Below are 72,089 nucleotides of genomic sequence, written 5' to 3' on the forward strand. Positions count from 1 at the left end.
CGTCCTGGAAACCAGTTGTTAGTGGTGTACCACAAGGGTCGGTTTTGGGCCCACTGCTGTTTGTCATTTTTATAAATGACCTGGATGAGGGCGTAGAAGGATGGGTTAGTAAATTTGCAGATGACACTGAGGTCGGTGGAGTTGTGGATAGTGACGAAGGATGATGTAGGTTGCAGAGAGGCATCGATAAGCTGCAGAGCTGGGCTGAGAGGTGTCAAATGGAGTTTAATGCGGACAAGTGTGAGGTGATGCAGTTTGGTAGGAGTAACCAGAAGGAAAAGTACTGGGCTAATGGTAAGATTCTTGGTAGTGTAGATGAGCAGAGAGATCTCAGTCTCCATGTACACAGATCCTTGAAAGTTGCCACCCAGGTTGACAGGGCTGTTAAGAAGGCATACAGTGTTTTAGCTTTTATTGATAGAGGGGTCGAGTTCTGGAACCAAGAGGTTATGGTGAAGCTGTACAAAACTCTGGTGCGGCCGCACTTGGAGTATTGTGTACAGTTCTGGTCACCGCATTATAAGAAGGATGTGGAAGCTTTGGAAAGGGTGCAGAGGAGATTTACTAGGATGTTGCCTGGTATGGAGAGAAGGTCTTACGAGGAAAGGCTGAGGGACTTGAGGCTGTTTTTGTTAGAGAGAAGAAGGTTGAGAGATGTCTTAATTGAGACATATAAAATAATCAGAGGGTTAGATAGGGTGGATAGGGAGAGCCTTTTTCCTAGGATGGTGACAGTGAGCACAAGGGGGCATAGCTTTAAATTGAGGGGTGAAGGATATAGGACAGATGTCAGAGGTAGTTTCTTTACTCAGAGAGTAGTAAGGGAATGGAATGCTTTGCCTGCAACAGTAGTAGATTCGCCAACTTTAAGTACATTTAAGTCGTCATTGGACAAGCATATGGACGTACATGGAAAAGTGTAGGTTAGATGGGCTTCAGGTCCGTATGACAGGTCGGCACAACATCGAGGGCCGTAGGGCCTGTACTGTGCTGTAATGTTCTATTTCTATTTCAACTGCTATCTCTCAATAAACAATGTCATTTAACTCCATCCCACTCAAAAGTTCCATTCTCAGTGTCTGAACCCTCCACTCCCACCACTTGTCCCCTGTTAGGTTCTAGGGAGAGGTGGTTAGATAATTCCTTTATTCCGTCTCTCAAACAACTACAACAAAATGTGATTTCAAGCAGTACAGTGGCACAAGACAGATTTCTTGTAAGTTTAAAATGTTAGAATAAATGTTTTTTCTCAAACCTAAATATAATAACAGCAACCACTTATTCATTCACACAATATACAGAAAAAAAGGGCATTAGAAAAAGAGGTAACATGCTTAGTGATAATGGGAACTGCAGATGCTGGAGAATCCAAGATAACAAAGTGTGGAGCCTCATGAACACAGCAGGCCAAGCAGCATCTCAGGAGCACAAAACCTGACGTTTCGGGCCTAGACCCTGCTCTCTGATGAAGGGTCTAGGCCCGAAACGTCAGCGTTTGTGCTCCTGAGATGCTGCTTGGCCTGCTGTGCTCATCCAGCTCCACACTTTGTTAACATGTGCTTGCTCTTTTTTTGGAAAAGTCCCAAAGAAATCATTAATGTGCTTAACAAAAACAGAAAGAACTGCAGATGCTAGAAATCAGAAACAAAAACAGAAATTTCCAGAAATCGAACAAAAGCTGAAATTGCCAGAAAATCTCAACAGGTCTGGTATCATCTGTGGAGAGAAATGAAAGGTAATGTTTCAGAAGTGGTTCGAAAACCAGCTCTGAAGAAAGGCCACTGGACCTGAAACATTAACTCTGATTTCTCTCCACAGATGCTGCCAGACCTGCTGAGTTTTTTCCAGCAATTTCTTTTTAGTTTGTCTTTAACATGCTTATTGTTCATCTGGAAACATTGCTGGCCTGGTGTTTTCCTTTTGGTTCACAGAAGGCATTTAGTTTGGAAGGTTCTTATAAAGAATTCACAGTGGCTTACCCCTTACAATAATAGATTTCTGGCAGGTGTTATGCCTTTCTCAACTAAATCAAATCTTGTGAACATATGAATTAGGAGCAAGAGTAGGCAATTCCATCCATTCAGCCTGCCCAAAGTCTTGGTTCCCTGGTGCATTAGCCATAGCAACGCGTTGATCAATCAGAGTCAACTTGCCACCCAATCAGCAATTTTTTTCATGTAATATAAACTTTGAAATTTTGATTCTGTTCTGATGCGTGCAAGACAGAAAGCATCAACAACATGAATCTTTACAGCAGTATAAAATATCTTGGAACTCAATCAAAATACAATTCCTGATTTTGGATCTCTTACAGTGTGTAATGGAATGGCAATAAAAAATGTTTGGTGGTGGGCTACTGGAATAATTCGTAAAGGATTATAGTTAACATGGAAGACTTGTAGACCTGAAGCTCATTACTTAGGAAAAGGACATACTTCGAAGAAATTGAATTAATGTATTTAAAAAGAGGAAAATATTAACATATGCATGCTCTTATTACAATGATATAATTTAGATCTAACCACAATATTTATTTGGGAGGTTTGAGTGAGAAACAGCAGTCATTTTCCAATCTGGCCAACCCTGTCCAGAACTAGGTCGTGGCAAAGCATGATTAGAAAAGTAAATTTGAATTTTTAGCAAAAAAATTTTAATTAGCCCTGAAGAAGCAAAACCACAAGGAAATTGGAGGCTCACCCTGCTAATCATAGAAATCATGTAATGGGTATACAAAATTAATGTGCTTCAGAAATTATATGAGTTGGTGTGATTCTTCCCAGCCCCCAAAGAAACCCAGGAGAAGAAAGGCTGCTACATGGGCACTTATCAACCAGTTGGCCATTAACAGGCTGGATGTTGAATTTTCACTTCTCACAGATAGGAGGCTTCACCTCAACAGATCACCAATCAGAGGCTGGCGACTCAGAAGCACCAGCAGCAGCACTGAGCAGTGACAACTACTGCTTCTTTTTACAAAAAAAGTTGTTTGTGAAACATGAGCATCACTTGGTCAGATTTTATTATTCATTCCTAATTACCCAGAGATCAATTAAGAGTCACTCACATGACTGATGTCTGGAGCCAAATGTAGGCCAAACCAGATAAGAATGGCAGATTTCCTTCTCTAAAGGACATTAGTAAACCAGATGGATTTTTACAGCAATCAATTAACAGTGGTTGCATAATCACCATTAGGCTAGGCTTTCTTCCACGACTGATGTCCCTTATCGTATATATGGGGCTCTGGACTACTAGTCCAGTGGCATTATCACTATACCACCACCTCCCCTGGGACTTGTAGTGTTCAGTGAAAGACAAATGTTGTTAGTTTTTGAGGGTTTAGGGGAGGGTTGGTGGAAGCCAGGTTTTGCGGGAACATTGTGGACGTCATGCATGGGTAGGTGGTGGGCAGGTCAGCATTGGATGTCACATGACCAACCCCCCACCCCCATCCACCTGTTGTATCAGGTGATAGCTGTGACGAGGTTAGCATCCATCTCACGTTGTCATAGATAGTCTTTTGGTGGAGACAAGGAGCATTAGCTTTCAGAAAAGGCTTTTATATGCACCTAAAAAGGAAATGTTTAGCTCAAGGGGATATATACAGGCAATTTATAATGGGGAATAGAGAAATGGCAGAGAAGCAAACTGATTATTTTGGGTGACACCTCACTTTTTCAACAATGAATTGCATCAAATTTGGCAGAGTGAAATTCGCTGTAGGGCAAAGCAAATTTTCTCTGTGTCTTTGCAAAATCACCACTTCAATTACCTTTGCTGACCCAGTAGCAAGTATTGCATCTTATCTCCATCCCATCTTACCTCAACCCATTCCCAGAAGAACTTGCCACTCACCAACATCCAATAAAAGATCAGCTGGTGACTGTGCCATCTTCAACAGCCCACAGTGCACCTGGAGAAGTGTTGGCATCTGCTCAATAATGGACAGAGATAGTTGACAAGGGAAATTTGATACTGTTCTGAGGTTCTCTGAAAGAGATCTGAAGGGCCTGGTTGAAGGACCAGTGCTTGAAGCGCTATCCTGTTCCCAGAGGAGATGATGCCACTGCATAATGTTTGCCTGGTCAGAGATCACCACCTAGGTCAGTGCCCTTCCAGGGTTTGAAGGACTGGGAAAAGTGCCAAAAGAAAATAATTGATATTTTCCTTATTGCCAGGGTAAGTATCATACTATGCTCTCTGCTATCTCACACATACACTATCTCTGGTCCTTCATTTACCTCTCATTAAGGCTTTTGCTCTGATACCCCCTCAGTTGGATGCAATATCTTCACTCAATGGCTCCCCACATCCTGCCATCCTCCCACACTACTAACCCTGCATCTCCTCCACACAGCCTCTTCACTCCCTCTGAACATATCAACACCTTACATGCACCAGCATTAACAGCCATGTCAGCCATTTGTGTCTAACCCATTTGCCCCTTTATGTCATAACAGGAGATGACATCTCACAATAGAGTGGAGTGAAGATGAACTGGTGACAGAGTTCTGGATAGCAGAGTCCTTATCCAAGAGAGGATACTCACCATGCCTGGAGAGGACATGGACAAGTCCTGCAGGAATACAAAGACATCTGTATCCTGCCCAGTGAGTAAGTACCACTTATTGTAGTAGCACAGAAACACTAACATTCACCAGCAAATTGGTATGCTGCCTTGGGCCCTGCCTCTATCTAAACACCTGCTTAGCCCATGGCAGGAGAAGACCCCGTGGTCCCTGTTACGAGTGGCTTTATGGACATATTCACAGATGAGCAAGAATGGCAGACAGGCATTTGGGACATTCAAACTCTCCTTACTGAGAAGCTGAAACAATGCAGCCTGTCTGGCACTGTTTGGCTGCTTCCATTGACAGGCTGGTGGCTGCAGTAGAGAAACAAGACCAGCATCCTCATGGGCACACACCTGCATTCCATCACCCCAGGATTGTCGCCAAACGAAAGCCAGTGGAGAGGAGGCAGAGACCTATGGTCATGGTCGAGGTACCCCTACCCCTCATATCCTAGAGACAGGATAGTACCAGGAGGCACCTAGCCAGACGAGCCACACACCCACACAGGTACCTCAGCGGTGCATACTCAGGAGAATGAAGCGGTTGCTTTATCTCCAGGTTATCCGAGCCCCTCCAATCCTTGGAAGTTGAGATTGGGAAGGGTCACCTTGAAAGAGACTTAGGTGTCATAAGACCACCATTCCTTGTGACTATCCCAGGCAAGTAATTGAAGGTTAACATGTAGATGCAGTAAGATATTTGGAAGGCTAATGAACTATTTGCCTTTATTGCAAGAATATTTGAGTACAGGTGTAATGAAGGCCTGCTTTAATATATGGGAGTTTGGTTGGACCATGCCTGGAATGCTGTGTGCAGTTTTTGGATCTGTATCTCAAGAAAGGTATTACAATGTAATACATTGTAGAGAGTACAATGAAAATTCACCAGACTTATTCCCAGATAGTGGGGCTGTTCAATGAACAGAGATTGGGAAAATTGGGACTGTATTCTCAAGAATTTCAAAGAATGAGACATGATTTCATTGAAATCTATGAAATACTTAAAGGTATAGAAATGGTAGCTGCAGATATGATGTTTCCTTGGCTGGGGAGTCTAGAACCAGGGCACACAATTTAAAAACAAGGTTAATGCCACTCAGGTTCAAAATGAGAAGAATTTGTCTTTAGTAAGAGGGTTGTAACCTTTGAAATTCTCTACAACAGAGGACAGTGGAATCTCAGTTTTTGAGTACATTTAAGGTAGAGATTGATAGATTTCTGATTACCCATGGTTATGGGGAAGGGGTGAGTAAAAAATATTGAAATATTCTATCAGCCATGATTGTACGGAATGGCATGGCAGGCTCAATGGGCAGAGTGGCCTACTACTGTTTCCACGTTCCTAAGATAATGCAAGATTCCCTCAATACTTCACTGAACTGTCATCTTTGAATATGAACTCAAGCCTCTGGAATGTAATTTATACTCTGAGGTGAGTGTGCAATATATAAAATTGTGACAAAGATGTCATCATTGCTTTTTGATGTAAGCTAGGTTCAGGCAGACCTTCCTTGTCAATGAATTAGATAAGAGGAAATTGTGATATTCGCTCACTCAATAATTATGCTTGTGAAGTAGGAAGTATATTTGGTTTCTGGGTGGTTTCAGTTGAGATGATATTATTTCTAATGTAACTCAAAGATATTCATTGTTTGAAGTTTCGAGGAGTAGGAAGTTATTTTTGGAAATGTTTGTCTAACCAACAGCAATGTAACTCTTTTCAACAGCGATTAAAGAAAGAGCAGTCTCAGTACTAAACATATATCACAGTACTAAGCATATTAACCTGAAATTAAACAAAGTGACATTGCATTTGTATAGCACCTTCAAAATAGTAATACAACCAAAATCACATTATAAAACTTGATAACAAGCCATATTAGGGACTAGGACGCGTGATCAAAAGTTTGATCAAAAAGATAGGAGGAACATCTTAATGTTAATTAAGAGTTAAATCTAAATAGTTTTTCAGACCCTCCACATGAGTTATTTATTACCAGGCTATTAAATGCCATTCACCAACTTTTAGAATAATTTCTTGGTCAAAATATAAACAATTAGTCCCTAAGGTTTTGGAATAGATTTGTAGCTCGACTTGTGGATGTTGTGATTGGTTGAGGAGCCAACCAACCACAAATAATTAGTCCACTTGACACCAATGTGATTGATGTCAAAGGCCACATCCAACAAACTTCCTGTGTGCTGATTGATCTTAACAGATATCAAGGCCTTGACATTCCAGAAGTTCTGTTCCACTGGTGAAATCTACCCATGACCAAACATCTTTTCCGCACATCTTCCCAGTGTCCTAATCAATACTGACCCCCTCAACCAATATCAGAGAAACATCTTCTGGTTATCATATTACTACTTGTGGGAATATATTACATGCAGATTGTTTGTTGAGTTTCCCCACATTTCGTTAGTGATTATACTTCAAGAAAAACTTAATTGGCATTCACCATAGGATATGTCTTGGATGTGAAAGGTGCTGCATAAATCCAAATCTTTCTTTTCTCAAGGTGCAAAAAGGATAAAATTTTACAAAACTTTAGTTTGTTCCCATTGACTTCATTGTGCTGGGAAATAACAAAAACTGTTGCTTCACTGATATCTAAATTATATAAACGTCTAAATTATACAGCAGCACAGTGGCTAGCACTACTGCCTCACAGTGCCAGGGACCAGGCTTCAATCCCACCCTCGGGGGACTGTCTGTGTGGAGTTTGTCCATTCTCCCTGTGTCTGCATGGGTTTCCTCCGGGTGCTCATTTATCCACATCACAGTCCAAAGAAGACCAAGATAGGTGGATTGGCCAGGCTAAATTGCCCTTAGTGTTCAGGGACGGATCTGGGTGGGATGCTCTGAGGGGCAGAGTAGGCTTGTTGGGCCAAAGGGCCTGTTTCCACACTGGAGGGATTCTACAATGATCGATGATGATGAAAATGTCTAAATCAACTCCATTACAGGGAGGCCAACAGTTACAAATCTACCTAGTCAGACTTTAAATTAAATCATCAGCATCTACAGTTTAAGCAAGCAAAAAAGAAATAGAAACTGAAGTGAAATCAAAAACATTTTACTTTAAAATTTTATACTTGTTCATTGAGTCATAGAATCCTTAAAGGGTGGAAGCAGGCCATTTGGCCCATTGGGTCCACATTGACTTTCCAAAGAGCATCCCACCCAGACCAACCCCCCTACCCTATCCCGCTATGCCCAATCACCTAGTCTGCACATCTCTGGACACTGTGAGTAATTTAGCATGGTCAATCCACCTAACCTGAGCAGTTTTAGAATGTGGAAGTAAATCAGAGCACCAGAGGAAACCCATGCAGACACGGTTGCGTAAGCTGTATCATTTATTTTGTATTTTTGATTGTGAGCTAAAACGGGGAAAGGATTATTTTAAAACCAAGGATTGTGGAAAGAAGTACTGTGCTTTTAAAACACTCATTGTGAGTGCTTGTTTTTAATGCAGGAAGGGGAGATTCAATTGCAGAAGAACTGCAACCAGGAAGTATGTACAAACTGAGATTCGCCCAGCAAGAATCTATGGAGTGATAACCAATTCTCGATGACAAAAGCCTTTCACCTGCCAACAATATTTGGCTCGCAAGTAGCTGAATATCTTGTGGTTATGATTAAGATAGGCAGAAGCCTTTGCAACTCCTGAGAGGAAGGTTCTAAAATTATCTCTGCAGTACGAAACAGTTAAAGACGGAAGAAAGCCTGATTATTTCCTCTCACTCGTTGCTGTGAGCTGTTGCTTTTAACAAAATATTAGCCACTTTATGAGTTGTGAACAAATTGCTCTCGGCATTTTCAGGCAAGTAAAAGTATCTGGGAAAGAGAGAATTTGCCTAACAAGCCCTGAAAAAAGGATCAAGGATCATCTCAGTAGACCTCTTTCTTGATTTATTCATTCGTGGGAAGAGGGAATTGCTGGCCAGGCAACATTTATTGCCCACCTGTAATTGCCCAGAGTCCAGTTAAGAGTCAACCACATTGCTGTTGGTCTGGAATCACATGTAGGCCAGACCACATAAGGATGGCAGTTTCCTTCCCTAAAAGACATTAGTGAACCAGATGGGTGGTGGACCAGGATTGATGCTGCTTAGCCTGCTGTGTTCATCCAGCTTCACACCGTTGACCAGGATTGTTGAACTGCTTCCCAATTTTTCCTTCCACCTCTCAGAAGACTAATTTTTCTTGTCTCCTCCTGTGTCTGTCTGGATGTGCATTTATAGGGGGAGTTTTATAACTAGTAGACTTAAATGCTGATAGTTCACAGTTGTTTACCTGTAACTTGAATATCTATTTGTAATAAAAAAAAGTAATTCTCGTTAAGTAAAGGAACTGGTTTGTATTTTCTGACAACCTGGGTATGAAAAGACAGGTAAATTGGGGAATTTTGCATACTGTTATAATATCTTAAATTTCTGTATGACTTTAAAAATAGTGAGGCTTGATTTCCACTGAACTATCCAGATGAGAGTTGTAATTGGTAGGGAATGGGAGCTGATTTTAACCACTTCTAATAGCATTTCTGAATGTTTCAGGCATCCTGTGTCAGCATCACATCCAGGTATAGCAGTATCCAATGCCAAATAAAGATCCTTCTACACATGCCCAACAACATAAATCTGTTTTGTTCTTAGCACCAGTATTTCCATTTCATACAGTACATTGCGGCCTCTTCAAGTACGATTGCCATTTCATAAATTTGTGCACAAGGTCAACATTTGCTGCTGGCATGATGGCTAAAATGTGATTCACATAGGACTTTCCCAGCCAGCAGGTAAAGGAGGTTATATCCCTTTGGCCATTGCACAATTCAACTCAAAACCTAAAGGTCAGTATCTAATCCACAGCATCATCCAGTTCCCAAAGAGGCTAAAAATAGTCTTAATTCTTTAAAACTGCAAATTGATTAAACAGGTATTGGTGTCCCATGATTAAAGAGGTAATTTGAAGGAAGTTTTCAAAAATTTTGATGGGTTTTTTACAAGAGCTACTAAGGAGAAACTTCTCACAGAAAAGTCAGAAAACATAGGACTAAGGTAATTGAAAAAAGAATCAAAGGGAAGATGTGGGTAAATATGATATAACGTTGATCTGGAGTGCACTACTTGAAAGAATAGTAGAAGCCAATTTAATATAAACTGTCAAAGGGAGATTGAATTAATACTTGAAAAGGAAATATTGAAGTGCTGTGCGGGAAGTGGGATTAGTTATATGGCTCTTTCAAAAAACCTGAATAAGCACAATGGCCACCAGTGCTGCAAGATTCTAAGAGGACAAAATCCACAACTTGAGGTAATCGAGAGATTCATGTGCACATTCTCAGATAAGATTACATACATAATCTTACTAAAGATTAAAAGTTAGAATGGTAGAATTTCAGACTGAATTGCATTGGGCTAACTTTATTGAATATTTAATTTAATTTTATACGTTGTCTTGCCCTTATTAGATAAGTAGATCATAAAATCAAAAATAGAAAGTAGAGTCCGAAGCATAATAAGTTAGTCATCACTGAATGAACAAATAAACAAATAAATCATAAACTTTTTTTAGCTATGTATGGTGATACTGGTGTGTGCACTGTTATTATCTGAAGGCAGCAGTGTATTAATAGCATGCATGCAAAGATGAATGGTATAGAGAGAAATGTGCCTACAATGATCATGGGACATAGGATTAAGAAGCAGGAGTAGGCCATTTGGCATCAGAGATGATGGGAACTGCAGGTGCTGGAGAATCCTCGATAACAAAGTGTGAATTTTGCACCAGAGCCTGCTTCACTATTTGATGATTATGACTGGTCAGGCTGTGACCTCAACGCCATTTTCCTGCCTATTACCCTTGAGCCCCTCAATCAAAATCTATCTAACTCAGTCTTATATGTGTTCAATGTCTCAGTCGTCAATCTGGGGCAGATAATTCCACAGACTTTAACAATACTCTGAGAGGAATTATTTTGAATGTATGATTGAATCTGTCAGATTCTTAGGGCTTTATTTTATACATTGCTTGAAATATAAGTTTTTTTTTCAGAAACTCTCCTCACATTTTGTTCCAATTTATTAATAAAACTTGTTTAAAACTTTTACGTATGGGTTTTATGTAAAACTTCTTCCGGTGCAGAGTGTTGAAAATTCACTGACCAGTCAGTGGACTCACTGCTGGAAGCAGTGAAGGCAAGGACACCCCCATGGATTGATATTATTAATCACTGTTCTCAAAAGCAACAGATGGAAGTCATATGAAAATAAATTGTAGAAAGGACCAAAGCTTTGTTTAGAACCCACAGGACCTGTAGTAAAGTTAAGAAAAAGATGTCAGCTCTGAAGAAATCTGCCAAAGTTAATGAACAGTTAGTCCCATGAATGAAAATGATGTCTGCAAGGCTTCATGAGTTGTGTGCCTTCAGGTGACTCTGCTGGCCAATCCTGGAGCTAAAGGTCTTTGGGCAGTTTAGAGCAATACCATTCTACTAAAGTGTATATCCAAGGTACCTAGATTGTAACTCTCTCATACTAGAAAATGCCAATTGATAATATTATATTATCTAATGTTGCCAAAGCTCGGGCAAGTGATGAGATTTTAGGTGTATAGTATCACTATAATTTTGAATTGCAAATGACCATCAGTCTGTAATTCTCAGTTTCTGATTCATTTATGCAGAGAATATGCAACTTTAAATTGTAGCAAATAAAATACAAAGATTTGTGAATGTATTTTAGTAACTTCAACCTTGTGATTCTAGTATAAGGTAATGTTTATAGTGTGCACACTGAAAACAATTTAGGATTATGATCTGTTTTGAAACATCTGTGTCATTATATAAGTTGAAATAAGTCAGAAGTGTGTTGGAATGCTTTTGCCTGGGTGGCTATAGCATCCACAACACTCCAGAAGCTTGACACCATCCTGGGCAAAGCAGTCCACTTGATCAGTACCACTATTCACTATCTTAAGTATTCACTCCTTCCATCACTGTTGCTCGGTAGCAACAGTACATACCAGTCACAAGATACACATCAGCAACTTGCCAGGGCTTCTTTGACAGAACCCTCCAAACCTGTGAGCTCCATCGCCTAGAAGTACGAGAGTTGAAGGACAGGGTAAACGTAGGAAAATTGTAATGCAGAAGTCCAAAATTAGGCCCAGAAATATAAGGGTAGTCGCCAATAAATCCAGGAAGGAAACTTCTTTATCCAGAGAATGGTTGGAATGCTGAATTCCCTATCACCAACAACATAGATATGTAAGGGAAAGCTAGATAAACACCTGAGGGAAAAAGGAAATGTTATGCGGAAAAGGTGGGACTATTCCCTGACTAGCATCCCCCAAAAGTTCTACTTCTTGTTGGAAGTGCTTTAGTCAGGAAATAGATCTTTCAAGTTTTTTCATATGGATAGTGAATAATTCATTACACAATACACCAAAAAAGGACTGCAGATGCTAGAATTCAGAAATTCAGAACAGTTCTCAAGAAGGGGCATTGGACCCAAAACATTAACTATGCTTTCCCTCCACAGATTCCGACAGACCTGCTGAGTTTTCCCAGCAATTTCTGTTTTTGTTTGTAATTGTACGATGTTCAGTACCATTTATTGTTCCTCCCATATTTAAGCAGCCTGTGTCCACATGCAGTAGACCTGGGCAACATTCACACTTGGGTTATAAGTTATAAGCAACAATCATGAGAAACAAAGCCATATTAAGACCAACTCCAACAACCATCTTTCCATGATATTCATTGCTTAATTCCCCATCATAAAAATCCTGGGCTTTTCCATCAACTTAACTGATCCAGGCACATAGTTACCATGGCTGCAAGAACAGGTCAGAGGCTGGGAATTTTGTGGTGAAAAGCTCATCTCACTTCCCAAAACCTGGACACCATCTACAAGTCAGGATTATGATGGAATACCCTTCACTTATCTGGATGAATCCAAAAATGCTCTAGAAGCTTGACACCATCCAGGACAAACAGCCCACTTGCTTTAAACCTAATTCACCACCTTAAGCATCCACTCCTTCTATAACCAGTGCATTCTAGCTACAAGATGCACTGCAGACAATAACTTCTTGGAAAGCACTTCACTTGCTTAGCAGTTCACACCACAGTGTACTTTGCTGCTGTCAGGCTTCATGTATGTGACAAAAGTAATGTAATAATTTTGGGGAATTACTCTTCATACAGAGTGAGAAATCAAATTTCCAGTAATAAAATGAAGGACAAGTTAATGGATTCCATTCAAGATACTTTTCTAAATCCACATACTGAAGGACCAATTAAGGAACAGATTATTTAAAATGCAGAACCATGAAATGACATAGGATCAATTACTTACTGTGTAGTAAAATGACTTATGGGGATGAATGATCATAAAATGGCTTAATTTTATGTTGGTTTTGCAAGTGACTTAACTAAGTACAAAACCAGGGTCTTAAATCTGAACAAACAAATTATGCATCTATGGGAAGTGAGTTGGCTCAGGGGGAAATTAAATTAAAAGCTGATGGCAAATAATCAACATTAACAAATGTCACAAAACTATATTCTGTGTTGCACAGCATCATGTTTGAGAAGAAATAACAACATGTAATCGATCCATTATCAATAATCAGGATTCATGAGTAACTTGGTGTGGGTACATCTGTTTTCTTCAAAAGTTTTACTGGCAGCTTGAGAAAAGCAACAATAACTGATGCAGCAAACATCCTGTGAATTATCCTCATGACATTTATTCTTTAAAGAATGCAATGGAATATATACTTCATGCGTGGCCCAATCAAAGTAAATATTGGCTGATGTCTTTTGCTTGATACCCACTCCTTTAAGATCATCTATAATGCTAGCAGCTTTGATTTTAACCAAATCCCTTTATATTTTCTTCTTTCACTTGGTGTAGTTCTTTCTCTCAGTGTAGTTCTTTCTGGTCCTTGATACTTTCCTGACCATATTCTATATTAATGAAAATGTAATTACAGAAGTATAGGGAGCAATATGTCTTCATTAGTTGTAACATTTCAATAACTTTTATTACTCTTTGACTGTGTACTAATTATGACTTTAATGCAGTTTATGTGCAGAATTTTGAGGTGAAAAGATAAATCTGTATGGGAAAGTACAAACTGATCATACATGGTTAATAAAATGGAAATAGATGCTACTAAATGAATAAAATTACTGTTTGGTATTTGATTTTATTCTTATAGTATTAGTACCTTTCCTCAAGCATAAGGACACTAATCCATCTCCACATACAGTATGATACATGAGTGTGTACTGGAGAAAAATAGAAGTTCGGACACTGAAGGAGACCATTCAGCCCAATATGTGCCAGTCAAGTTCCCAGTCTTAATCACACTTTCTAGCTGGTGGCCCACAGTTCTGTAGTTATGACACATCAAATGCATACTTTTAATGTACAGTTATGGTGTTTGCCTCCACCAACCTAAAGGGAAATATGCTATAAACCTTCATCACCCTCTGGTCAAAGAAGAGTCTCAACTCCCTTCTAGTTCTTTTACCAATTAAACCTATGTCCCAGAAATAGCTGCACAGAGGTCAGTATCCTGGCACCAAATCACTCTTTATTTACATGTGCATAGTTCATGGACTCTGACCAGCCAGCTCAGACTCAGTCCTAGAACAATGAGATGCTCTGAATCTGCTGTTTATATCTGTCAACCAGGCCTCCCTGATTGGCCCAGGTTAACAGCCCCAATTAAGGATCTCATAGACAAAGAGAACCACGTGGCCCTCGTTCCAGTCGCTACAGTGCCCTTGTTTATTGATCTATCTGTAAAGGTCAATAGTTCCTTACAATTATGTATGCCTCTGTTGAATCTTTTGTGAGTGTCCACTCTTCCAAAGGAAACAACTTCAATCCATCATTATTTTCTTCATAACTAAAATTCTGTATTATCATCATTAACATCATTATTAATCCTGTCTAAAGAGGGGTCGCTGGATTTGAAAGGTTAATTTTGTTTTCTTTCCATAAACGCACCAGACCTGCAGAGCTCCACCAGCAATTTCTGATTTTATTTTCAGATTTCCAGCTATTGCAACTCTTGGGTTTCTGTTTTTGTTGTTAATCTATGTCTATATCCTTTCTAGTGCAATCATACCCATGCTGTGATGTGAATTCCATATGCAGCACTCTAATGCAGATAAACTAATATTTTATACAGTTATAGCAGCAATGCTCGCTGTGAAATGTTTCGATTTACTGAGATGTATGCAATTGGTTTCTCTTCTGTCTTGTATTGTGAGCAGTTCTGCTGCAGCTGCATTAGCTCTAGGAGTTTACCAAAAGGTTAAACTTCAGCCGAAGCATCAGATGTGCCTTCTGCTATCACTCATGTATGGGATTTGGGCATTTCTCAAGAAATTTCAGATGCAACTGCTATCCAACAAGGCTTTTTGGTGTTGTGATGTTACCAGTTGCTATGGACGCAAATTTATCATGAGCCCATGAGAAATAGTCTTTGCGTGCCAATGTCAGTGCTGGAAATGGCTGTGCACCTCTTGGAATAAAAATTAATTTGCGTGCCCAGAAGCTAGTAATTTTGATAAGAAGATCTACTTAGCTTATAGCTGAACTAAATTCCTTCCTATTTTAAATCCTGATTCCATTGCTCAAAGGCAGATTTCTCTACAAGTTGATCAAGAAACTGATTACTTTGCTAAACGATAGATCCCTTAATCCTGAGGAGCTGATCCCATAATACTGAGCAACAGAACCCAATGCTAACTTATATCCAGATCTTATTTGAACAGCTGATTACCCTTCGCAACTAAACCTTAAATGCTAAGATGATTCCTTTGATCAACTAATTGTTTTTGCTAAGATAGACCTATTTTACAGGGAAACGGTTCCTTTTTAATCATAATACTCAGGCAAGTCTGGCAGCATTTGTGACGAAGTAGGTAAAGACTTCACAGCTGATGCGAGAAATGTTTTTTTTCCCAGTTTTTTAAATTTCAGAATTCCAGCATCTGTAGTATTTTGCTTTTATTTTCCTTTTCCTAAACAAACCTAATGTCTCCATCCTTTTGTTAAGAAAATTATAATTCATAGAATCACTGACTGTTTTAACTGGTAAGGAGTGATGATTGAGTGTTCCCTCAGGTAACCTCCCCCCCTCCCTGCCTCATCTGTTTCATAAATTGAACCAAAAGCAAAATGATGCAGATGCTGGAAATCTGAAATAACCAAAAAAAATGCTGGAGGCCAGGTGAAAGCTGTGGGGGAAGAAACAGAATTGTTCAAGTCAATCATCTTCTGTAAAGAAAAAATGAATGTAGGTTTTAAAAAAATGGAAGTTGTAAGAAAACAAAAGTGAGAGTTTATGATGACTTCAGTAAGGGTGTTTAAAATGAATAAAATAAGGTCTCTAGAAAATGAATAGCAGAATAATTAACAGCTGCTAATTGAAACCAAATAAAAGTAAAATGCTAGAAAAACTCAGTACGTCTGACAGTGCCTATGGAGAAAGAAACAGAATTAATATCATTTCAGAGATAGTAGGATGCCAATGCTGGACAATCTGAGAAAACAAGGTGTAGAGCTCGATAAACACAGCAGGCCAAGCATCATCATTGGAGCAGGAAAGCTGGCGTTTCAGGTCTGGCCCCTTCTTCAGAGGGTCCAGATCCAAAACATCAGCTTTCCTGCTCCTCTGATGCTGCTTGGCCTGCTGTGTTCATCCAGCTATACACCTTGTTATCTCAGAAATAATATTGTATTTGTTTCAAAACTGAGTGTGACATGACTCATCTCTACCCACAGATGCTTCCAGACCTTCTGGGTTTCGTTAGCATTTATTTTCCAAATTTCAGCATTCATAGTACTTTGTTTTTACCAAAGATTAAAAAAAATTTAGAGACTTGTGTCACAGTGATAGTATCCACACCTCCAAATCATGAAGCTTAGGTTCAAGTCTCACCAGCTCCCAAAGCGCATAACAACATTTGAGCAGGTTGATTAGAAAATACCTAAAGAATACTTAAACCAAAACCTGCAAAGAAAAGTTAAACTAAATGCAGTAGTTCTAACATTTTATGATGTTATCATTAGGGACATTACATTCCTTCAGTGTATGAGTGACTATCAAAGGAGTAAGGTCTGGTTCTGCGAGAGATAATGGGAACTGCAGATGCTGGAGAATCTGAGATAACAAAGTGTGGAGCTGGATGAATGCAGCAGGCCAAGCAGCATCTTAGGAGCACATGTTATAGCATCTTTAAGGTGCCTTAAAGGACAGGGTTTTTAAGAGTCCCTCCTCAGCTGATGGAAATCATCAGAGTCTCCCGAAATGAGATTACCTGAAAAGCATGGGCTTTGTGAGGGTTCCTTGGAGCTGTCTGCCAGGGTCACTTAGACGCCAGGTTTTGTACAAATCCCTCAGAAGGTGAATTCTGAGGATTTCCTAGGTTGGGCAGACAGTGAGTTCTGAGAGGGACATCCTCAGTGGTGATGTGTGAAGCATTCCCCAATAGGACAGGGTCTCTGAGGGAAACACTCAGGAGGTATGGTTTGTAAGGGAATCCTCCATGGGTGGAGTCTTTGTGGGACTCCCACCAGGGCAGGGTCTGTAAGGGACTCCATCAGCAGGTAGAGTGAGGTACACCTTCCAGGACAAGGTCTATAAGGGATTCCTGCAGAAGGTGGAGTCTTTGGGATTAGGTCTGTGATGGGTGCTCTCAGGGGTCAGGGTCTGAGGGACCCCGTTGAAGGGAGGCAGAGTCTGAAAGGTACTCCTTCGGAATGACAGGTCTGTGAGGGATCCCTTAGGCGAAGGATGAGTCTGTTACAGCCTCCTTCATAGAGTTGAGTCTGAGGCACACGCTCCAGGGCAGACTTGTGAAGACTTGTTTAGAGTTGGAATCTGTGAGAGACTCCCTCAGGAGCTGGCGTCTGTGAGGGATTCTCTAAGGTGGGAGCAGAATCTGTGAACAAGTCCCTAAAGAACTGGCGTCTAAGAGGGCTCCTTCCGGTTGTGGTTCCGGCTGGGGTGTTGTGAGCGGAGGGGTCTCAGGCAGAGGGGGCGGAGTCTGGACTTCGGCCTTTTGGGGGAGGGGCTGACCGGACCGAAGGGGCGGATCCTGCGACTGAGTCAGAGCCGCGCTGGGACTGAGGGAGACGGAGTGTGACCGGGGAGAGGAACTGTTCAGAGTGAGTCACCGTCCCGGGAGAGAGACGTGGGCCGGCGGGGTACAGTGGAATGGCGGTGCTGGAACTTGCTCTGCAGGGTCTCTCCGTTTTCGGCCTGATCCTGTTTGTCATCCTGTGGTTGATGCACTTCATGTCCATCGTCTACGGGTAAGAAGAGGGGGAATTGGGGTGGGAGTTTCTGTTTGTGGGCAGGACGGGGTCATTTATCCCTTATCTCTCACCATTTGCCAGTAGGTTAGGGTTAGTTTAACTGTTGAGGACTCAGCGCGAGTCCGGCCTGACGGCCTCGACCGCTCAGCTTTTATAATGAAACATTTTAACTTTATTTTCGATGTCTGACTGAATCGGGGCCTACTGCGCATCAGGGTTAGCTTGGGCCTTGTATTTATTTTAATATGTCCCCCAATCCTACACCCCCTTGGGTGGGAGGGGATTCTGTTTAATTATATCCTATTTGTTTCTCTTAATGCCGATCTCTCCCTTTGATGTGAAACGAGTTCTCGATTGTCCTTGGTTTTTTATCGTAACAAAAAAGCCCATTCCCTTCTGTTCTATTTTGCTTAAAAAATCTTTTGAAATCTTATCACTTAATTATTTAAACACATCGATAATTGAAATAGACAAGTGTATGTTTCACGTTCTCTTCTCAATTACACTTCATTTTTTTTCGAAATAGGGTAGACGAAATGTATCATCTAGGTTTCTGAAAATCAAACAGAATATTTAAAAAGTGTAATTAATTTCAGCATGGGTTAAAATAAAACCTCAATAATAAAAGCATAGTCCTGGTGATGGTGTGCGAAACCCTTTTAGCCGAAAAGAGATACAGCCCTGTGTCATAAACTGTATTAAAATACGTCTTTGCGTGTAGTAATATTATGATGGCAATGATGCAAACTCTTCTTCCCTCCCCCACCCCAGCCCCATCATAAAGCAGTTTTTACCTTTGTTTCTTTCCATCATCGTCAGCGCCTTTTAGGAAACAGTATTGATCTTTTTCTTGTTTGTAAGTGATTTGACGAAAGATAAAATAGCATTGTTTTAACAAGTATTGATGGAGGGTGGTTTGTTCATGTGGCCCAAAAGGATACAATTCAGGAAATCCTTTCCTCTGGCAATGGAAATAGCATGTCTAGCACTGTGCTTAACAATGTGAAATGTATTTTTGTAAACTCTCCCAGTCTGGTGATGAGAAATGGGTCTTTACTTGGGGAGAAACAATTAGTCTGTAAACATGCCCTTTTTTAAAAAAACATGATGTGCTTTAAATCACCACTAAAGTCCTATTCTGTAGGAAAATGAGAAGGCAAAATAATTTTGGGCAGCAATTTTCTTGGTGTGCAGTATAGGTGCTCAGGACATTTGTGTTCAAATCCCAATCTGTGATGAAGGACCTAATCTTTATCAGAATGGCATTATGGAACTGAGTGCATCTTTAACGGAAGGAAAATTGCGTAGCGTTTCGGCTTCTGATTTTGTTATCAAGTAAACTGTATTGAAAGTAAGTTTTTGGATATTGATCTGCAGCGATGCACCACAGTTGAATAATTTGACTTTCGACATGCAGGTGTGGTAAGTGAGGGCTCATGGGGTTGGCACTGTAAAAAGTTGCTGCCCATTAGCAGGGAAGGAATTTCACTGGAAAGGGGTATAATTGGAAACTCAAGAGGACATGCCCTTTTACCTCATTGCTGATTTCATGCCTACTTCCCAGTGTCCTATAATGCATTCAGCCTCTTGATATTCTGGAATTTGCCCCATTTACATTAGTGATGTTTAGGACAACCAAGTACAAAACAAAATATATGGCAGTTGAAATATCACAACAATCCCTTTAATCCTTCTGGCCATATTACTCCCCTATGGTTCCCTTAGGGATAGAAAAACTACAGTTACTATTTATTCTTCACTGGTAGGGCTATCTCAAACCAGCTGTTAATCTAGTAGCCTGCCCGAAGCTTGTGCATGGCCTCTGCTTCTTGCAGAGCTGTCACTGAAGGTTGAGCTTCACTAATAGAAGAACACTGATAGAGTTGCAGTCGTGGCTTTTGTGTGTCATAGTCTGTGTGTAAATGTGTTAATATTGTGAAAGTACTGCTAATGTTATATCTTGTTCATGGAATTTGTTTATTGAAGTGCACTGCACCACCTGCCAACTGATGCTGTAAATTTTGGTCAAATGAGATTTGTTAACTCTTTTTTTCAGTTATCAAATAGTCTTTTGCAACAACTCTCGTTTTTCAAAATATACTTTGCTCACAAAATAGCTAAAAGCACAATTCAATTTAGGCATTACAGAAGTGCAATGTTATTCCAGTTTTCTCCATTGAGTATGTTGCACTGTTGGGCATCTCAGTACGGTTGCAATACATGTTACACATTCATTCAGTGCCAAACATGAAGCCTGAAGGATTCTCTATGTATTATTTGCCCCTCGATGCCTAATGGCTGAAAGTTTTTGATCTGTGGCCTTTTGTCACTGTGGCTTTGCGGTGGCGCATCTATCTATTCCTTTTATATGTTCCTTTGTAAACTTTCAGTTGCAACTTTGCTAGTCACGTGAATTCAGCTGATCCTTAACCATTTGTTAGTCCACATAACTGTGGCTGTAGTGCACTAAATCACTAATTTGAAGGGAATTTTCTACAAGGATTTAACCTTTTTAAACTAAAGTTGAATGAATAGTTTTATAAAGTTGCATTGAGACATTTTGCAGCCTGTGTGACCAAATACATAGTTTAATGTGCCATATCATGGTAACAAATTTCCCCTTCCCCATTCTCTTTCAAATGTCCCTCAAAACTACATTTTTGGGATTTTAAAAAATGGACGTTGCACTTACTGAAGTTTCCTGTTTTAGAAACTGTGACCTGATTTACAGAAAGTTTCCAAGGTTTCTGTGGCTAAAAGTCACTCTCCTCAAGTCCTTAGCTTCATTTGCAATATCTCATCCCCGAAACATTGACTTCTCCTTTCTTCCAGATGCTGCCTGGCTTGCTGAGTTCTTCTAGCCTCCTGTTTGTCTACCTTGGATTCCAGTATCTTGAATTTTTTTTTGTCTCTAATCTCATAAATTATACTGTCCAAGATTATGAGGGATAAGATTTCGGCCAAACGCCTGCAGATCCATTCATACTTTTGGATCTTCCATGTGACTTGTCTTATGATGTAAAATTGTTAATGTAGGGAAAAGGAATTGGGTTTTCCCTTTTTACGAGCAACCCAGGGATTCACTTCCGCTGTGTTTTGTGAGAACTGGAGTGACTAATTTTTTTTATACTGACTAAAAGATTTTCACTAAAGTCATAACTAATACGCCATATTATTTTGATTTCTGCAACTAAACAGCCTCACATCAATAAAACTGATATTTGTGCTTATCATCTGGGCATAATCCATTGCAGTTGTCATTGCAGGGTGTATGCTTCCACTCCCCTGAGGTAAAATTGCTCCATTACCCTCCTGAGAACAGGCACAAATTTTAATTGAGGGCAGGTGGAGGTTTAAATCCCTTGAAGGCTAAATTTTGTGTTCGGTTCTAACTGCACAGACTTGTAATTTAAATTTACTTGTAAAAACAAGATTTGATTCTTTTTCAAAACAGATTTTCATTTGAAAAACACTGATCATTCAAAATATACACGAAAAGCAAGTTCCAAATCTTCATGGTTCTTGACTTAACTGTATGCAGTCTTTCATGTGATCATCTGTCAGGTTGTGTTCTACACTTCAAAGACCATAAACAAGGCTGTTTAAATTGTGTTTATTTTAATAAGAGGTAAATATTCACACCATTAGATCTGAACATCTCATAATACAACTGAAGAGAGTGGAATTAAAATAGTTCAACCAAAGAACTATCTGGAACCAGTAAATTGAGCTTTATTCCATGTATAGTTTTGCTCACGTCAACCAAGTGTTGCTTGTCTATGACTCATGACAATTTAATTCTATGGTAGTAGCAATCTCAAAGCGTTCAGTGTCATTATATTCTGCCTTGTTCGTAGTTTTTCGTTTTCACAGTGTAATTTCTAATGGTTTTCGTCCGAGATTAGGTGCTTTTCAAAAAGCATACTTATGGATGGTTGGCCCACACCAACAGTGTGGTTTCAATTTCTACACTGACTGACGTCATATCAAGTCCCTGCATTCTCATCTCGCCGCTCACGAGTCATGGTGACTCTCTGGTTAAACTCAAAGAGCTGCCAATGGTCCTGAAAGTATGTGATATGCCTGCTGCATCGAGTGCCTGCAATTACCTCGGTTTCCATATTGTGCATTTATTTGTAGCGCATTGCTTTTTCTTTACATTTCTTGGAGGCTGTCTCCTTTCTCCCCAATTAATATTCCTTCCATTTGATACTTTTATGTTGACTGCTTTTAAAAACATAAGATTCATAATTAAGTAAATTGCTCTTTGTTACTTACACATATTTGGAGACCAACTGGAAGTGGCTAATGGGGAATAGACCAATCAAAAATTAACCATCAAGTTTAGAACAATGCCATTCATAAAAATTAGGAGATGATCATGATGGTTCTGAGAGATTTCCCCTACCCTGGGGCAATTCTAACACAGGCCCTACATGTAGAACTGTTTCTCCACTTTCAAAGAAATCTGGATGGTTCCAGTTTCTGGTTGTCTGCTTCACAGTTTGTGATTTCAGACTGCTTTTGCGTTTGTGGGCTGCAGTCAAAGCTGAAAACCATAGCCAACCCTTTACAATGGAATGTAAAGACAACTGCACTTCATTGAATATTGGCTATCAGTACTTGCTGTCCATGTTACAGTCCTGTCCTTTTCTAACTTGCCATGTGCGATATCATGGAAATTCCCCTAATAATGTCCTTGATTTTAATCACTCCCCTCTTGAAGACTTTGCAATCAGCTGGAATGTCCTTAGCTCTGAAAATTTTTCTCCAAAACTTTTCACTTGTCTTTACTTCTATTAAGATGGTCTTAATATCCACATGTTTTGTGCATCTCAATTTTTATTATAAATTGGCATCAAATTTTGTTTGATTAATGAAGTTGTGATGCCTTGTTCCTATGTTAATAGATATGAAAGGTAAAATGTGTTTTGATACAGATGTTGTAACCAGTGGAGTAGCAGAAGGGAAGAATGTGGAGGGAGTGCAACAGAAATTTAATGTATTAAGAGGGCCTGGTCCTACTGAGGGGTAAGTGAGAGCACTGGCCTTTATTTCTTCTAGAGGTCAGAAGAATGAGAAATTATCTCTCTGAAATGTGTACAGTTCTTATGGAGCTTTATAGTGTAGACTGAGAGGCGAAGAGCAGTGGATGTTCAATTGTTGAGTGCACTCCAGACACACATTTTAGAATATCAAGGGATTTAAGGAGTGTGTAGCTGGTGAGGAAAGGTGGATTCATAGTCATACATATGGAAACTGACCCGTCGGTTCAACTACGCTGACCATGTTTCCAACTGAAACTTGCCTGCATTTGGCCCATGTCCCTCCAAATCTTTCCTTTTCATGTACTTATCCAAATGTCTTTTAAACATTGTAACTGTACCTGCATCCACCATTTCCTCAGCCAGTTCATTCCACACACTGAGCTAGACTAAAAGAAGTTTCCGGTCATGTTCTTTTTAAATCTCTCTCCTCTCGATTTAAAAATATACCCCTTGGTTTTGAGCTCTCCTGCCTTGGGGAAAACATCTTTGCTAATCACCTTATCTACATCCCTCTTGATTTTATAAACCTCTATAACACCACCCCTCAACCTCTTAATCTCCAGTGGGAAAAGGTCCCAGCTTATCTAGCTTATTTTTATAACTCAAACCATCCATTCCAGGCAACATCCTGGTAAATCTTTTCCGAACTTCCTTGATTAATAATATGCTTCCTCTGATGCTGTGACAAGACTGCACACTGTACTCTAGAAGAAGTCTCACCAATGTCCTGTACAATCTCAATGTGACATTCCAACTCCTATACTAAAAGGTCTGAGCAATGAAAGCAAGCTTGCTAAATGTCTTCTTTACCACCCGATCTACCTGTGATGCAAATTTCAAAGAATTATGATCTGAATCCCTAGATCTCTGTTTTACGACACTACCCAGGGCCCTACCATTAATTTTAGAAGTCCTGCCCTTGTTTGTTTAACCAAAATGCACTACCTTGCATTTATCCAAATTAAACTCGATTTTCCACTCCTCAACCAATTGATCCAAGACCTCTTTGTAATCTTAGATAACCTTTTTCACTGTCTCCTATACCACTAATTTTGGTGTCATCCACAAACTTACTAATTATCCCTCATATATTCTCATCCAAATCATTTATATATAAAAGGAAAATCAAGGGACCTAGTACTGATCTCTGTGAAACACCACTGACCACAGACCTCTAATCCAAAAAAAACCTTCCACCACCACCCTGTCTTCCAACATAAGCCAATTTTGTATCCAATTGATAAGCTCACACTGAATCCCATGTTATCTACCTTTACTAATTAGTCTATTATGCGGAACTTTATCAAAGGCCTTGATGCTGAAAGCGAGACCAATGAAGAGGAGGGAGAAGTTGTTTCTGGGCATCTGGATACCAGTTGCCATCCACTGGGGTTGGTTCTTCAGGAGCGGGGCTTTGATACTGGTAAACAGTTTCATGCAAGACACCCACATTGGTCCAGTATGACCTCCCATTTGATTGCTAGCATTTGGCGTAGATATCACTGATTAAAGGTCTAGGATATTAATGTGACGTTGATGGACAGTCCAGATTTCACTACAGTACAGGAAGTTTATCAACATGACAGCCTTATGGACTAGGATCTTTTTTTGACTTCTGCAGGGTTCTGTCATCAAAGGCAGTGCTAGTACTGTTGACTCTGTGCTGAACCTTTTCATTGGTAGCTCCTCAGGAGATGAAATGTTGCATGTACTCCAGAGCCAGCCCATCAATATCAATGATACGGGATATGCTTAACTAGCCCCAGAAAGGTTGACAGAAAGCCTTTGTCCTGTTCTGTGCAGAATGACCATCATGCAGTAGTCATCTGCAAACTCCAGGCTGTGAATCCCTAAGGTGTGAGCTTTGTTTTCACCCTGGAGCAACCAAAATTAATACCGGATGCTGACAGCAGATGGTAGGTCATCTCAGATGAAGTGGATAAGGATCTCTGGGAGACGATAATCAAGGTGGGGGTGGTCACACAATGCGATTTGATCCTAGTTGTGGATGTAAAAGGTCTCGGTTTCAGAACCTCTGCAATGGCAGATGTATTGTTACACTATCGTCTCAGGATTGTGACAAACTTCAGTGGACATCAAGCAATGGAGGATGAAGGTTAGTTTTCAGACGTTTCGTCACCATTCTGGGTGCCATCATCAATGGAGGATGATTCATAGAGCTTCATGATTTGGAGAATCAAATATCTTGGTCAAGTCAGGGGGGAGCAGCAATTCTCGACTTTTGCTCTTGATATTTTTTCCTGGATCTACCTAGCCATGAAGACCAAGTCTGCAGTGTTTTGGAATAGCTGGAAACCACACAGCGTTTCTGGAACAAATCGCTCGGTGAGCATGTGGGCCAGATTTGGGCTGCAGTGGACAGAAAGGAGTTTTTTCTACAGATACCAGATTCACCAGAATGATGAAAAGAATGAAACGGTCCAAAATTTGAGGATAGGGTACGTTATCTGGCTTGTTTCTTTAGAAGGTGAAAGGATCATTTGATTGGGCTGATTGAAGTTGTAAAGTGAGAGAAATAAATAATTTCATGACATGGGGGGAGAAAGGGGGAAAGAAAGGAGCAAAAAGGAAAGATCACAAGAAAAGAGAGACCAAGCAGAAAGGAGAGAGAGAAAGAAAAGAAAAAAAAGATAGAGACAGAGAGTCCAGATGGGGGTGGGGCAGTAACATAAAATTAGAACCAAGCCATTGAAGAAAGCCAGGAAGCGTTTCTTCTAAAGGGTATGGAAATCTGTAACTCTATCTCAGCACAGTTAAACCCCAGCCTCCAAAGGTGTTTTTTTTGAAGATAGTTTTGTGTATAATGGTGTCAGTGGTCAAAGAGAAAATGTGGATGCAAGTGCATTTATCAGCCCAAATACTAACTGAATAGTGGAGCAGATGAGGGTTTGATGAAATCCTCCTGTTCTTATGAGGCAATAAAATCTTCCCCTCATCAACCAATCATTCAGCAGAAGGTAATTTCAAAATCATTAATGCAATTATACAAATGGAAAATGGCTGATAGAAGAGGCTCCTGTCTCTCGGGTCACTTTACCTCTATTGTTGATGCCATGTAGCCGGCACACATTTCTGCAAAGTCACGACTCAACCCTCCATGATACAACCTGTAAAATAATAGCGATACTGCAAAGTCCATTCCATCTTCTGACTTTGTTGTAAATAATAAGTGGAGTTGAGATAGAAGTTTTGCCATGATCTTATTGAATGGCTGAGGCAGCTTGAATTTCCAAATGACCAACTTACATACCCATTTCTTCTGTTTTCATGTTCTTCTGTCAAAGACACCAAATAAATCCATGTTGTTATGTATGAATCTGAAAGTAAGGGTAATGTTTCAGAAATCTATTTTCTGTTGTCACATTTATAAAAATGGGGTACATGGAAAAGAATATAGAGAAAAATGGGTGTCCTGGCTTTGGAGAGGGCAGTGGTTTGGTTTCATGGGAAAATGTAGCGGAACTAGTGGTCTTGACCTCTGTGACACAGTCCAGGAAGATCAAGAACCAAGGTGATCTAATCAAGAAAGACATTTGGTCTGGAGAAAAGAAGCTAAGTTTTATTTTGCCTTCCAGGATGAGTCCTTAGTGGTGGAAATATTTTGTTAGTGGAGTGTGAATTTAAATGACAAAATATGGTAGTGTACGGCTGAGCTATTTCTGAGCTAATTGCACACACGTTGACTATCATGGTCTTGGAGGTATACTTCAGGATATGCCAGTGAGTTACAAGGAGGGCTGAGAATAAAGGCCTTACTGGAAAATAAGGAAAATAAAAATCAAGTGATATGAGGCTGGCTGTGCAGTTATGAGGCTGCATAATTTTGACCTTTTAGATTTCTGATTACTAGGCAGTCGAATGTTTGAAAGTGCATTAGTAAATGTTTTGTGTATTGGGTGGGCATGGGAGTGTTTCATATTAAATATATGAATTAGGAACAGGACCAGATGGATCATTCTGCCTCTCAAGTCGGCTCCACACCTCTGTAAGGTCTTTCGTGCCTAACCATGTTAGTTAAGAATCTGCCTCATTCAGCCTTAATGACATTGACTGATCTCCACTGCTTTCGGTTGAAATATGTTTCATAAACTTGCAATCACTGAAGAAAAGTTTCCATCTTAAGTAGGAGATCCATTTTTAGATTGAATCCACTTGTTCCAGTCTCCTGCACAATGTGAAATATTATCTCCGCATCCATTCTGTAGTCCTCTCGTAAAATCATATTCTTCTAAACTCCAATGGTTACAGGCTCAGAGTACCCAAATTCATCACATAGGTTAATCCCTTCGTCCTAGGAATTACTCATTTGAATTTCTTAGAACTGCTAATGCAATTGCCATTCCTTAAATAAGGAACTAAAACTGCACTGTCATCCTGATAAGATGGTCTTATGCTTGCCTTGTACAAATGGAACAAACCATCCTACTATTTTTGTTCCATTTCTCTTGGAATGAACAATGTTCAGTTTGCCACTTGCTGAACCCACGTGCTTATGCTACGTGGATAGATAGATGCAAAAGGTAAGAGAATGGGAGCAGATGAGGTATATGAATAATGCTGAGATGGCCTTGTCAGTGATTGTGGTTAAGGTCAAGGGGAGTGAATTTAGAAGAGCATATGGGAGCCCTAGATTTATGAACTTTTTACTTGCAATTGCTCATACTTAACATCATGATCCCATGCAATGATGTAATTTTAAATATCTTACAAATGAATATTTCCTGTACTTATGAAGAGCTGCTCTGTATTCTGACTTACGTGCAAATCAACTGGTGAACTGATTCACGATGGGAACGGAATCTGTTCATAACCTGGGAACTGCATATACAAGGAATAAGATGGAGTTTTGAAATTGCCCAGATCAAATTCCACACCAACTCAATGGTCAAGAAAACTCAACAACACCTCTACTTCCTCAAGAGGCTAAGGACATTTGGCATGTCCACAAAGACACTTATAAATTTTTATAACAAGGCATGGAGCTGAAAACATCAGCTTCCTTGCTCCTCTGCTGCCTGGTCTGCTGTGTTCCTGCTGCTCCACACCTTGTTATCTCAAACTCCATCATCAGCAGTTCCTACTATCCACAAATCTTTATAAATGCACCATAGGATGCATCACGACATGGTATGGCAACTGCTCTTCCCAAAACTACACGAAACTACAGAGAGTCATTAACACATTAACACCTTCGTCGGAGGCTCACTGATGATGCTACCTAGAATGGTGACGAAACGTCTGAAAACTGACCTTCCAGCTCAGCGAGCAAACTCACATCGAGAACCTCAACCTGAGCTACAAATCTTCTCAAAAGTCATTAACACAGCCCAATTCAACCTTCCCTCCATTGATTCCATCTGCAGTTCCCACTGAATAATCAAAGGCCATTCCCATCCTGGCTATACCCTCTCTTCTACTCTCTTCCAGTAGGCAGAACATTTAAAAGAAAGGTTTGAATGCATGTATGAACAGATGGAAGAATAACTTCTTCCCTGTTGTTACCAGATTTTTGAACAGACATCTTAAATGTTAATGTTGATCTCTCTCTCTGTACACCTCTGCAGCTATAACACTGTATTCTGCACTCTGTTCTGATATCCTGGTGCACCTTGACTGGTACAATCTGCTGTATAGCACACAAAACAACACGTTTTACTGCATCTCTGTGCATGTGACAATAATAGGTCAAAGTCAAACTAACTCCAAATGAGGCAAGAAAATTGTAGTGAAAAACTTGAAGGATTAGTGGGGCTTGAGGGATATGTGGAGAACACTGTAGACTTAGTCTTGATTAACTGTAGAGAACTAAATGAACTTCTGTAGCATGATTTATTTCATTTTTTGGATTTGGTCTCCAAATAACCTTTGATAATCAGCCTCTCCATTATATTGTGATACTGAATATGAATATCTAAGCGTGTGCTACAAGGTTGTATCCTCATTGAGTTCAGTAGAAATACTGCATATAAATTGTTAAAGATCAGATGTGTTATAAATGTTTGCCTAGGTTTGTGACCTTTTAGATTCCAGGCCTTGTCTGTTTCCTGCATGGAACTTCATGTTAAAGTTTTGTTTGAAAAAAAATCATTTCATTGCATTGTCTAATGTCCTTCACAGATTTTTGATTGGGTAATTACAATTGCACAAGTTGTATATAAGTTTATTACAGCATTTGTAGAAAATCTGCCTGGTACTTTGTATTCATATATTTTGCAATGGGTCTGTTTGTGTTATGTTGCTTTGATATACTGCTTCATGCAAAGTTGGTAGAATGTTGCCCAAAACCAAATATTCAATACTCAGGAAAATCTGAGATTGTCTAATGAGATTGTAAACAGCAAGCATGTTAATAGTTTCAATAATCAAACATAGTCTCATACTAAAGAATTGCAATTGGTGCGTGTGAGAGTGTTAACAATTTGGATACTGGAACAGTGAAAGAGAAATAACACAGTGAATAAAATAACTTCTTTTCTCCCTCAGAATCCACTGTTTTATATGAAATTGCAAAAATATTTGCACAGAACTACATAGCTTTTAAAATATTTAAAGATTTTTCAGTACTTACCATGAGGGGTATTCTCAGGGCATGTGGCCATGTATTTACTGAAAAGACATTACCTATTATAAAATTCCTACTTGTCTGCAAGAGAAAAAAGACCAGTTTTTTTTTTGTTATTGAGCTTTACCATTGCTCTTTGTCTTCCTTTGTCTAAAATCTTAATATTAAGTTAATACTATTAATGTTTACATTTATCTGAATGACCCTCTCCCTGCTGTTCTGCACTTTCTCTGTATTCTTGCAATGTGCCAGTTGTTTTCAACAGAGGGGCCAGGAAAATAATATTCGATTGCTATAATTGTCTGAGTGTGCAGAGCCGAGTGATGTAAAGAGGAGCGAGAGCAGGTCATAAGGAATGAAGGATGTATGCCGCCTTGTTAAGTTGTACTATCAATGATTAGGTTAACCCGAATGGGTATATGAATAGGAAGGATATCGAAGAATATAGCCCAACTGCTTGAAATGCCACCAGATTAATTTAGGATATCTGGACAGCATGGATGAGTTGGACCAAAGGGCCTCTTTCCATGCTGCTTAATTCTGTGACTGTAGACCACTGTGACTATAAAGTACATCTGGTCCCACTGGCAAGATAGATACATCAGATATGGTGGGTAGCATAGTGGTATTCAGTGAGGAGTCTTCTCATTGACTCAAAGTATTAGGTCAGGCATAGGGAAAGCAAGCTCCTGTTGATTACCACTTTCAGGCTCCCCTTTCAGCTAATTCTGCATTTTGAACACAGATTGATGGTGCCCAGAGCACAGGTTGTGCCCTGGATTGGAGATCTTAATGTTCATGATGTCTCGGTAGCACTACTACTGAGCCAGCAAAATCCTAAAAGACTTGGCTGCTAGACTGATTCCGCAGTAGATGGTAAAGAGACCAACTAAAGGATGACACCTACTTGACCTTGTCTTCATTAATCTATTTGTTGCAGATATGTTTGTCAATGACTATATTCAAAGGATTGGTGGTCCTTATGGAGACAATATCTTGTCTTTGCATTGAAGATACCCTTCGCTGTGCGGAGTGGGACAGACCAAGCAACTCAAAACTTGGCATCCATGACACACTAAGCCATCATCGCTAGCATCATTGTATTTGACCACAGTCCATAATTCATGGCCAAGCATGTTCCCATTTCATCAGTGCCATCAAACTAGGTGCACAATTCTGTATCTAGGAGGAGTGCCAGGAGAAACAAGGGATATACCTAAAAAATTAGAGTTCAAACTTGAGGAGCAACAATGCAAGACTACTTCCTTGCTGAACAGTGGAAGGAGTGTGCATTAGACAGGGTTAAGCAATCCCATAACCAAGGGAACAAAGCCAAGTGCTGCAATCCTGCCACATCTAATCATGAATGGTGATGAACAATTAAACATCTATGCAGGAGATGGCTCTGCAGAAGATCAGTGCAAATTGCAGAAAGATCAAGTGAATGATCTTTTTTTCCCACCTCCTGAGGTCCCCAGGGTCACAAATGCCAGTCTTCACCCCACTAAAGAGCTGAACATATTGGATACTGTAAAGGCTAGGAGCCCGAATAACAATCTGACAGCAGTCCTGAAGACACATGCCCTAGAACTAGCTGCCCCTGTAACAAAATTTTTCCAGTGCAGCTACAACACTGGCATCTGCCTGTGAAAAATTGCTCAGGTACATCCTGTCTACAAAATGCAGGACAAATCCCACCTGACTAATTAATGCTTTATCAGTGCACTCTTGATCATCAGCAAAATACTAGAAGGGTCGTCAACGGTGCTATCAGGCAGCATTTCTTAAAGTTTCTTGCTCAATGATAGTCAGTCAGGTTTCACCTGGGCCACTCAGCTCCTGACCTCATTACAACAGTGGTCTTAAAAAAAAATGGTCAAAAGAGCTGAATTTCAAAAGGCTTGAAGGACTGAAAGGCTTACTCCTATTGCCTATGTTTCAACCCTTCTGTAATGAAGCTCTCCATGATGCAGTTAAGAACATAAATATGAGAAGGATTAGGCCGGTCAGTCCCTGAAGCCTTCCCTAACGTTCAACCAGATCTGGTTGATCTTCTACCTCAACACCACTGTCCTACACTTTGTTACGCCCACAGTTGATTATTCCACTGCTCTCCTAGCTTGCCATTCATGCCCTGCCTTGTGTCAACTCCTGATCAGCCTGCTCCCTGTCTTACCTTGCATGTTATCTAAGCAATGGTACACTTCTAAACCTGTCTTTCCTGGCCTAATCCCTTTTCTATCTCTGTAACCACCTCCATTCGTGCCATCCTCAAAAATGTCAGTGCACATCTGGTTTGGGCTTCTTGCACATCTGGAATTTGATTATTAAATCAGAATTATTTAATAATAGCATTTGAGTCTAGGCCATGAGCTCTTGAATTCCCTGCCTAAAACTCTGCCTCTTTCCTCCTTTTATGACCATCCTTAAAACCAAACGCTTTGGCATAGCTTTTGGTTACGTGCCAAGAATCTGTTTGTGGCTTAATGTGAAATCTTGTTTTCTGACATTTGGAGTAAGTAGTTTGAAATGCTTTACAATGTAAAGGAACTATATATATTCTTGTTTTTCTGGAAAAACTATTTGGTTTTCTGTGCTTTAGAATTTTCACACCCTTCCTCACCTGGCATTTATCTCTTCAATGAGTTCTATAGAAAGCAATTTCCCTTTTCATAGAGCAGAACTAAGGATGTCTGTCAATATAAGCATTGACTCATTAGCCTTATCCAATATGCTCCTGAAGAACAAAGAACAGTTGTTAAAATGCTTAGCAAAGTACACTCGTGGATCATTGGGAATGCAGACTTGTGTATCACTTGAGAAAAGCTCTGTTCAAAAGTTGGTCACTGCTACATGATCCCTAATGTCACCCAAAATAAAATCCTGCATTGTATTTCATGATTATGGAGAATGGAAGATTTAAATTTAAAAGGAAAGTCTGAAAATGTAATTAGTCCCATTTTGAGATTATATTAAATGTTTACTTTGGAGGAAAGTTTTTAAGAATTTAGTGTCTGCTTGAGACTAAACGATGGCACCCTTTTTAATTATGCCTTCTATGTCTCCTTCCTGCTCAAATCTAAATTGTACCAAACAAATTCTTTGATATAACTAAATGTAAACTGCTGTGAAGATTGTAAGAATGCCCTTAGATAATTACAGTGGAGAAGTGCAGACATTTTTATCCTTAGCCTTTGGAAGAGTAAAAAGACAGCTTTGCAGTCAGGATTCTCTCAAGCAGCCACGTTTTCCGTTCACTTGAAAAGTTAACTAATCTGATGTTTTACGCATCACTAAGTGCAGCTTCCCTGAACCATGTCCCTGCTTGGAGCCCCTGCAGAGGCCCGCTCTGGGATCTGGCAACGCAAATATAAATGGATTAAAGTGCCTCATAGAAACTGTGTATGTTTAAAGCTGCCTAAAAATAAACCTTTAAAATGAGAGACGTCTTCTACTTCAATATGCTGTTGAAGCTCAAGTTCTAACCTGATTTTACTTGAAACTGATTTTTGTGACAATTTATGAAACTGACTTCCAGTAAATATGTTTAATATTTCTATTTCTACATGTTTAAAATTTTTAAAAAAAAACTATTATTGCAGCATGCCAGTTACTGTTTAATTTAGCAAGTTCTAAATAACTCTGAATTACAAATCTGGGAACAGGAGTAGGCCTCTCAGGCTTTTGAGCCTGCTGAATGGCTGATTTGATTTAAACGTCAACTCTACATTCCTGCATACCCTTAATAATCATTCATTCCCTTGATGTTCAGAACTCTTTCTATGCCTTCAATATATTTAAAAATCCTATGTCCACTGCCTTTAGAGAAAGGGTATTCTGTGGGCACTCACCCCTGAGAGGAAAAAGAAATGCTCATTTCTGTCTTAATTGGTCAGTCTCTTTTTAAACTTTGACCCTCGTTCTAGACTCTTCTGCAAGAGAAAACATCCTTTCCGCATCCACACAGCCAAGTTTCCTCAAGACCTTGTATGTATTAGCATAGAGGTTGCTTGAACTTGTAAACCAGAATCAATTGCTTCATTGTGCAATAAATTGAAGTAAATTAGCATTTAAAATGTATTACTGCATAACAGTTGATACAAAAGGCAAATATCATTGGGGTGATTTGAGTTTTGTCAAAATATCTACTAATAAATGTGGCTCATTTTTTAAAAAATACTTTGACTTGAAGTAAAGTTTTTTTTGATCATTAGACATGTTGACATATGTCACATTTCTTCACAACACTTGGCAGACAGGCAGCAATTTCTGAAAAAAGCCATGATTTGGCCCACAGTGTTGCTTGGAGCAGAGATTTAGGAAGTTACCAATCAAGTGGTAAAAGTCTAATGGGAGTGGCCTGTTTAGGGTTGTCAAACAGAGACCTAGGGGTGCAGGTACATAATTCCTTGAATGTAGCACGACATGTACGCAAGGTGGTGTGGAAGGCATTTGGCATGCTTGCTTTTATTGGTCAGAGCACTGAATACAGGAGTTGGGACATCATGTTACAGCTGTGCAAGATATTGGTAAGGCCACAATTGGAGTACTCCTCACAATTCTGATTACCCTTCTATAGGAAGGAAGTTCTTAAGTTGGAAAGGGTACAAAACTTACAAGGATGTTGCCTAAATTTGAAGGTTTGAGTTATACTGAAAGGCTGGATAGGTTGGGACTTTTTTTTTCCCTGGAGCATAGGAGGCTGAGGGGTGATCTTGCAGAAGTTCGTAGAATCACAAGGGGCATGGATAAGGTAAATAGGGTCCTTTCCTCAGGACAAAAGAGTTTAAAACTAGAGGGCATAGGTTTAAAATGAGAAGGAAAGATTTAAAAGGGACCTGAGAGGCAACTTTTTCACACACAGTAGTGCGTATATGGAACAAGCTGCCAGAGGAAGTGAGAGAGGTAGGGACAATTACAACACTTAAAAGACATTTGGCAGGTACGCTAATAGGCACAGTTTAGAGGGCTATTGGCCAAACACCGGTAAGTGGGGCTAACTCAGTTTAGGAACCCTGGCTGGCATGGACGAGTTGGGCCAAAGGGCCTGTTTCCATGCAGTTTAACTCTGACTCTTAAGTTTGAAGGTTATCCACTAGTCTACTACAGGTAGCTCTGGTTATGTTGGTGTTCTACCTCCATTACTGTTTGTTTCACTAACGGTGTTAGAAAGCATTCAACAACAGCGTTATTCTTTATTTGGGCTTCATCACGGAAATATTTAGGTTTTGTATTTAGCTTAATTCCTGTGACTGAAGATTAGAGGCAGCGTTTACCCAAATTACATTCATTTATATTGTACAGCTTAACTCATGAAAGGCTAATTTACTTCTGGTGGATAGTGAATGACTAGCTTTTTTTTTGACGGAAAAGATGGCTTCCTTTTATTATGTGAGTGCTGTACAAGTCTGCTTTTATGTATTGAAAAATTCTATCAATTTTAATATTGTTCCATGTTTCTGAAAGACTTTCATTCCATTTTTGTGAAGGATACTGCAGACACCCTTTGCCTGTTAACTCCTGAATTCAAACTGATATTCATTTCCCATTCTATCCTGTGATGAAAATTGAAGTTTCTTAAATACTGTACAAATAATGTTTAATGGATAAAACCATTGTAACTGTGATGACTTTATATCCTTCAGGCGCTTTCGACTAAACAAGAAAACAACAGACAAACAACCTTATAGCAAGCTTCCTGGTGTGTCTCTGCTTAAACCCTTGAAAGGAGTGGATCCAAACCTCATAAACAACTTGGAAACTTTCTTTGAGCTTGATTATCCTAAAGTATGTATTAACACTTCATAAAGCTCTATTGTTAGCTAATAAATGATAGAGAATGATCAAGGAGTGTGTTTAGGCAGTCGTAATGGTAACTGAGAAAATGGGATATTTTTATATAATGTTGTTATTTCTGTCCTTACAATTGACAGGATAACTGCATTTGAGGAGGCCATTAAACCTATCATTGTGCATCCAAGATGACACCCAGTATCAACTTTATTATTATGTCCATTAATTCAGCATGTTAAAAACCTCAATGTAAATCTTGTATTTTCCTTTTGCCAGGTTAAACCTTAGGCCAAATCTTGAAATAATTTTCTAGAAGTACCTTTTGCAGACTACTTCACACGTTGTGTGTATTAATGAGATCTGTTTCTGCTTTCTTTGAAAGTGCCATATTCTCTGTTATTTCTTTCTGTATAGCTACAAGATCCTCCTAGCCTTCTATCTCTTAACTTGCGCTGCCTTGAATTCTTGCTTTGAGCCTTGTTCATTAAAACGGAGCGCGTTGTTTTTGGTGTAAACCTTTTCAAAGTATTCGCAAGTCTAATCATATCTTCCACAATGGTTCTATTTTGACTGCGTAGTTCAACGTTCTGTGAACTTGTCCGCTATTCTGTAGAGATACGGCAGGTCGACCATTGCATCTAGTTATGATTAAGATATCATTGTGCATTGATTAGCAACAAATTTGCCTGTATACATGGTTTATTCCAGCTCATTCTATAATTTGAGTTCCCTCTTTCACTTTCACTTGTAGTTCTGGTATTATCCGCAACTTTGCCCAATTTATATTGGGTTTCTAAATTAGAAACCGTAGTGGACACCTCACCAGCCCTCACTTCATAGCACCTCCTTGCACCCCATTGCCTTGCATCTCTCCACACCTGCTCCTTTAAATTGTACTGTTCTGTAACTTGTTACCCACACACAGGCTTTGCCTTATACACCCCCAACTTTCAGCTGCAATTTTCTCGACTTGCTGTTGATTGATTAACAGATGATTAATTTGAAGGAATACCTTGAACAATTTTTAGTCCACTGTTATCCTGGTTATGGTAATTTTGCACCATTACACCTTGCGATGAAACCTTGCTAGATAAATTATAGTCATACAGCACGGAAATAGGCCCTTAAGCCAATTCATCCATGCCAACCAGGATTTCTAAACTGACCTAGCCCCCTTTGCCTGCGTTTGACTCATATGGCAAGTTTGAGAGGGATATGTTTAATTAGTCATTGAAGTTACAAAATCGTCCAGATCACTCAGCACCTATGCAGGGTCTGTATTGAACTGACTTCTCAAAGTTCACGAGTAATGTCACTAGCTCTCCTTCCTCTGCCCTTTGAATTATGAAGAAACACTTCTCCTTTGCCTGACTTCAGATCAGAACTTTGTTCTAAGAGGAATGTTAGAATGGTGAAAAAATGACAGGTATGAGACGAAGGTTCAGTCCTGAATTTAAATCCTTTATAGCGAGAAATGTTTATCTGTGAATCTGTATTGACTGTTCTGAGAGCTGCACTGTGCAGTTTGGATCATGCGGTGGATTAGCTCGGTCACCTTGATGGCTGGTTTGATGTTGCAGATTGTTGCCAACAATGCAGATCCAGTTCCTGCACCAGCTGAGGTTATCATGAAGGTTATGCCTCTCATCCTCCCCCTTTGCCTGAGGTGTGGTGACCACTTGTCATCTCTGTGTATTGAGAGAGCAGCCCTTTGGACCTTTGGGACTATGTAACTTTACCTATGAATACTTATGCCTTGAATGCTTATGACCTCTTTCCTCCCTTTCTCTACCATCCCCATTTCTGCCAGTTTGAAATACTGCTTTGCGTACAAGATCATGATGATCCTGCAATCGATGTCTGTAAAAAGTTGCTAGGAAAATATCCAAATGTCGATGCCAGATTGTTTATTGGTAAGCACATTTAACGCATACAGTTTTCATTGTATTGACAGAAATTGGTGCTCCTTTGCAATTATGAGAGTATAAATTCTTTGACATCATTCCTCAAACCTCACCAAGCTAAAGCTTTCCAAAATTATAAATTGGAAGTTTTTACATTTGTTTTTAAATAATTTGAATGCCATCATTTTCACCATTATCGAGACCATTATTAACACATCAGTGATGCTACTTTAATTTTGATATCAACATGATTGAATTAACTTAGTTACAGTGGTCATTTCTGATTGTTTGTAATAAAACATTTCCTCAAAAACTGATAAATGCCATTATTGTTCTTATAGGGCCTAGTGAGAGAGATTTAACTAAGAAACATAGTTAAATTAACACTGCAAGTCCTTGAACAGAATGGTGAGATTGTGGAATTCCATACCATATGGACCAGTTGAAATAAATAGCGTAGGTGCATGTAAGAGGAACATAGATGAATATATAAAAAGGAAAATGAATAGAAGGATGTGTTGATTGGGTGAGATAAAGTAAATAGTGGTGGGAATGGGGACCATAAATGGCGTCATTAACCCGTATAGGCTGTTATGTGTTGTGAAGCTGTTATTTGTCTATCTATTTAATCAATTTAACTAGAAACATTACACTTTTTAAAAAGAAAAGCAACTTTAGATTGTGGGAGAAGATATGCTTGTGTTACTCTTGACCATGTGCTGTGATTGCTTTAACAGAAGGGCTAAATTCAGATGCTCTTATTTTCCAAAGCAGTCTTCAGATCATTCGTAACATACTTAAAATGAAATATGCAGCCACATTCTACTTTGCAATATTTTCTGATAGGTATAAATAATATTCCCTGCAACTGGTTTTGCTTCATTTCCTGGTAATTTCCTGTGTAAAGAAGACTGCAGAAGTTGTGTTTCCAGACCAAATTTTTGGAAATGTTTTTAATGGTTGATAAGTATCTGGGAATTATTTGTAAAATAGTATTAATGGAAATGATTGTAACTTCCAGGTGGCAAAAAGGTTGGCATCAATCCCAAGATAAACAATTTGATGCCAGGTTATGAAGTAGCCAAATATGAACTTGTATGGATCTGTGACAGTGGAATTCGAGGTAAGCAACACTTTGTATTAACTGTGTGATTTCCCTACTTTATTGCTATTTAACACTCTAGACAATGGTACTTAAATGCATAATATTTGAAGTCCCATATTTTTGAATTTTCACTCACTTTAAGTTGAGAGAGAGAATAAAAACTGAGAAATGTGCTAATGCCATATACACATACACATGAGACAGCCTGCATTTACTAATTCAGTCAGTTGTTAAACATGTTTGGGTGAGTTCATCACTGCTGTAGTGAATATTTGGACATTTTGGATATGCCAACATTAACTCCTTAAAGTTCATTATAAAAATAGAATTTTTAAAAAGTACAGCTACGCAGTTGCTAAGGTTTGAAGAATAATAACCAAGCAGAGTTTCTAATTTTTAAAAACTTTTTCCACTTTCCTAATATTCAGTGAAACCGGACACACTGACTGACATGGCCAACATGATGACTGAGAAAGTGGGCCTGGTGCACGGATTACCGTATGTTGCTGACAGGCAGGGATTTGCTGCTACTTTAGAACAAGTAAGAATGGACTGCAATGCAGTGTTTGTGTTTGAAGGCATAGCTTATGTTTTATTAATAATTTGAATGTTCTGGAGAGATTCAATCCCCTATGCTTAAATCATTCAACTGCACTGATCCAAAGGATTTTGTGGAATAAAGTAAATGCATACGTTTATGATGGTAATATTTGGAAAGCACCAATTAAAGCAACTTTAATGTTAAAACTTCATTTCTAACCATTTTGTTGCCTCTGTGGCAACCTGTATCCCTCTGTCTTGGTTCCAGTTTCATTTCCTTCTGTATCTGTTATGTCAGAGCCCTGCTTTCAGCTCTCTTGATCTCAATTCCACTAAATGCTTGACCATCCAGTTTCTGGGTCTGGTCCCTGTCCTAACCAACATTTTAAATGTTTGCCTCTCTGTGTGCGCATCTGATATCAAAACTTGTTACCCCTCATTATGCACATCCTGGTTGTGGAAAATTACTGCGCAATAACAAAAAAGCATGCATTTTTATTGATCATTCAGTAGTCAGCATCCTTCCACCTGTGACAGACATGTTTCAAATAAATCCATTTTTGATGAGACATCTTCATTTAGTGTACCTTTACTAATTACCAAGGAAGCCATCCCTTGAGTTGCAAGTTCTACCACAACTGTCACGTGAAGCTGCCAAGTGCCTTTGTGGGTTGTTGTTGTTTTCACCATTGCCTTCTGTTGCTTAGCCACTGATTTTTGTGGTACAGCAGGAAAGCCCACAGGAGATGTAATTAATTCTTTTGTCGTCAACTAGTGACTCTAGGAGAAGAACAAAAACTAGAGAAACACAGGCCATATGAACCATCAACTTGAGCCAGCTTAATGAATTGCACATACATTTTGCAAATCAGCCAGAAGTAGTTATTGCTTTCCATATGCATGTGTCAAATTCTCCATCGGGAAACAAATTGTCTGTCGCTGTGGTCTTAAGGCAGTAGGACTTTTAACCATTTCATCAAGGTGCTTTGTAATGTGACCATAAGTGGCGATGCGGTTCCTTATCCCATGGCCATAGTTTTCATGATGATTATCGAAAGGAAGAGCAAGTTATAGGGATAGTATGGGAGTCTTTGTAATGAGAGAGTTGGCTGATCAGTTCTTCGCCTTGAGCCTTGATAGATTGCAGAGCTTACCATCTGACCTTATAAGCAGATTAGATTCCTTCCACATCTGCAAGGAAGGCAATGTCAAACACAGTGAAGAAGCCAGGCAGAGTGTGCGCTAAGACACAGTTCTGTTTCACTCCATTCTTCACTGAAGTGGAGCTATCGAGCTGCATTGCAGTGCATGTCGCCCTGGCAGAAATGGATGAGAGAAAGGAATCTTGGCATGCAGCCAATTTTGTCAAAAACCTAGAGTCCTGCTGTGTTGCTGGTATCAAATGTCCTCCCACCCTACCTGAAGGTAAAGATGTATACCCAGTTCCTACACTTGCCTTTTGCCTGGCATTTGGAGAAGACTGTGCCCACCACAGATCTGCCAGTTTGAAAAGCACACTGTATGTTTGAGTACACTTGGTCTGCAGGAGGTGGAGTCTTTTGACTGACCCTAGCAAAGGCCTTCCTAACGATGCGAAGGAATAAGATCACCCTTGTTGTAGTCTTGTCTGCTGCCATAATTGTAGGGTTTCATTGTAAACGCAGCACTGAAGAAGGAAAATGTATGTGATTAAATTTATTCCAGTTATCTGTGGCTCCTTCAGAAAGCTAAATTGTTTTGAGATGTCCTTCATAACCAAATGATCTAACTGGAACCAAGTAAAACATCTTTGACTCTAAAAAGGCAATATTTTAGTTCAGATGGTCTGACTGTTGGCCTTTTCACATTCATCTGTAATACCAACCAGAACAACTGCTATCAAGTTTACACCAAGCTAAATTTGCCTAATTATTTTAGACATTTATTACTGTTTTAAATCAGAAGCAATTTAATAGGCCTCAATGAAATACATCAGTTTGTGTTGTCCAAGTGTGCTACAGAGTCCTTCAAACTGTGCCAGTTCTTTTTATTAATATGAAATCTCTAATACATAGAAACAATATCTTTTCCCAACATACTAACACATAAAAATATTTTGTGTAATTTATAGAAGCATAAGGGGGCTCTTTATGATAAATCAGTTTTTCCTCTTGTGTCTAAAACTCAACAGATAATTTGAGACTTCTAGTCAGTACATGGAGTTCATGAGGAGTGACCTGATCTGTTAGTTATGTTGGGTGTTGGTTTGTCTGCAGTAATGTGATCTCAAGATTTACCCTATTTTCTGATCTGACCTGAATTCTGTTTGTGCTGGTCTCTTACTCAAAGGGACATTTACCGTGCAAAAGAGATCATTCTGCCCTTCGCATCCACACTTGTCAACAAAGATCTGACTACACTAATTCCGTTTCCAGCTTTAGGCCATAGGCCCAGGCATTATAGTAATTCAGGTGAATATCTAAATATTGCTTAATTGTTACAAGAGTTTCTTACTTAACCACCCTTTTCAGGTAATATGTTCTACCTCTGGATGGAAAAATTCTCCTCTAGTTTTTGACCTCTTAGCTTAAATTTATGCTCCTTTGACATTGACCCCACTACTAATAGACAAAGTGCCCTCCTGTTTTTGTTCCTTACTCCAAAGTAAACAACTCTCTAGTCTGTCCATTCTTCCTTTATAGCTCAGACCTTCTAGCCCCGGCAGTGTCCTGCTAAATCTCTTTTACGCCCTGTCTAATGCAATCTCACCCTTCCTATGCTGTGACCAGAACTGTATGCAGGGCTCCAATTTCAGCCTAAGTCGATCATGGAAAACTTTTATTATGTACTTCACTGTAACCTAGTTAAGGAATAATTATTAATTCCTGGTGTAATTTTCATGACTGAGTGCAGATATACTCTTGAAATCGCCTATATCTGCTTAGTGTAGTTGCAGTGCAAGAAGTTTGTACTGCCTTTAAACATATAGAAAAGCTAAATTAATTTTGGGGAACTTGGCTGGATTTATACTGCGGTAGAAATGTCTAAACTTGTGCAACTTCATTACATCATAGGTATACTTTGGCACATCACATCCAAGAACATACATATCGGCCAACGTGACTGGCTTCAAATGTGTAACGGGAATGTCCTGTCTGATGAGAAAAGATGTATTAGATCAAGCTGGAGGACTTATAGCTTTTGCTCAGTATATAGCTGAAGATTATTTTATGTCCAAGGCAATAGCAGACAGGTGAGTATTTGGGATCTCATGGATACACAAATCTCAAGTTCCAAAAACTTTTAAAGCTTTCAGTTAAGAACTATTTCTAGCATTTAACTGACCTATCCCTGATTACTTTCTGTCCTGAATTTGTTCATAAAAATCTTTTCTCTTGAGAATGATGTGACTCAATGAATAATTAAGCCTCCATGTGGTATGGTGCAAATTCTCCTCTGTTTTTTCTCCTGGTTAGCTGCAGTTTCAACTGTGAGCCACCAAACCATCAGGGATTCTGTCCAGAGAATAAAACCTCAACTCCCTCAGCAATGAATCTCCAACATTACCCGGGGAATTCTTCTGTCCAGAGAGTGGTATCTTTTTGGGTTATTGCAGCCCTTTTATGTTTGTTTGCTTTTGTTGTAACCCGAGTTTGACTTTGTTGGACTTCATTGTTGAGGTAATGAGGGGCCTTCAGTCTCAAAGAAAATAAGTTACCAAAAGGCAGTGGCATCAAGAATCTTGTGAATCAAATGATTGTCTAGGAACGAGGAATAGTAGTATGCATATCACCTGTTATGCCTGTCAATGACTGGTCTGTTACTTTATTCCACCTCCTTACCTTGGCTCCATATACCTTATCTTGAAAACTTGCCAATCTCAGATTTAAGATTGTTAATTTAGCTAGCATCCACTTTTTTGTGCAAAAGAATTCTACACTTATACCAACTTGATTTCACTCCTGAATGGCTTCACTGTGAATTTCAGGTTGCTTCCTTGTATCTTAGACTCTTCCTTATGAAGGAAACATTTTCTCCGTCCAGACTATCAACTCCTCTCCAAATCCTAAACACTTCCAAACCTGCAGTATTACTTCCAAGGTCAATATATCTGTTCTCAGCTCTACTTAATAAGACACTACCCACTGTACAGATTTAGGTTATTCAGGATCAATGGTCTTCTGAGAAACTTATCACTCATCTGAAATCTAACAGAATTTGCACATTTGTCTTAATTCCTTTATCATCTTGGCAGTAGGAATCTTTACAGATGCCAGTAGCTTGATTCTTTTTGGCACATGAGGTTTGTTTTAATTGCAGCACATCTGGATGTAATAATAAGCAGTTGAACTGGTTATGATGTGGCTGATATTAATTTCTTCAAAAAATATTTTTTACTTTTAAAAATGTCATCTTGATTAATTATGTCGATTTCATTTTTAGGGGTTGGAAATTTGCTATGGCAAGTCAAGTAGCAATGCAAAATTCTGGCAGCTATTCCATTTCCCTGTTCCAGTCACGAATGATCAGGTGAGGCATTTATAGGTGCTTAACGTGATGATCTAGGCTATTCTACATTTTAATTTATGTCGAATAATTTACGACAGTTCCTCAGCTCTGCTCGTCAACCTTTGTTCAGTTACTCGAGCAAAAAAAACCTTTCATTTATGCATCATCTTAACACAAAGCTCCATGTCACTTGCAAAAGTGTAATCAAACAAAGGCGATAAACAAAACTTTGTCAAAGGTTGTCCTTAAAGAAGAGGAAATCTCAGCTCAATGCACATTTGAAGTATAATCACTATTGTAATGTACAAAACATGGTGCCCAATTTTCATATTGCAAGATTCCACAAACAGCAATATGATAATGATCTTACAATCTTATCAGTCATATTGGTTAATGGGTCAGTGTTGGGAAGACCGTTAGGTGTAGCTTTCTTGTTCTTGACTGTGTTAGTTGGCAGAAGTGAGCTTGTTTTAGTGTCTTATTCAACAACCCTTCAACAATTGATACTGCACTGAGCAGCAAACCTCAAATTTCTGACTGATTTTAAAATTGCATCCACTAAGTACCACTTTTAGGTTGAATTGTAAACAAGTTGAGTGAATTGTTTTAAATGTCATTTACTTTTTTTTTCCTTTTGGTTTGACTAAGGTGGTCAAAATTGCGTATCAACATGCTGCCTGCTACAATTGTATGTGAACCAATCTCAGAGTGCTTTGTTGCAAGTTTGATAATTGGATGGGCTGCTCATCATGTCTTCAAATGGGACATTATGGTATTTTTTATGTGTCACTGCTTGGCATGGTTTATATCTGATTACATTCAGCTCAGAGGAGTCCAGGTATGTGATCAACTAAGTCATATTGATTGAATCAGTTGTACAAAACCTAGTGTAGTATTTCAAACATGTAAGTTAATTACAATCGTTTCAAGCTGTTTGTTTAACTATGTATTTGCCCTCTTTGTAATGGGAGCTCTGTCTTCACGTGCTGTCATCAGGAGACAATTTTGATGCCCTGCAAACTTTTTATTTGAAAGGAGTTCAAAAAGTACAAAAACAACCCCAGGACAGAAAACGAAAGAGTTAGCAATAATGAGAAACTTGAAAAAAAAATTAACATATTGAAGAAATTAATGGAACTTAAAAGTTGATCTTTCCCTATCCCTGATGATGTGCATCCTCCTGTTAAAAGAGGTGGCTGTAGAGACAGTGGATTTATCAGTGGTCATCTTGTAGATTGGAAGATAGTAAATATGACTCCTATACAAGAAAAGAGGAGAGTGAAAACAGAACTGTAGGTTTATTTACCTGACCTCAGTAGTAGAGAACGCTTAAAATAATTATTTGTTCACTGACTAGCCCAACATTTATTACCCATCCCTAATATCTCCAGAGAGCATGATGATGGCTATGAACCTTTGCAGTTCTTGTAAGGGCTGGACCATCCACAATGTTTGTTACAAAGGAAATTCCAAGATTTTGATCTTGTGATTGTGAAGGAGTAATGGTACAGTTTAATTTAGGATAGTAAATGGCTCAAAGTGGCACCTGCAGGTGGAGATGCTGCCATCCTGCTCTTCTAGTTGAGGGTTTGGAGGTTGCTTTTGAAGGACACTAAGTGAGTGGTGCTAGAAACTATTGTAAAGGATCTGATAACTGCGTGCTTCAAAAGTAATCATGGGGAAATTGTTTGAGCTTTTAGAAGAAGTAATGGTGGAAGAGCACATACGGCTAAAACAAATTAAAAAGACTATCCTTGGTTTTACTTAGTACTTTTTTGATCTCAAGATATTTCTGTACAGAAAGGCGATAAATACACATCATCTGTTTGTGATATTTACTGAGGGCTAAATGTTGGTGCAGTTCCTTGTGCTTAATGAGACCTGTCAGTCCTAAAATTACTTACGGGGGGGGGGGGGACAAAAAAGCAAGCTAAGTGATCTGTGCATGTTTTCTTTCCTGTTAATTTAAGTAGTAATAATCTTTTAAACTTTGCAACTTGCTTCTATTTCTATTTTAAAAGTTCGTCTGTTAATATATTTAACAACATAGCTGAAGCAATCTATGGCATAAGACTTAAACAATAACTTGTTTCTCCTTTTTCCCTTCACCTCTCGCCCACTCCCAACTTCCAATTCAGGGTGGTCCTCTGTGTTTCTCAAAACTTGATTATGCAGTAGCTTGGTTTATCAGAGAATCCATGACAATATACATTTTCTTGTCTGCCCTCTGGGATCCCACTATAAGGTGGCGGACAGGACGTTACAGACTGCGTTGTGGTGGCACAGCTGAAGAAATCATTGATGTATGAACACTCAATCCAGACTCTAAACTAAGAAAAGTATTATGTATGATGTTTGTACAAAGACTTTTAAATTGTTCTATCTTCCTTAGTTTTTACTTGTGTGTCCTTGTATTGGATTAATTTATTTGCCTGGCACTTGCAGTTGAAATTTAAAAAAAAACTTGCAGAAAATGAAAAAAAATGAGGCCAAAAAGCATGTTTTTCTATCCCAATCCCCCCCGCCCATGCAAAGAGATAGGTTAAATTTTTTTAAAACAAAATATATTTTAACCTAACAGTTTTAAAAGATGCAAGGATATTGTTCCTTTAAACATTAGGTTTGAGGTATTGTGTTTGGTAATTCAACAGTGCTGCTTATGAAAGATATGAAAATATCTGTTGGATATTCCAATGCAGACTGTATGAAAAGATCCTTCAAAAAAGAGGGTTAACAGACAAACAGTTTTTGGCCTCATAGCAATGACCAAAAGTAGTTCTATTATCTGCAACCTTCTGGAACAACATTAGTATTAATCACTGCATGTGTAATAGCACATAGTTCTATTTTTTGGTTGCCATTTGAATAGCTAAGTAGCTTTTTTTTAAAAAAGGATCAAAGCTGCTCAGTGGACATTACTTCATGCGTTTCAAGACCAAATTAAATTGCACATCCTCGTACAAAAGCAAATTACTGCGGATGCTGGAAAACTGAAATAGAAAAAAAATCTGGAAAATCTCAGTTAGGTGGCATGTGTGGAGAGTGACAGTTAACCATTTCAGGTTGATGGCTTTTCACCCGAAGTTTGATAGAAAGGTCCTCAAATAAAACTTTACATCAGTTACTCAACTCAAGCAGGTTAGACAGCTTGTGTATTCAGGATTTTCTCCTTTTATTATTGGTCATCCTCAGGTTATAACTTTCAGTATTTTGGAAGTAAGGGTGTGAAGTTCAACAGCTTGTAAATATTAGTGTGTCCTTTAGCATTACTGAATAATGTTTGATAGGTAGGAGGACATGTATGAGGCTATAATTACGACCGCAGCAACTAATTCAGAAACTGCCAAACTAGATCTGTTGATGGTTCACGTTTCAATATTACTATCTTGATCTGGTCTTCATTAATTAAAGCTAGTTTGGTATCCATGTGGAAATGCAATAATTTTGCAGAAACTTAATGCATGCAGTTGAATTTCTACTTTGCCCAGGCTTCTTCTTAGTGTTTGTATTCAAAGTGCTGGAGTTAGTGAGCTCATTAGTCACAATTTACAACTGATTTCAGTGGTGAACTAGATCTGTTAAAATGGGGTTGAAAGTGCTATTTGTATGCCTGAGTCTTCAGATTGGACTGACAGAATTTTGTGCCCTGAACTTTATGTAGCATTTGTATTTTTTTTAAATTTGTGGCCATATAGAAATGGCATGTATGTTACATAGACTGTGACTTGTGAAATGTTTGCGTTCTGAACAATTCTAGCACCTATATTTAAACATGTTCTTTTTTTTGAAAAGAAATGTTGGTTTTCAGAAATCGCTGCTGGACAGTCAAATCCATAGTGTGGGCAATAATGAAATTATTTGAAGTTGCATGATGGCAAATGATGCACTTTAAGCTCAGATAATCTGGTTCATCTTGTGACCGGGCAAATCTTGGCATATAATATTGCCCTTGATGCTTTTTTTTTGTAAATTGTTCTAAATTCCATTGATTGCGTCACAAGTTTGCTGGCCAATCACAGAATATTGGGATTGAAATTGGAAAGTTTTTGGAAAATGTCATTCATTTACACTACTGATTGAGCCACTTCCCTCATTTATTTTAACACTTTACCCTTATGACATCATTTCATTGGTGTGAGGGGTTATTTTGTGTATCTTTTGCACCACTCAGGCATAACGCTTTGTTTGCATAATCTCATCACTCTCATCATAGGCATGAATCAGGTGAATCCTGAGGAAGTCCTGTGCTTTCCAACACTGTCTAGTTGTGATCCACTAATTTTAAGCTTTCATCATTTGAGCTTTGCTGTATATCATTGTCAATGTTATTTGTAATTTTTTTACAACTCATTTTTGTTCTATTTATGACTTTCTTTCATCTGACCAGTGCTGAAATGAGAATTCTACTTGCAGCCTGATGCAATGCTGGTTTTTTCCATGATATTTCAGCTGTGAAGTTTTTTAAAAAAATTGGAGGTTGCAGTTGAATCATTTCCATAAAATTACTAAGCAGTGTGTGAAACAGCTGAAAATGAAGTGGCACCAAAGCATGATCTCATGATTTTCATATCTTTATTGAGCCATTTACATTTATCGATTGCATGCTCAAAGCACACAGACATGTCAGCGCTAATTGTAGCGTACAGATTTAGTCAGGGATCTTTAGTTGTCAAAACAGATCTGTGATTGTGCCTCTTCGTGGGCTTTGATGTTAAAAATGAGCCTTAATGTTGATTGTATGTCTTGGGATGTATATGTGATGACTACAGTCACATGAAATGTATCAGCTTTGTACTTGTTGGTTAAAATCTGAGACTGCTAAGTGACACTGACCTTGCTATACATATAGGTAGGCACTGAAATGCAAATGTGCTTTATTTAATTCTCAACTTTGTACTGTGTTCCAGACTCTGCCACTAAATGCTTAAACCGTGAAATTTTGCTTCAGAAGACTATATATTCAGAGATGTCAATTGTACATTCAACTTTTTACTGAATAAAACAGATTTGAATGTAGTTGTAATGTGAATAGTTTTTGTATTAGTTATTTGTCACATCTTTATGAAGTGGTATAAGAATATAAAGTATGGCATTAATGTTTTAATTGTTATTAAAAAAAAATCAAGTGGTGACAAAATGTTTTGTGCCTTTTTGTTGGGATGACATCATAAAAATCTGAAATGTCGTAAATATTTGTGGGAGGACTATTACCCAGAGACCTGGACGAATGCTGTAGGGATATTTGTTCAAATCGTATCACAACAGCTGAGGAATTTCATTCAGTTTAGTTAAGTAAATCAAGAAATTTTTTAAAATTTTCAGTATTGGTAACCATGAAATTACTGGGTTGTCTTAACTCATCTGGTACACTAATGATCTTGAAAAAGAAAATACACTGACCTTGTCTGCTGTGCTTTACCAGGAGCACTCTATTATACTCTTCCAGCCCTCTGAAATCACTGAGTTGCCTCTAGGCTAGCCAGTATGGATCAGATTAGTGCTGTTCAATCTCTGTCTTGGCTGTGATGGATTCGGACCCACCTCTTTGCCATACCCCATGGTGGAGGTTATGGTACCATAGGCAGATCTACCTTCAGGCAAAGAACTTGAAGAAAGCTTTTTATTCAAATTGTATTTATTCAGCAGAATGTTGTCCAGTTATCATTGGCTGTAATGTAAACATGGATGTAATTTTTGAAGCATAGTCACTTGTATCTATGGGTCCTATAAACAAGGGCGTTAATGACCAACATGTCCCAAAATGATTTGCAGCCATTTAAGGGCTTTTGCGATGTTGTCACTTTAGTAACCTATGAAATATGACCGACTATTTGCAGGAGCTCTTTTATCTACCTGTTAAACATAGTTTGACGTTCACTCCCAGGAATGTAGAACCATAGAATCCTTACAGTGTGGAAGGAAGAGGACAGTGAGGGCCTCAGTTTGACATCTTGTTCAAAAGACTAGGCAGAACAAAATTAATGTTAAACTTCAGGTCTTAACTTGGCACTTCAAACTGTTTAGAGAACAAGTTATTTTGTAGATAAAGTTACAGTATAGTACAGCACACAAGCTGCAAGTCAAGGGTGTATTTCTGGTTTCTGTAAACTAGCTTAACCATATTTTGTGGGTTGTTGAACTGCCACAAGATGTTTATGCATGAGAATGAATGACCTAATCATTGAGCCACGGTCAACACCTAGAAGACTGATCAGCTCCAGCTAAATGTTGCAAAGTTCAAGCAAATAATGTTTTACTGGTGCAAATTCAATCTTTAATAAAATGGAAAAGCTCATTTTGTAAAAAAAAACAAGACCTATAAAACCATAGAAGTGAAAGTTAAAGTTGGCAGGCAAAGCAGATATCAGCTAGGATCGCTATGGGATAAACTAAAAGTTTCCAGCATGTTCACACTGCGTACAATAACCTTTGCATTTATATGTGAAAGATTTTTGAGGTATCCCAAAGATGTGCAGACTAGGTGCATTGGCCATGTTAAATTGCTTATAGTATCAAGAGATGTGTGACTTAGCCATGGAACATGCATGGTTATGCATAGGATAGGGTAGGGTGGGTATGGATAGAATGTTGGTGCGGACTTGATGGGCTGAATGGCCTGCTTCCATACTGTAGGGGATTCTATGGTTCTACATTCCTGGGAGTGAACATCAAACTAAGTTTAACAGGTACATAAAAGAATGAAATTGGAGGTGGTAATTTGGTCCTTTAAATCTATCTGCTAGTCAATAAGGTTGTGGATGATTACTTAAAATCTGCATTCCTGCACTTTCTCTCTCCCACCCCCTGCCCCTGCCCATTCCTTGCTTCACAGTACCCAAAAATATATTAATCACAGGTTTTGGATATTTCCCAGTGCCTGACAATCCACAGCTCAGAGATAGAAAATACTAAAGATTCACACCTTGGTAAAGAAATGCCTTCTCTCAGTTCTGAATGAACAGTCCTTTGTTCTGAGATAGCAACCTTCAATTCTAAAACATCTACCATGGAGAACATCCTTGATAAATCTATGACTCAAAGGCTTTAATACTGTGAAAGTTTGTTTTTAAATTAAACTCCTAAAATCCACAGGATACAGGCCCAGTCACTTGATATCAGGACAATCTACACATGAAAGCAGCCAATTAAGAATAGATACAGTAGCTCCTCACCTAAACCTTGCATAGATGTTTTAAGTTCAACATCTATGAAAACAGCTAAACTGTTGTCATTCCAGGGTGGTGGGCAGAGGCCTCTTGAGACAGCTGGTCTCTGAAATCAGCCCCAAATAGAGAGGACACCTCTATCCCATAAAATATCTGCTTCCATATGGGTACCTAAGGTTGAAATCATCCTCAAAACATTTCAGTTTGAAGACATTTTGTCAGAAATAAAAGATGGCCCAGGACATGTGCAAAATTGATTACAGAAGAATAACAGAGGGAAGAGGAGAATGGAAACCATGGCAAAAAGAAGGCTCCATTGGCCTGGGACTGTACCGGGAGGACATGAAGGATGCAGACCAGATTGTGCAATTTCACTATTGAAATCGTACAGTCTTGTAATTTACAAAGGCCCCTTGGGCATTGTTTTCAAGTTGTTTGAGAGAAATTTTCTTTGGATAGAAAGTTGAACTTACTATTTAGCCCAAATTATAATTCATAAAATAGCAACCTAAGGGCAATCCTATAACTACACAAAACTTTGCCTGCAGCCACTGCTGAAATAGACTGCTGAGTAGCCATGGTTCCACCCACCATTTTCCTTTTCATCTTCATTAATTGTTCATATCAGGATGAGACTTATACCTTACAACATATATTTCATGTCCTGTTTGCTCTGTAATTAAGAAGAGCTAAATGCACAAATTGTCTGCATTCTTTTCTTTTGAACTCTATGCAACATCATGTTTAATTTTATTTCCCCATGCATTGGTACGACATGGTCAGAAAAAAAGGGGCAACATGGTCCTAGGTTCTTGGTCAATCACGCTGGGAGCGCCTTCTCACTGAGTCCAGAGAATCCCTACAGGGTGTAAGCAGGCCATTCAATCCATTGAGTACACACCAGCCCTCCCAACCAATTCCTACCCCGCCCCACCCAAATTACCTATGGCTAATCCACTTGGTCTGCACATCCCAGGACACTATGGGCAATTTAACATAGGCAATCCACCTAAATTGCACATCTTTGGACTGTGGCAGGAAACTGGAGTACCCAGAGGAAACCCACACAGACACAGGGAGAATGTGCAAACTCCTCACAGATAGTCATCCAAGGGGGGAATCAAACCCAAGTCCCTGGTGCTGTGAGGGAGCAGTGCTAACCATTGAACCACCACACCATATTGGTCTTTCCAAAATTGAGAAATTTCAAGCATAAGTTACATTCAACGTCAATTAAGTTTCCATTGCATTCGACTCTGGTAATATTGATCTGAACACTGCCCATCTTAATATTAACCATGCTTCCAGATTACTTTGACGACTTTCTGTCCAATCACAGCTTCTTTAAGACAGCTCTTCCAATTAATCTTTAGGTGCAAGAGCACAAATATTCCCCTTTAAAAAGCATCTAGATATCAAAAAATAATAATTTACCGAGAAACTAATGAATGGCTCTGTGTTAATTTTTAAAGTTAACTTTCAATGACTTAAAATCTTGGGTGATGCATGATACACTCTGATAAAAATGCCTATTTTTTTGTGATTATACCCATTTTCAATAGTATTAAAAAATTGTAATAGACTAACAACCCTCAATACAGAAAGTTTTTTTTTAATGCAACCGGAAAGATGGTTAACAATTTAATTCTACAATGCTGTCCAAATGCATTGGTTAATGGAAAATTTTATATTTGTGAATATGCAAATCACTTTGAAAGGGCATTTAATCATCATTTCAGAAAACCTATAGTTAGCCAAACCTTAAGCATAATTGCACTAAGTGTTTGAAGAACTCAGTAATATCTGTGTAGATAGACAACAGCAGTTAATGTTTCAGGTCCATGAATTTTCTCAGAATAGGAAGTTAGAGATGTAAAAACAGAGCTAGTGCTTCTATTGGTATCTAAGAAGGCAAAGAGTAAGAGAATGTTTGTCCTCTAGAGGTTGAGAATAGCGATTTAAGAGTAGGTAATAAAGAAATGATGTAATTAATATTTTACTTCTGTCTTCACTATAGCATGTACAAAAATGTCACAGACCTGTAATTCTAGAAAGCAGGAATTTGAAGAAATTATAATCACTAGGGAAGCAGTTTTGGGTAAATTGATGGAACTGCAGGTTGGTGAGTCTCTGGGTCCTGATGTAATTCATCATAAAGTCTTAAAAGTGGTTGTTAATGAGATAGAAGGTGCATGATGTTAATTTTCCAAAATGTGTTAACTTGTGAAAAGATTCTATTAACTGAAAATAACACATATAACCATTCTGTTCAAGAAAAGTGGAAGGCAGAAAACAGGAAATTATAGATTAATTGTCTTGATGTCTATCATGGACAAGTTGTTAGGATCAATTTTAAAGAGCTTATACTGGGCACTTTACAAAGCACTTTAAAAACTTAATGAGTAGTCAGCATGTTTTTTTTTAAATCAAAGGAAAGGCCCAGTTAACAAACTTATTGGAAATTTTTGAAGGAGTAACATGCATTGAGGATAAAGGCAGCCCTTTGATATACTGTAATTGGATTTACAGAATGTGTCTGACAAGGTTCCTCATAAAAGGTTATCTGTGTTGGGATCTGAACTTTTTTTTTATGTACGTTTTCACCAGTAGAGCTTTCTGGTAGTTAACAAGTGACTGTAAAATACGAACATTATCTTTTGGGATGTTAAAATAGTTAATGTTTCCAATGAAAGAAACAGTTCTTCAATCCGCCTCCGTCATCTTGAGTTAATTAAAACTCAAGGGTTTTGGTTAAAAGAATCCAGTTACATAGACCAAAGGCAATTTCAAACTATCTAAGAAAAAGTGCAGCATAGGGATGGCAGCCAAATCTGTGTCCTGCCACAGTCTAAAGATGTGTGGATTAAGTGGATTAGCCATGGTAAATTGCCCAGTATCAAGGGATGTGTAGGTTAGGTGGATTAGCCATAGGAAATGCAGAGTTAGAGAAATGGTAGTCTGGGTGGGATGCTCTTTGGAGAAATGGTTTGGACTTGTTGAGCTGAATGGCCAATTTGCACGCTAGGGATTGTATAAAAAAAACTTTATTTACAGATTTAGTGAGAAAATTGGACAGCAGAGAAACTCAGGACTTTATTAGTTCAATGATTGCTGCAGAGATGCCATAGATGTAGGTATAGTCGTAGTCATCATCATGCAGCATGGAAACAGACCCTTCGGCACAACCAATCCATGCTGACCATGTTCTCAAACTAAACAAGATCCACCTGCCCCCTCCTGGCCCATATCCCTCTGACCCTTTCACATTCACGTACTTATCCAAATGTATTTTAAATGCTGTAACCCGCATTTACCACTTCCTGTAGCAGTTCATTCCACAGACAAACCACGTTCTGTGTAAAAAAATGCCTCTCGTCTCTGTTTTAAATCTTTCTCCTCTCACCATGAAAATATGTCCTCTAGTTTTGAACTCCCCCACTTTGCGAAAGACCTTTGCAATTCATTTTATCTATACCACTCATGATTTTACAAAGCTCTCAAAGGTTACCCCTCAACCTCCTACACTCCAGTGGAAAAAGTCCCAGCCTATTTTTATAACACAAACCCTCCATTAGAGAAAAAGAACCATTTCCAAAGGCCCCATGTGCATGGGGAACTTCATGAACCCATCCACCATTCCAGATAGATTACTGTGGAATGATACATGAGGCTTGGGGGTTGGGAGCTCACAAGCAGGAAGAGGTGATATTGGAAAGTGATGTATTTTGCACAGTAACCTGCACTTAGTGCAGGAAAAAATAGAGTTAACATTTCGGGTCCGGTGACCCTTCCTCAGTACAGGATTTGAAATGTTAACTCTTGTGTTTTTCCTTCACAGATGCTGCCAGACCTGCTGAGCTTTTCCAGCAACTTTGTTTTTGTTCCTGATTTACAGTATCCACAGTTCTTTCGGTTCTTAACCTGCACTTAGTGCCTGCAGTAAAGTATTTCACAAGACCTTTTGGAATAAATTTTGCACTGCACCACATAATGATAAAATATTAGGACAGCAGACTCAAAATCTGATCAAAGAGAAAGGGACATAAAGGTGGGGATAATGTCATGAGGTGGAGAGGCATAGGGAGGAAATTCCAGATTCTGAGGCCTCAGTGGTTGAAGATAATTGCTAGTGGTAGAGACATTAAAATCAGGCATCTGGAAGACAGTAGATTCAGAAGGCTGCAGGGATCTCAAAGGTTTGGTAGTCTTGAAAGTGTTACAGAGACGTTATTGTTGTTAGGAATATAAGTTTGAGATTATCAATAACAATTTCTACCAGGACCCACATTGCCACCAAATATTGTTATGTAACACTTCCAGGAACTGAAAGAAAAAATAATGCATTTAAGTTAATTAAAATGGTAAATATTTAGAATTAAGCATGTAACAGCTAGGAAGCTATGCTGCAACTGTTTGAAAAAATAAATAGGGCAGTCGCATAATGTGGATGATCATGGTCACCACAATACAGCAAGGATGTGATCACATGAGAAACAGTTCAGAGGAGATGTACAAGAACAGTGCACGAACTGGCTAAGTAAAGAAATACAGTAAGTTTGGATCATTAGGGATGTTCCCTATGCAACAAGGTAGATTTATTTGAGATGCATAAAACTATGATGTGTCCAGATAGAGTAGTTGGAAAGACCTAATTAGCAGAGAGGACATATATGGGATGTTGATTGAGAGCAATTGATGAAAGAATTTGAAGAAGTAGAGTTAAGGACAATCATTTTCATACAGTGTGTGTGGCTGGTATCTGAAATTCACTATTTGAAAGAATGCTAAGGGCAAAACCATTATCGCAATAACAAATACACAAGGATGCACACTTCAAATTCTGTAACCTACAGAGATAGGGACAATGAGCAGGAAAGACGGATTAGACTGAATGGTTCTTTTCTTGGTTGCACTTACACAATGCTCCCACAATTGGTTTCCTTCTTTGATCTAAAGTTCTTTAAGTCCACATGGCATTTTTCATAACCTTAGGATAACCTAAAGCCAACAAGATACTTTAAAAGAACATTCACTTTTGTAGCAAACGTAATAGCTAATTTATATACATAAATGTCCCATTATGACTTCAACAAGCAGGTAATTTTTTTTGAGGGACATACTCCCTGTTATTGTAAATACTCCCCTGTTTCATTGTGCCAGAGGTTTGTGATTCCCTCAGAGTGGAACCTGGAATCATAGAATTCCTACAGTGTGGAAACAGACCCTTTGGCTCAACAAGTCCACACTGAACCTCAGAGAATCCTACGCAGACCAATCCCCCTATAACCCAACTAATCTACATCTCCCTGAATACTATGGGCAATTTAGCAGGGCCAACCCACCTAACCTGCACATCTTTGGACTGTGGGAGGAAACCTGGAGGAAACCCACAGAGACACAGGGAGAGCATGCATACTCAACACACACAGTCACCCAAGGCAGGAATTGAACCCAGGTCCCTGGTGCTGTAAGGCAACACTGCTAACCACTGAGCCACCATGCCGCCCAACATCAGCCTAGTTTTAGTATTTGGAGTGAGGCTTCAATCTGCAAGCTTCTGACACAGTGGAATTAAGCTATAAGGCAGATGGTCCTGGTCCTGGCCCTGTGAGACAGAAAAGGATATATTTCTACGTCAAATACATAAAAATATTGTTGTTAATCAGAACATCCAATCCAAGTTTTTTTTTTATACTGGCTCTGGATATTCCTAAGTGCATTTTCATGATGTGGTGGAGCAATTGCTCTTTTATAATGCCAGTTAACACAATTTCTTGCACTTGGTTAAAAAAAACTGCCTGTTGCATTCAAAGGTGTTGCATTGTAGCATGCAATTAAACATCATTGCACATGCATTTGATAGGCAACACAAGCCTCAATGATAATCTTGAAACACAATTACATCAAATGTTATGACTAAAACAAAATCATATTGTCATATTACAACAAACATCTTCACATGTTTCAAAAGAATGTTTTTGTGTCTGTTTCAACAGTCCAGTTAATAAACCACATAAGTGTGGTAAGAAATGAGTTCAAAGGCGCAATGTTTGCAAGGACACCAGCCAGTAGTAATATACGTAGCGAGCAACCAATTAAACTGACTGCTATAAATGTACTAAAATTATGGTCAACTTCAAAAACATTGCAGAGTTCTAATATAAAACACAAAAATATTCAGTTCAAAGTTTTCTACATGGGCGCAGCTTCAAAGAACCTATAACATTCAAAAAAATCCAATCATGAAATTCTGCCTTACATTTTATTGTTTCTGAAGACATATGGACTGATAAGCATATGGCATTGGTGTCACATATTTTTTGAAATAAACTCTTAATGGTAATGGTTGAGAAATAATAAAAACCAAGCATAGAAAATGTGATTGGGTGAAAGGGGAAGACCAAAGCCTTATGACAGTGAAAAGGAGCAAAACAAAATCTGTGTACGCAATTGGAATTTTCTTTCCAACCAAAAATGTGCAATTTCCAACATCATTCAACCTCCCAGGAAAGTTAACTAACCTTGGCAATAAAAAATAAAGAAGAGGCTAGCACAGGAAGTTAGATAGCAAAGAGAAAGATCACCGTGAAAATCTCTCACTCAATCCAGAAAATAATCTGAATACTGTTTCAATAGACCCTTCAACACCACAAATAAAATATGAATCATGAATGAAGCTGCCAATTCAATTTTTTTAACCTGTATCAAATTTGCCATGCTGTATGACATGTATGTTTTCATGCCTGCTGGTGTATCACATAGAAAACTTTAGAAAGACAAATGCACCAATTCTTAGTTTCTCAGGTAGACCAAATTTCCACACCTCAGCTGAGGTAACAGCACACCTCACTATGGTTGACAAGACTCCATGCCCTGTGCTATACCTCTCACAGCAGAATGGGAACAAGATCCTCCTGTCATTTACCTTCCACCTCACCAGTCCTTCACATTCTCTGCTTTTATCATCTTCCATGTAAGTTCCATCATTATTTTCTTATAGTCCTGCCACATCCAGTCCTGAATGGTGATGGGCAATAAAAAAAATTCACTGGAAGAGGACGCTCCATAAATATCCACATCCCTAATGATGGAGGATCCCAACACATCAGTACAAAAGATAAAACTGAAGCATTTGCAGCAAACTTCAGTCAGAAGTGCCGAGTGGATGATCCAGCTCGGCCTCATCTAGTGATCCCAGCATCACAGATGCAAGTCGCACAGATGCAAGATGCATGAAATGGTTGTAGGCATTGGATGCGCAAAGGCTCTGGGCCCTGACAACATTCCAGCAACAGTAGTAAAGATTTGTGCTCCAGAACTTACCACTCCTCTAGCCAAGCTTTTCCAGTACAGTTACAACACTGGCATCTACCTGACAAAATGGAAAATTGCCCAGATACAACATGTATTCAAGGGGTATCCAACTCAGCCAATTACCACCCCATCAGTCCACTGTCAATCATCAGTAAAGTAATGGAAGGTGTCACCGATAGTGCTATCAAGCATCCCCTGCTCAGCAATAACCTGCTCGGTGATACGTAATGTAATTAGTGCATGAAAGGTCCGTTCATCTTAGATCAGTGAGACAGTTACAGAGTAGAAACACATGGCTATAAGGTTTGCATCACGTAGCACAGTAGTAGACAACCCAGCTAAACAAAGGAAGATGTAGTAATTACACCGATGGTGGATACTTAACTGTTAAGAATGAAATTTTTGCATTTCTGTATCACCTTTTGCAACCTCAGGGATCTCCAAGATAATTTTACAGCCAAAGAAGTTCTTTTAAAGTGCAATTACTATTGGAAACCAGTTTGCATTCAGCAAGGTCTCACAAACAGCAATGTGATACTGACCGGGCAATCCATGTCCAGTGATGTTGATTGGGGTATAAATGTTAGCAAGGCCATCGGCAATAGTTTCCTTGTTCTGTTTCGGAATAATTTTGAGGATCTCTTATATCTACTTGAAGAGGAGACAGATCCTCAATATAACATTTCATTCAGCACTTCTAATGCCATAGTTCACCCTCAGTGCTGCCCTGGGGCTATCAGTTTAGTTGGAGTGCCCAAGTCCATGGAGTAAGCTAATAAAATATGAGGCTGGATGAACACAGCAGGCCAAGCAGCGTCTCAGGAGCACAAAAGCTGACGTTTCGGGCCTAGACCCTTCATCAGAGAGGGGGATGGGGAGAGGGAACTGGAATAAATAGGGAGAGAGGGGGAGGCGGACCGAAGATGGAGAGTAAAGAAGATAGGTGGAGAGAGTATAGGTGGGGAGGTAGGGAGGGGATAGGTCAGTCCAGGGAAGACGGACAGGTCAAGGAGGTGGGATGAGGTTAGTAGGTAGATGGGGGTGCGGCTTGGGGTGGGAGGAAGGGGTGGGTGAGAGGAAGAACCGGTTAGGGAGGCAGAGACAGGTTGGACTGGTTTTGGGATGCAGTGAGTGGGGGGGAAGAGCTGGGCTGGTTGTGTGGTGCAGTGGGGGGAGGGGACGAACTGGGCTGGTTTAGGGATGCAGTAGGGGAAGGGGAGATTTTGAAACTGGTGAAGTCCACATTGATACCATTAGGCTGCAGGGTTCCCAGGCGGAATATGAGTTGCTGTTCCTGCAACCTTCAGGTGGCATCATTGTGGCAGTGCAGGAGGCCCATGATGGACATGTCATCTAGAGAATGGGAGGGGGAGTACCAGTCCAACCTGTCTCTGCCTCCCTAACCGGTTCTTCCTCTCACCCATCCCTTCCTCCCACCCCAAGCCGCACTCCCATCTACCTACTACCCTCATCCCACCTCCTTGACCTGTCCGTCTTCCCTGGACTGACCTATCCCCTCCCTACCTCCCCACCTATACTCTCTCCACCTATCTTCTTTACTCTCCATCTTCGGTCCGCCTCCCCCTCTCTCGCTATTTATTCCAGCTCCCTCTCCCCATCCCCCTCTCTGAAGAAGGGTCTAGGCCCGAAACGTCAGCTTTTGTGCTCCTGAGATGCTGCTTGGCCTGCTGTGTTCATCCAGCCTCACATTTTATTATCTGGGAATTCTCCAGCATCTGCAGTTCCCATTATCTCCATGGAGTAAGCCTTGAGTTTAAATTTGGCTTGAGTCCTGAAGTGTGGCTGAGTGGCAAGAGTACTACTCAGTGTTTCAAAGCTGATATTACAATTAATTATCATTCTCATCATCATTTTGATGTCAACTACAACTTAGCAACTTCTATTTCGCAATATTTCAACATTGTACTGACCTTCGAGTTACAGTAAATTCACAATATATGCTGTTACAAACCGTCAAAGTGTTTTGTCACTTTGCTTAGTTCCTCATGGAAAAGAAATTACACTCTTAATGATAATATGTTTCACTCATGTTTAAGCGTGAAACAAGAGAAATGTACTTTGCTGTAGAAAATGGCTTTATATCTTGTAATTTGTTTGAGTCTGCATTTCATTGGAAATGTACCTGTTTTCTCACCAAAACCATTATTTTCCGTAAGTTGAACATACCTAGTAAAATTATTCCTGTCCCACGTACATGTAAAACCACGCAGAGCTCATGTGGGTTTCGCTAACATATATAGTGATGACGAATCCTCTTTTGATCTTGACCTGTAATGTGGAAAAATTGAACAATACCCAAACTATGTTCCCATTACTTCTTACCCCTATCCCCACTCAACTTTGAAACTTTCTCAGAAATCAGATAGATCTACTAATAATATCTTAGTCCAAATGATCACATTGCAAAGATCAGCAAACATTAACTCTTGGCAGAACTTCAAGGAAGGAAAAAGCTAAAGATCCAAAGTGGTTAGTGAACATAGTTGGAAATCCTCTGCCACTTACTTCCTTGAGGCAATGATCAGCAACTAGACTAATGTAATCCATATGCCACAGGGACAGATTTGAATCTCAATCCAATGTTTATAAGTTTCGCCCAAACTACTTACAGAATCACAGAATACAAAGTGACCATGCAGCCCATCTTGCTTGTGCCATCTCTTCAAAAGATCTATCCTATTTGTCCCACTCTCCTTTCCTTTCCCCCATTGCCCTGTACACTTTTCCTTTAATCCTCTTCCCTTTTGGAAGTTGCCGTTGAACCTTCCGCCTATGTTGAATTTCAGATCATAACCACTTTCTACGTACAATCTTTATCTCACTTCGAGTTCTTTCAGTTTCAATTAGTTCAAAGTCATATCCTTTGGTTACTGACCCTTCTGCTACAGGAAACGGTTTCTCTTTATTTGCCTAATGAACACCTTTCATGAGCACCTCTATTAAATGTCCTGTTGATCTTTTCAATTCTTAAGCCTGTTTCACCAGTCTCAACATGTGGCTGAAGACGAACTATTTGAGTTGTTTCAAACATTTGGAATTAAAATAAATCTAGAAGTCTTCATAACCTCTAAACCCTCAAGAGTATCTTTTTCCTGGTCTGAAGGTGATTCATGCAGAACTGGCACTGAAAGCCTAGAATGTTGGTGTGTTCAAGCAAAATCGGAAATTTAATATAAACAAATGCGACGAGTGACTCAGCCCCTGCCAACTCAAAACCTGTCCACCATCTACAAGGAACAAGTTAGGAGTGTGATGGAATACTCCCCACTTGCCTGAACGAGTGAAGCTCCAACAACACTCAAGAAGCTTGACACCATACAGAACAAAGCAGATTGGCGCTGCATCCACAAACAGCCACTTCCTCCACCACCAAAACTCAGTAGCAGCAGTGTGCTTGAATCCAGCTGCACTGCAGAAATTCACCAAAGATTCTCAGACAGCACCTTCCACACCCGTGACCACTTCCACCTAGAATTTTAAGGGCATCAGACAAATAGGAATACCACCACCTCCAAATTTTTTTTCATTATTCATTCACGGAATGAGGGCATCGCTAGGCAGTATTTATTGCCCATCTCTAGTTGCCCAGAGGGCAGTTAAGAACCAACCATGTTGCCGGTGGGTCTGGAGTCACATGTAGGTCAGACCAGGTAAGGATGGCAGTCTCTTTCTATAAAGGACATTAGTGAACTAGATAGGTTTTTACAACAATTGACAATAGATTCACAGTTATCATTAGACTGTTAATCCTAGATATTTATTGAAATAAAATTCCACCATCTGTTATGGCTAGATTCAAACCCAGGTCTGCAGAACATTATCTGGGTCTCTGGATTAACAGTCCAGCGATAATACCACTACATCATTGCCTAGCTCCCCTCCAAGTCTCTTACCATCCTGACTTGGAAATATATCACCATTACTTCACTGTTGCTGGGTCAAAATCCCAGAATTCCCTCCCTAATGGCATTGTGGATCAACCCACAGCAGGTGGATCGCAGCAGTTCAAGAAGGCAGTTCACCACCATCTTCTCAAGGCCAACTAGTGACGGGCAAAAAATGCTGGCCCACAGCAACGCCCACGTCCCACAAATGAATAGAGAAAAGAAAGTGATGCTGTTTGTAGGATAAGTATTGCCTAGGTAAAACTCCAACTTCGTTGCTGAAATATGGATATGGGATATGTTATGTCTACATGAGTGGGCAGATGCATTCTCAGTCTTATATCTGAAGACAGTATCTGCAACAGAGCAAAACTCTCTCTTGTGATGTCACATACAACATCTGTTCAGAAACCATTTCAGAGAAGCGGAACTAATGTTTGTGCCACAAGGACTATTCCTTGTTAGAAATCAATAGCAGCTAGACTTGGAGAGTAGCAGGGATGCAGGAAAGAGGAGGCCAATTTTGTGCTTTTTTTGTGTGTGCTAATGTTGACTGAACCCTCAAAGCATTGAGCCACTTTGAAGACCTGTTGATTATAAGAGGTAAGTGAAAACTATTAATGGCTTTACATAGTGATAGAACAGTACAGCACAGAACAGGCCCTTCAGCCCACAATGTTGTGCCGACCATTGATCCTCATGTATGCACCCTAATTTCTGTGACCATATGCATGTCCAGCAGTCTCTTAAATGACCCCAATGACCTTGCTTCCACAATTGCTGCTGGCAACGCATTCCATGCTCTCACAACTCTCTGTGTAAAGAACCCGCCTCTGACATCCCCTCTATACTTTCCTCCAACCAGCTTAAAACTATGACCCCTCGTGCTAGCCATTTCTGCCCTGGGAAATAATCTCTGGCTATCAACTCTATCTATGCCTCTCATTATCTTGTATACCTCAATTAGGTCCCCTCTCCTCCTCCTTTTCTCCAATGAAAAGAGACCGAGCTCAGTCAACCTCTCTTCATAAGATAAGCCCTCCAGTCCAGGCAGCATCCTGGTAAACCTCCTCTGAACCCTCTCCAAAGCATCCACATCTTTCCTATAATACGGCGACCAGAACTGGACGCAGTATTCCAAGTGCGGTCTAACCAAAGTTTTATAGAGCTGCAACAAGATTTCACGACTCTTAAACTCAATCCCCCTGTTAATGAAAGCCAAAACACCATATGCTTTCTTAACAAGCCTGTCCACTTGGGTGGCCATTTTAAGGGATCTATGTATCTGCACACCAAGATCCCTCTGTTCCTCCACACTGCCAAGAATCCTATCCTTAATCCTGTACTCAGCTTTCAAATTCGACCTTCCAAAATGCATCACCTCGCATTTATCCAAGTTGAACTCCATCTGCCAGCTCTCAGCCCATCTCTGCATCCTGTCAATGTCCCGCTGCAGCCTACAATGTGATAGCTTTTCCCATCATTGTTAATGCTTGGCCTGTTCCTCAACTTCCTCATTTGAAATCTTCCAATGAGTAAACCTTACGTGGGAATGGATACATAGCTTTTATAAGTTCATTTATCTTCCAAACATTTTATAAAGGCACCCACAATAAACCTTGATCTGTGCCTTATTTAACAGTCTGCACTTGCTGTTTAACTGTTTAACTGTTAGGATATATCCAGAATACTGAATGAACGATAAAACAACATAGAAGGTACAACACAGAATCAGGCCATTTAGACCAATAGTTCGTGTCGTCCATTGAATCTTCTGCCAAACCTCTGCATCTAACATTATCAACATACACTTTGATTCCTTTCACCTTCTTGGATATATCTAGCTTCTCTTTGAACATATCAACACTGTTCATCCCAAAAATTCAATGAAGCAGTAAGTTTCACATTTGCAATGTTCTCTGAGTTGAAATTTCTCCTGAATGCCCTACTGGATTTATTAGTGTCAATCATATATTTTTGACTCTTAGTTTTAGATTTCAACAATAAGTGAAAATATCTTACTTGAAATTCAGGAATTGACGGAGATCAGGTGTCCTCTTGGTCGCATCAGTCTGACTATTCTATCACACTCTGGGCTGGCCTCCCATGTTCTGCCCACTCAGACTTGTGTTCATCCAAATCTCTGCTAACTGTTCTTACCTTATGCTATATGGTGCCCAGTTGTCACCTATGATCACAGACATACATTTGTTCCTTTACAGGCAGAGTAGCATTTCACCCATATCTCCCTAAGCCTTGTTTATCGTATTTGCTGCATTCAATGTGGCCTACTCTACATTTGAGAAACCAAACGCAGACTGGGTGACCACTTTGCAGAACACCTCTGGTCCATGCTCAAGCACGGCCCCTGTAGCCGGTCATTTTAACACAGCATCCTACACGTGTGCCCAATGCAATGCTCCGGCGAATCACGGTGAAAACTGGAGGAGAAACATCTCATCTTCAAACTCGGCGCAAACTTTCTGCGCTCAATATTGAGTTCAAAGCCTTCAAATTATGAACCTATTCCTTTCCTTTCTTGTAGTTTTGCTTGTTACATTCTCTGTCACCATGTTCTCTCTCCCGTCCCTCACCCCAGTGGGACTGTCTGTTCTTTCCAATCTGTCAGTTAGACACACCATTGTTCAGCCATTCTCACATACCAAGCGCTTAATCTGAATTATCAGTGTCCTTTCTGACCAAGCACTCCAAACTTAGTCTATCCCTCAACTATAGCATAAAAGCTGCCCCCTCACCACTATAGCATAGATGCTGTCCCCTCCCAACTACAGCATAGATGCTGCCCCCACCCCACTATATCATAGATGCTGCCCCCTCCAAACTGTAGCATAGATGTTGCCTTCCCAACTGTAGCATAGATGCTGCCCCTCCCCGCTATAGCATAGATGCTGCCCCTCCCAACTATAGCATAGATGCAGCCCCCTCCCAACTACAGCATAGATGCTGCCCCCACCCCACTATGGCATAGATGCTGCCCCTCCCAAATATAGCATAGATGCTGCCCCCTCCCAACTATGGCATAAATGCTGCCCCTCCCCACTATAGCATAGATGCTGCCCCTCCCAACTATAGCATAGATGCAGCCCCCTCCCAACTATAGCATTAATACTGCCCCCTCCAAACTACACTTCAGCTCGGATGAAGAGTTTTCTAGACTCAAAATATTCGCTTACTTTTTCTCCATGAATGCTGTCTGACCCATTGTGATCTCCAGCATTTTTTGTTTTCAGTACAGGTTCCAGCACCTGCAGTAATGTTCTCCTACATTTGTTCTTCACCTGGCAGAGTCTCAATTTGAAAATGCTCTTCTTCGTTTTTAGATTTCTCCACAGCCTCTATCTACACTAATTAAGTAACCTCTTCTAGCCCTGGAGTGCTCCAAATGTTCTGTACTCATCAAAGTCAATTTTTTTGTGTATCCCTGATTTTCAGCACTGCACCATCAGCAGCTAGGCCTTCAAGTGCCTGGGGCCTGAGCTCTGTAACTCCGTTTCTAAACCATTCCACCTCTTTCCCCTGCTTTTAGATGCTCCTTAAAAAGCTGAATCTATGACTAAGCTTTGAAACTCCTGTCCTAGAAGCTCCTATGCGGCTCAGTTGCTGTGCTTTAGTAAAAAGACACCATACACGTCTAGGTTGTTGAGATTACGTATTATAGGTGAGTTGTACATTTATTCTAGTGAGAAAATTCCAGAAATTGGAAAGAATCAACTGATTTACTGATGAAAATTTTACACTGTACAGCAAAAGATCTGAAATACAGGTTCAACTAAGCCATAATTTTAATAAGTACTCAAAAAGGATGCAGGAACTATTGAGACTGGATTAACAATATTAAAAGAATCATCAAAATCACAGTATCAAAAGATTCCTAAAAATCTCATGGACAGCATAAAGCTGCGCTATTTTGCAGCTGTACTTACCTCCAACGTAGATATTGTCCCGACCATAGTGTCAGAGGATTAGACTGAGTCACAAGAACTTAACATTATTGAGGAGGAGGAAGTGGATAAGCTGTCATGGCTTAAAGTTGATAAAGTGAGAGTGGAAAAAGCAGAGACACTGGCAATGAACTTTCAATCTTCCCTGATTTGGGGTGGTGCAGAGAACAGGAGAATCGCAAACACTATGCCCTCATTTCAAAAAGGATTGTAAAGATTGGCCCAGCAATTACAGACCAGTCAGTTTAACTTCAGTGCTGGGCAAACCTAGAAACAATTATTCGGGATAATATTTATAATCATACGGAAAAATGTGTGTTATTTCAGTGTGCATTCATTAAGGGAAAATAGTGCCAATGAGCGTGCAACTGCAGCTGTGGTGCACACAGACTTCCAAAAAGTAGTCAATAGCGCCACACAACAGACCTATGAGGAATGGTATATATCGTCAAATAAAAGAGACTGTGGCAACATAGATACAAAGTTGTCTGAGGGACCAGAAGTAGAAAGCGATGGCTAATGGTCTTTTATTTGCACCGGAGGATGGTTTGTAGTGGTAGACTCCAGGATCTGGCATCAGAACACTTGCTTTCCCTGATATAACAAGGGGGCAATTTCAGTGTTTGCAGACAACACAAAACTTGGGTGAGTTGAAAATGGTGAGCAAGACGGCGCAGAACTTCCAAAGGACACAGTCAAAACAGGACTGAACTGGATAAATTTCTCCCCTCCTGTTCTGAAGGAAGGCACTGGAGTGATACATTAACTTCGTTTCTCTTCCCACTGATGCTGTCAGACCTGCTGAGCATTTCCAACATTTTCTGTTTTCATTATTGATTTTATTAACGCTTAACAATAGTTTTCTCTCAGTATTTCTGCTAGACTACCTGAGTGTTTTCCAAAATCTTCTGTTTTTATTTCAGAAGCCAGTATCCACAATACTTTTGTAAAAGCAATCATCCAAAACTTTTCATAGCTTTCTGCAAACTTTGGCTTTGTTTACATCAACAACATTTCCCAGCCGCACAACTTTAAATGTAGGATCACGACAAAAGTGTTAATATTAACATCATCACTTCTAAATTCCATTCCAAGTTGAACACCATTTTCTTTTGAACATATATCATGTTTTGTTCATTAGTACTTGCCAAATTCCTGGAATTTTCTAAGCAAGACCATCATGTGGCTACATCACCACAGAGACTACATTGATTTCAAGAATAAAAATTATCACCCCATCACCAGCTCAGAAAGATTAGGGATGAACTTTACCAAACTTGATCAAATGTCAAGAATAAATTTTTAAAGGCTAAACTTTTCTTGCTGAAGATCTTTGAGCTACAGACTTGGTATCGTGATATGATGGTTAATCATGTTGCATTAGTCAAATAAAGATCAAAAGAAGATGAATTGAATTTGATGGACCTTATACTCTTGGCTAATTTGACATCAATCAATTCTGCTCTATTTAGTTCTACAGTTGGCGCACACAGAGAAAGTATGTGAAGCATTTGATTACACACAAATTGCTCATCCACCAGAGCTGCACAAGTTATTTGGTATATTGTGAAATTATTCCGCAAAAGTCAGTATCCTAACGCCAAGCCACCTTTGGTTTATATGCGTGTAGTACTTGATACTGGTCTGGCTTCCTCTCAGAGTGAACAGAACCTCTGACACTCCTGTTTACATCTGTCAGCCAGGGCTCCCTGATTGGACCAAATTAACATACCCAATCAGGGAACTCATTGAATGAGGTCCACCTGGCTGACCTCATTACACATTTGTACCTATGGAACTTGGATCCAAACTAAATGCTTTTACGGGGAGCTAAGTTTCTGGGTCAAACATTAGGTACAATTTGTAACTTTTACAGTAAGACAAAGAAATCACATAGTAAAACTAGCATAAAGAGTTTGATTTACTTTAACTTGGAGTTCAGTTTTAAAAACATTATTTCATTCTCAAGTCCAAAGATGTGCAAGTTCGGAGGACTGCCAGACTAAATAGCCCATAGTGGCCAGGGATGTGGAGGCTAGGTGGATTAACCATGGGAAATGCAGGGTTACAAGGATAGGGTAGGGATATTGGTTTGGGTGGTATGGTCTTCAGAGAGCTGGTGTGGACTCGAGGGGCTGAAATGCCTGCTTCCACACTATAGACACACTGCAACTCTCTTGTAATCTCCTTGGCCTTGAAACTGCTCAACCATGTCCTGAAGCAAACTAGGTACCACGGCCACACACCTTCCTCAGGCCCTGCCTCCCACCACTGCACCACAAAACCAGCCCAGCTTGTCCCCACCTCACTAACCTGTTCTTCCTCTCACCTATCCCCCCCTCCCACCTCAAGCCGCACCTCCATTTCCCACCTACCAACCTCGTCCCACCTCCTTGACCTGTCCGTCCTCCCCGGACTGACCTATCCCCTCCCCACCTCCACTCTCCTCTCCACCTATCTTCTCTCTCCGTCTTCGGTCCGCCTCCCCCTCTCTCCCTATTTATTTCAGAACCCTCTCCCCATCCCCCTCTCTGATGAAGGGTCTAGGCCCGAAACGTCAGCTTTTGTGCTCCTGAAATGCTGCTGGGCCTGCTGTGTTCATCCAGCTCCACACATTGTTATCAGGCATTCTATGAGTCTCTTTTTTCAAGCTCTCAGCCCACAACTCTCTAAGATCCCTGTGTTCCCTTCAGTTCTGGGCCCTTCCTGCATCCCAGATTCTCACCATTTAACTAGTAGATCAATTAGGTAGGCTTTTGTTCAAATATGTATGTTTAATGTCTGTAAAAGACCTGTGAATTGTGGAAGATGTTGTGAGAGAATCAAACGTGTCTCCTTTGTAACTTTCAGACCAGTAGTCTCCAGTTTGTACTGCTGCTCAGTCACCTTGACCAGTTCCAACTGGAGGAAACTAATGAGCTGCACAGCTTAACTAAATCCTGAACAGATTAGTATACATGCCCTAATTGCTTATTAGCAACAATTTCAACATTAAAAACCCTTCATCGTTAGATCCGCTCAGCAACACTGGAGATCAGACATGAGTAGTTGATGGGGAAACAAAAAACTATTGGAATGGTAACATTAATACATATAATCACAAGTATTGCTAATACATACATGAAGCTTGTGTCCTGCAAGGTAATACTTTAATAATATTAGAAAAGGAACTCACCAGATCATTGGATTGATGGCACAAAATGAAAAATCAAACATTTAAGAATCCTGTCATTAGCTGGGTTGTTGACTGGGCCGAAACAGATAAACTGGGCTAATGTCTTCTAATCAGGAATACCGAGTTACAGATTTCTTTATAGTTCTCCTGTTGGCCAGTGTAACTTTGGCAGAAAAGTAACTTGAAACCCAGTTAAAAGGGTTGCTGAGCAAGGTGAGGGCCCATGGTGTTCAAGGTGAGCTACTGGCTTGGATTGAGGATTGGCTGTCTGACAGAAGGCAGAGAGTTGGGATAAAAGGCTCTTTTTCGGAATGGCAAGCAGTGATGAGTGGCGTCCCGCAGGGTTCAGTGTTGGGGCCGCAGCTGTTCACCTTATATATTAATGATCTGGATGAAGGGACCGGGGGCATTCTGGCGAAGTTTGCCAATGATACGAAAATAGGTGGACAGGCAGGTAGTACTGAGGAGGTGGGGAAGCTGCAGAAAGATTTAGACAGTTTAGGAGAGTGGTCCAGGAAATGGCTGATGAAATTCAATGTGAGTAAATGTGAAGTTTTGCACTTTGGAGAAAAGAATAGAGGCATGGACTATTTTCTAAATGGTGAGAAAATTCGCAAATCAGAAGTGCAAAGGGATCTGGGAGTGTTGGTCCAGGATTCTCTAAAGGTTAACTTGCAGGTGGAGTCCATAATTAGGAAGGCAAATGTAATGTTGTTGTTTATCTCGAGAGTTGGAATATAAAAGCAGCGATGTGCTTCTGAGGCTTTATAAGGCTCTAGTTAGGCCCCATTTAGAATACTGTGTCCAATTTTGGGCCCCACACCTCAGGAAGGACATACTAGCCCTGGAGTGTGTCCAGCGGACATTCACACGGATGATCCCTGGAATGGTAGGTTTAACATATGATGAACGGCTAAGGATCCTGGGATTGTACTCATTAGAGTTTAGAAGGTTGAGGGGAGATCTAATAGAAACTTACAAGATAATGTATGATTTAGAAAGGGTGGACGCTAGGAAGTTGTTTCCGTTAGGCGGAGAGACTAGGACCTGTGGGAACAGCCTTAAAATTGGAGGGGGTAAATTTAAAACTGAAATGAGACGCCATTTCTTCAGCCAGAGAGTGGTGGGCTTGTGGAATTCATTGCCGCAGAGTGCAGTGGAGGCCGGGACGTTGGATGCCTCCAAGGCAGAGATCGACAAATTCTTGATCTCGGAAGGAATCAAGGACTATGGGGAGAGTGCAGGGAAGTGGTGGTGAAATGCCCATCAGCTATGATTTAAATGGCGGAGTGGACTTGATGGGTTGAATGGCTTTACTTCCACTCCTATGTCTTATGGTCTAAAATGACTGAAACACCTTTCAAACTAATACTCTGTATTTGTGCTATTCTTTAGTAAATTATCAGAAAAAAATCTTACCAGCCTCACCAACCACCTACCCCAACCTTCCATGCAGGACATTCAGCCCAATTTGATATCTCATTTCTTCATTGGTCCTAACAATTCCACAGAATAATATTTGACATTGGAATCAAAATATACCAGAAGAATCCTCTCCAATTGACTTTGCTGATATTTAACCATCTGTCAGCATTAGTAAAACTGATTTGGTCGGAATTGCATTGCTGTGGGTCAGAGCTAGCTGTTGGTAAATTGACTGCAATGCTCTAAAAGTGGTATCTTTTGGCTCCAAAACGTTTTGGAACTGCCTGAGGTCACAATATAGCCTTTCTTTCTTATTTGCATCCCAAACCTTTTCTGACACAATCATCTATCACAATCATCTATCAGCGGTCCCTTACCACAATTCCTCTTGCCCAGCATTCCAAATGCGATTGAGTGAAATCAGACCCGTGTGTCTGGACACCGCATCTTCATTGCCAAATAATCAGCTTCCAAAACAAGAAGAGATAACAGTGTGGAGCTCGAGGAATACAGCAGGCCAAGTAGCATCAGAAGAGCAGGAAAGCTGATGTTTCGGACCCACACTATGTTGCCACTGACTCCAGCACTGGCAGTTCTTACTGTTTCCAAAACAAGAACCTCTTTTCACAAATTAAGATGGCACCCAATCTCAAGGAGGAAAGAAGACAAAAACTTTTTACAGTGGCCCTGAAAAGGAGACACTTGAAGTCAGTACGTCAGAGTAATGCACCATAAACTTAACTATGTGGCAGCATCCCACTCAATAAACTGTAACACAGTGGGAAACTGGCCACTTACTCTCTGCTGACGAGAATGAAACAATGAAAGAGAACAGAACCCTGACTCAAAAAAGACAACTGTGTTGTCTCTGACTAGAGACCTGAGAGTCTGGGACTGGTCTATTGAGTCATACAGGGGCAGAAGCTGATAGGATGTTACTGTTTATCATGAGGGGAATTGAATACAAAAGTAGAAAGGTTATACTTCAATTAAACAGGTCGCTGCTGAGAATGCATCTGGAACACTGTGTACACAGGTAGTCACCTTATCTAAGGAGGCTTCTAAATGTGGTGAAAATTCAGAGAAGATTTACCAGTATAATAACTGGACTGGGCAACTTGGCTTTTTGGGAAAGGTTGGACAGGCTAGGAGTCTAGCCAACCTCTCTTATCTCTCTTCTGCAGCTATGTAAACTTCTGGGAGCTGTTACAAAAAGCAGAGAAAATGTCCAGGGACAAAAAATTATTTTCTTCTGTTACGTGCTGGTAACGATTGAACGCTGCACCCAAAGGCAAACTTGAAAAACTCACCCTGTAATTTGTCAGTCTCAGTGTGAAATATTATTAATGAAGACAAAGAGGCAAGGTTTAAGTTAATTCCTCTCTGCCATGGTTTAGGCTGCTTTCAGATTTCACTGGGCACTGAGTTTGTTCACGGGTTGTAAAGACTTGATAGATTGATTTATTGTCATGAGTACCGAAATACTGTAAAAAGCTTTGTTTATGAGTGGTACAGGCAGATCATAGCAAGCAAAGGATGTACAGATCAAAAAGACTAGGCAGAGGCACACAGGTTACATTGGATGGGGTGTGCACTAGGCAGAATCAATGTTAGCATTAAAAAGTCCATTCATTTGTCCGATGATGGCCAGAACGAAGCTGTTCCTGAATCTGCTGGTGCGTGTGTTCAAATTTCTATATTTTCCGTCTGTTGGAAGACGTTGTAGGAGATCATTACCAGGGTGCGATGGGTCTT

General features: G+C 39.7%; 1 protein-coding gene across 1 annotated transcript; it reads left to right on the plus strand.

Annotated features, from left to right (window-relative positions):
• The first annotated feature begins 17,698 nt into the window (after positions 1 to 17,698).
• On the plus strand, positions 17,699 to 48,403 carry ugcg (UDP-glucose ceramide glucosyltransferase). The gene is made up of 9 exons (XM_048527788.2): positions 17,699 to 17,923; positions 35,203 to 35,344; positions 37,161 to 37,263; positions 38,276 to 38,377; positions 38,788 to 38,900; positions 41,953 to 42,131; positions 43,322 to 43,408; positions 44,036 to 44,225; positions 45,526 to 48,403. Exons 1-9 carry the CDS (start codon positions 17,826 to 17,828, stop codon positions 45,694 to 45,696), a joined length of 1,185 nt encoding a protein of 394 aa, XP_048383745.1. The 5' UTR covers positions 17,699 to 17,825; the 3' UTR covers positions 45,697 to 48,403.
• The last annotated feature ends 23,686 nt before the right edge of the window (positions 48,404 to 72,089 follow it).

Source organism: Stegostoma tigrinum, chromosome 3 (assembly GCF_030684315.1).
Source record: "Stegostoma tigrinum isolate sSteTig4 chromosome 3, sSteTig4.hap1, whole genome shotgun sequence".
Lineage (NCBI taxonomy): Eukaryota > Metazoa > Chordata > Chondrichthyes > Orectolobiformes > Stegostomatidae > Stegostoma > Stegostoma tigrinum.

Excerpts from the sequence above, each read along its gene's own strand:
- ugcg (XM_048527788.2), top strand. The coding sequence starts at position 17,826 with ATGGCGGTGCTGGAACTTGCTCTGCAGGGTCTCTCCGTTTTCGGCCTG. Across the intron at positions 35,345-37,160 it reads TTGAGCTTGATTATCCTAAA|TTTGAAATACTGCTTTGCGT; the intron begins GTATGTATTAAC and ends CATTTCTGCCAG. Across the intron at positions 38,378-38,787 it reads CTGTGACAGTGGAATTCGAG|TGAAACCGGACACACTGACT; the intron begins GTAAGCAACACT and ends CCTAATATTCAG.